The sequence below is a fragment of the Benincasa hispida genome, chromosome 3 (genome assembly GCF_027475165.1).
Source record: "Benincasa hispida cultivar pf3 chromosome 3, pf3_genome.v1.1, whole genome shotgun sequence".
Lineage (NCBI taxonomy): Eukaryota > Viridiplantae > Streptophyta > Magnoliopsida > Cucurbitales > Cucurbitaceae > Benincasa > Benincasa hispida.
This window is the reverse complement of record NC_143480.1, coordinates 35,208,959-35,281,047: the sequence shown is the minus strand read 5'-3', so window position 1 is coordinate 35,281,047 and position 72,089 is coordinate 35,208,959. Positions and strand designations below refer to the sequence as shown.

The 72,089-nt window shown below is 33.7% G+C and overlaps 1 protein-coding gene, 1 long non-coding RNA gene and 1 pseudogene across 2 annotated transcripts in view; all 3 read left to right on the top strand.

The window, feature by feature from the left end:
• Window positions 1–15,227: 15,227 nt before the first annotated feature.
• On the top strand, window positions 15,228–20,066 carry LOC150037221 (uncharacterized). Its single transcript, XR_016528181.1, has 3 exons — window positions 15,228–15,717; window positions 19,637–19,805; window positions 19,897–20,066. It is a non-coding gene; the product is annotated as an uncharacterized LOC150037221 (long non-coding RNA).
• A 2,225-nt stretch (window positions 20,067–22,291) lies between these two features.
• Window positions 22,292–47,604, top strand: LOC120073531 (threonine dehydratase biosynthetic, chloroplastic-like; annotated as a pseudogene).
• Window positions 47,605–60,890: 13,286 nt separating this feature from the next.
• The window catches only part of LOC120074025 (threonine dehydratase biosynthetic, chloroplastic-like), a 42,307-nt gene continuing 31,108 nt past the window's right edge, over window positions 60,891–72,089 (top strand). Inside the window, exons 1-5 of the mRNA XM_090311923.1 lie at window positions 60,891–61,307; window positions 61,585–61,776; window positions 62,058–62,327; window positions 62,558–62,764; window positions 62,917–63,072. Coding sequence (XP_090168049.1) covers window positions 60,954–61,307; window positions 61,585–61,776; window positions 62,058–62,327; window positions 62,558–62,764; window positions 62,917–63,072 — 1,179 coding nt within the window. The 5' untranslated portion in view covers window positions 60,891–60,953. The remainder of the gene's footprint in view (window positions 61,308–61,584; window positions 61,777–62,057; window positions 62,328–62,557; window positions 62,765–62,916; window positions 63,073–72,089) is intronic.

Sequence of the window (72,089 nt, the reverse complement as noted above, 5' to 3'; positions counted from 1 at the left end):
GTTGTCGGCGATCCAAGCTCTATATAAAGAAGTCGATGAGCAGAATTCCAACTTGTCCGGGGATTACCTCTACAACCCAGGGTTTTCCCTTCGATCTAGACAAATGCGTGAGAAAAAGCTTGAGAGTTCTTCACCTTCTTCATCCATTCCGAGTGACGACCGGAGCTAGATCTCATGAGAGTCAGCTCCACCGTCCATCCATGGCACCATCGGCAGCCTTCACGCACATCCACTGGAAGCAAGTCATTGCTTCCAGCCAGTCATTTCATTTTCTCTTCTTTTCTTACATTGTATTGTATTACATTTTATGATTAAGGAATTAATACATGATGTGTTCAATGCATTTTTATGTTTCCTTCGATTCCATCTCCATCTTCTTTACTCAGTAACCTTAACTTTCATTGCATCACTTGGTGAGATTGCTAGAGTATCGCATACTTAGTCATGTGGATTAGAGATATGAAGCATGTAGCAAACCACTAGAAGGTGTATGTTGCGTAAATGTGTGAGAAAACCTTATTTTCTTAGTGTGAAGCTGTAGCACGCTTGTCCATGAGTAGAATCAGCAACAACTAACTACCCAGGAGGGTAAGTGGTTGGTTGCATTAAGCAATGTAAGCGAATATTCACTAGGGATAGGAATAATCTTACGTTAGCCAAGTTCATGCGGTTACCTTGTCTTATGTATGCGTCCATTGCACCTTTAGAGCTACTCGAGAGAGAGTCTAAAGAAAGAACCTGACTCGAGAGCACTAGGTTAGAATCGATGCTCAGAAGAGCTAGATTAGGTTTGCATAAGCAAGAATGGAGACTTAGATATAAGTTTCGTTTGCCATCACACAGCGTATGCATCCTACGGATAGGATATTGCATGCGCCTAGGAAGTAGGATATGGTGGTGATATGCGGCCATCATGCTCATGCGGAAAAAGCACATGAGCGGGTTATAGGGGTTTAGGCTGGCATAGGCTTCTCGGCACTTTCGTATATCTATCGCATACGTCCTAGAGTTAGGCTCAAATATGTGTAGCATGATCGCATGGTTTGCGTTTATTAAGGTTGCCCTTGCGGTCACTCTTAAGTATTGCAATAAAGACATCTACACATTTTATTTATTTTTTCCATCCATTTATTTCATGTCAATAGTTGTTGTGTATCTACCTCTCATTCTCATTCTCATTGCGTTGTCTGCTAGTTAGGAGTAGGAGTAGTGTTAGCTTAGCAACTACCCATCCATTCTTTTATTCAACAATCGCATGCACATTACCGCATTCATCCAGCTACAAGTACCTGAGTTCGATCTCAGATCACTCAAGAAACTTGCGTTCGCGTTATACTTGGCGTGAGCGCAAAAAAACTTGTAACAGGATGCATGGTCATCGCATACATTTGTTAACGCATAGTCATTCCAATGCATGACAATCAACACATACTTCAAGAACATGTATCGCATATTGTGTCCATGGAATTTTAGTTGTTGGGTAATTGGCATCTAATTTCCCGTCATCACCCCAGCAGTTACATCTCACTCCTTGAGTACCACTGATCTCTCTAATGAATAATACAACATAGTCCAACTATGTGTGAACACCTCTCGGGCCAAGAGAAGGTGTGTGGCGCCACATCATTCAAGCCAGGAATCAGCCCTTAAGGGAGCTATCTATCTACTTACTCTTTCTTCAGGACGTTAACACTTCGTGGTCAGGTCTTATACAAACTCTTTGTATAGGACGCCCCTACTCGCATGTCCCCTACACGAATGATCAGGATCAGACCATTTGTGACAAGTCTCAACAGTTGTGACCATTCCACAAAGCGGGCCACAAAAACTAGTACAAAATAATAAACTAAGGCATAAAAGCCCAGTACAAGAAAATCTCCCACTTACCCTAGTCCAGCCACGGGCGATCCTGTAGACCCATGCTCTAAAGGTGACCCTTAAACACTATAGCCATGAAAGCCTTTGTAAACTGGGAAACATTGTGCTCCGAAGCAATCTTCATGACGATCATGTTCCCTCGATGCACTATCTCGCGGATCAGATGATACTTTCGCTCTATGTGTTTGTCGCGCCTGTGACTCCTAGGCTCTTTGGAGTTCACCGCTGCCCCACTATTATCACAATAGAGGGTAATGAGCCTAGACATATCTGGAACAACTTCCAGTTATGTCAAGAACTTCCTGAGCTAGACAGCCTCCTTAGCAGCTTTGCAAGCCGCTACATACTTCGCCTCCATAGTGGAATCAATGATGCACGCTTGCTTCGTACTAGGCCACACTACAGCTCCTCCGTTAAGAGTAAAGACTGACCCTGAAGTGGACTTGTGGGATTCCCTCTTAGTCTGAAAGACAGAATCTGTGTATCCAGTGAGGATCAAATCCTTAGATCCATATATGAGCATGTAGGCCTTCATTCTCCGAAGAAACTTGAGGATGTTCTTCACTGCGGTCCAGTGACCCTGGCCTGGGTTAGACGGATACCAGCTGACCATGCCCACAGTGTAGCAGATGTCTGGTCTAGTAAAAGCATCGCATACATCAAACTGCCAACGGCAGACACATATGGGACTCATATCATCTCCTCAACCTCTTGACGCGTTTTAAGACACATGTCCTTAGACAAACTGACTCCATGCCTGAACGACAGTAGGCCCCTCTTGGAGTCCTGCATCGAGTACTTGAACAACAACTTGTCAATGTATGATGCCTTAGACAGTACTAGGACTTTGTTCTTACGATCCCGAAAGATCTGTATACCCAAAAATAATTGAGTCTCTCCCAAATCTTTCATTTGGAATTGGGTCACTAGCCAAATCCTAACTGCAGTCAGTAGACCTACATCATTCCCAATGAGTAGTATATCGTCTACATACAACACTAAGAATACTACTGAAGCGTTGACGATCTTCTTGTAAACACAAAGTTCATCAACGTTCTAGTCAAAGCCATATGACTTAATTGCAGTATAAAACTGTATGTTCCAAGATCTAGATGCCTGTTTCAGCCCATAAATGGACCGATTCATCTTGCAAATCTTTTGCTCTTGACCTTGGGCTATGAATCCCTCGAGTTGCACAATGTAAATGGTTTCCTCAAGATTGCCATTCAGAAAGGTCATCTTGACATCCATTTGCAAGATCTCATAATTATAATAAGCTGCAATGGATAGAAGGATGCAAATCGACTTTAACATGACAATAGGTGAGAAAGTCTCCTCTTAGTCGACTCCATTTACCTGGGTATAACCGTTTGCCACAAGTTGAGCCTTGAAGGTTTGCACCTTCCCATCAGCACCCCGTTTAAGCTTGAAGATCCATTTACAACCTATAGGTCTTACCCCATCAGGCTGATCTACAAGATCCCATACTGAGTAGAAGTATATCGACTCCATCTCGAGATCCATGGCCTTGACCCATTCATCCCGGTCAACATCCTTCATTGCCTCCTGATAAAAATATGGATCCTCAACATCAGCATCTGCTACCATAGCAAGGATTTCCATGAAACCCAGATAGCAAACGAGTGGGTTCGCAACCCTTCCACTGCGTCGAGGTTCTAGATTCTCTCAACACTTGAGGTGGAATCGACCTACTAAATGAACTACCATCAACAACTCTTGCTGATGAAGCAGGCTCTTCAACAACTCTTGTTGAAGTTTCAGTAGTTTCATTGGAAAGCTCACGCAACACGACTTTACTACATGGACTATGCTCCCTAATATGTACCTTATCCAGGAAAGTAACATTCGTTAAAACAAACACTCTATTTTTCGATAGATCATAAAAATAACCCCCTCATGTACCTTTGGGGTAGCCTACAAAGAGGCATAACCTCAATCGTGGTTCCAACTTCTTGGGATTTGCCTCAAGTACATGTGCAGGGCAACCCCAAATGTGGAAGTAACGTAAACTAGCTTTATGCCCATCCACAACTCTAGAGGTGTTCTCGCAACACTCTTGGAAGGAACACAGTTGAGTATGTAAATCGCAGTCTCCACTGCGAAACCCCAAAACGAATCCGGTAAGGAAGTGTAACTCATCATTAAACGAACCATGTCCAATAAGGTTTTATTTCTCCTCTCCACTACACCATTTTGTTGAGGTGTACCCGACACTGAGAATTGGGAAACAATTCCATGTTCTATCAAATAATCCTAGAATGATGAGTTCAAAAACTCTCCACCTTGATCCAATCAAAGTGTTTTAATTCATCTATCCAATGCGTTTTCAACTTTAGCCTTGAACTCTTTGAACTTTTCAAATGATTCAGACTTCCGTTGCATAAGATAAACATACCCAGACCTAGAGTAATCACCAGTAAAACTGTTAAAATACTCATAGCCACCTCAGGTTCGCACATTCATAGAACCACAAAGGTCAGAATGTACTAACTCAAGAGGCTCTTTGGCTCGATAACCTTTTCAAGTAAAAGGTTGTTTAGTCATCTTACCCTCAAGGCAAGATTCGCACACTGGTAAAGAATTTTCTTCTAACTCACGTAGAAGTCCATTCTTCACTAATCTCTTAATCCTATTGAGATTGATGTGCCCTAATCAATGATTCAAAGTTGGACATTTTCTTTAGGAGAAATTCGTTGACGTTTAGATTAAGTTATGGCAGTTTTAAACAACTTTGTGTTATAAAGGGAACTTATGGCTAACGATCTTAGCACATACAAGTTACTTTCCAGATAAGCTATATAAATATTAACACCATCTTTATGAATAAACACTTTATCCACATTAAAAGAAAGTGTATATTTACATTGCAACAGGCACTTTGCAGAAATAAGGTTCCTCGTTCAATAACAACATATACATTTAAAATAAGCAACCTATTCTGTAAAGATAACTGGATCCTTCCCACTGCCACAGCTGAGACGATGTGTCCGATGCCTACTCTCATCGTCATCTCACCAGCTCTAGCTATCGCTAGGATCTAATCCTTTGAAAAGAAGAACAAACGTGATTAGTGGCGCCTGAATCAATTAACTAGGCAGAATCATCATTCTCCACTAAACATGTTTCAAGTACAAATAAATCATATTTACTTTTATCAGCCTTGGCCTTAACCTTCGCGGCCTTTCTTTCCTTGAGCTAGCAAGGACAGTTCCTCTTCCAGTGTCCATCCTGATTGTAGTAGAAATATTTTCCTTTTTCAACCAGCGGCGGATACCTTTTTGGGGTGACAGGTGGTGGGTTAGCAGGCGCCTTCCTTTTCCCCTTACCACCCTTCTTCTTCTTCCCCTTTGCAGAGTTAGAAGTAGAAGGTGTAGACTTTGTTCCTGAGGTCGAACCTCGAAGGAACATCCTTGAGGATGAAGCAACATTTGTCTCAACCTTCTTCCTCTCCTTACTTTTCAGTAAAGATTGGTATGTCTGCAACTCGTTGAGGAGAGTTGTAAGGGTGTATTTCACTTTGTTAAGAATCATATTACTAACAAAGTGCAGAAAGCTCTCCGGTAAAGAATACAGGATTATGCTAACCTGACTGCCCTCATCGATAGTAGACCTATTCAACTCCGCCACATTGAAGTGGACCATCATGTTAAGCACATGTTCATGAACAGAGGTGCCTTCCTCCATTTTAGAGTTGAATATATACTTAAGAGGCTCGTGCTTAAGTTGTTCAGACGGTTGTCCAAACATCCCCCGCAGGGTTTCCATGATCTCACGTGCTGAGACCATGGGCTCATGCTTCTTGTCCAAGACGTCATTAAGACTTGCCAAGATATAGGCTCGGGCCTTCTCATTTGCCCATGTCCATTATTCATATGCCTCCCGAACATTTCGAGCGACATTGGGAGCTAGAATAGGAGAACGAGCCTCAGTAAAAGCAAACATGAGATCCTCAATGATAAAAATAGTCGTGATCATGTATTTCCATGTGAAAAACTGTCGCTAGTTAGTTTCTCACCACTAAGCAATGCTAAAGTGGCTGTAGCCATTTTAAAAATTTATTGCTGAAAAACGAACAAACTTTTATAAGATTTTACTAAACCACATTTTAACTAATTAATTTTAACAAAATAGTTTCCAAGTACCCTAAGTGTAAGACTTCTATTTTGCAATGATGTCCCAGCGAGGTAGGACAAATGTCACCGATGGGGTGATCAGATGCCCTTTCACTAGGATGAGACATTCTCAACCATCAGGAAGAACCATCTCTTGGAAATGAAACTAACAGCAACCATTTATTTGGTTAAGAACTATTAACTTTTAACAATTTCGCGTGAGTGTGACCCCTCACTTTCGGCACCACAGTCCTGCCCTAATGAGCCCACCGTAGGGAAGAAGCATTTTAGGACAAGAGACTAAGTAAGCTTATCATCTTACAGGAGATCAAATAAAAAAAACGCGCAAAACTGCCATCCTAGGGGGACACTTCCAGGGTGTCTCGAGGCGATGTGCATTAAATTTATTAAATCCAACGAGGGAGACCGTGGGATATGCTGTCGCACTTTCCGCTCCCACTTACTATGAACACTCTCTCTATCCACCTTGATATTGACCTACCTAAACACCATCCTTTAGAGGGACATTCCTAGGGTGCCACGAGGCCGAGGGTAGATCTCATGGTGTGGACTATATAGGAGAAACGTGAAAAGTTTAAATGAAGCATCATATGCCCCAAATACCTCCCACTGAATGTTCTACCTAGGGGTTTATTAACCTAGAAAATTCGGCTACTGATTTTAGTCCAAGTCATCTTTTTAAGTTCGCTCATAAACAAATTTTGTCTATGAAATAAACAAGTTCAAGTATTCACATTTAAACACTTTAACGGACTGTCCTTAACTTACATGTATGCATCAAATCAATCTAATTCACCTTTCCAGGTAGGTTCTAAGGTAGGGGTATTACGTTTCTGTTAACTTAAATACAGCCTAGCCAGAACCCACCTTAGACAAAAGGTCTCATATAGTTAGATTTACTACACTTTAACCTTTTATTAGTCAATTTAATTCTATTAAATTGATTAAAAGATTAAAAGATTAAAGCCTAAAGGTTACTAATCATATTAGAACCGTGATCTTTGGTCTATTTTATCCAAGTTTTAAACATTTTAAAACCATGAATTAAACCTAAGTGGGCATGCATGTCTTTCTTATTGCTTTTAGTTCTAATTTCTCTTTAACATTTAAAAAGAAACAACTAAAATACATTGCACATAACTAGGTGTTTATAACGCTTATAAAGTAACCTATATGTCATGCTTTATGAAATGTCCGTTCATTACTATACATAACTTTTATATACAAGTAATAACCAAGCAAACTTGCTTTCCATACACCCTTATACCATAACAATTATAATATAAAGATGATGCAAGTCAATGCTTTTTATGCATACATAAATATAACTCTTATATTATATGATGCATAAGCATGCTCTTACGTAATTAAATCATGCTTCTCTAAATTATAACATTTATAATAAAGAGATGATGCATGACTAATGCATATCCTAATGTGGGATTTTCTATATGTGCATACCATATGACATATAATAAACATACATCTCATGTAATAAACCAAAGATTAATGGATCGGGATGAACCTTTACAAAACCGGAATGCAATAATTGTATATATTACATTTTTCATCGAGCAAACCGGTTCACAGGCGAACCAGGTCTTGAACCGCCAGGTGAAGCTCCATTGTTTAGTAAATGCCGCAGGTAAACGATCGCTTAATGCACACTAGACGATAACGCAAAATGTTAAACGATCACTTAGACGACAACGAGACTGCAAAGCCTGATCTCTAGACGATCGCTTAACACGCAGAGAAAGGTAAATGATATACCTTGCGATTTGCTCCATGATCGTTTAGTCAGGTACTGAACGATGAAGTTGAGCTAAACGATCGTCTAGTACGCATGCACGTTAAACGACACTCGAGCATCCAATACTCAGCGATCGCATACCTCATTGTTTACATGATCCTACCAACTCTTGATCGTCTTCTTCCTCGAAGAACAGTAACCCTTGCTTCAAACTTCTTCACGAACGACTCAATACTCAAACTAACTTTGCATACAGAATCAATAACAATTAATTATGTCCAAAAGTGTAGGGGCTTTTACAATTAACCGAGAATGTAAAAGAATTAATCAAACCGAGGTCTCATCCCAGAAAACTCCATTAATCCACACATTCATAAACAATTTAACAATTAAAACGAAGACAGACATGCTGCACCCATCGGGAATGTATATGCAATTCTTTGCATCAATGAAATTGGAATATCAGAAACTTGGCTCTGATCAATTGAAGGAACTCTTAAACAAGAGTGCCTATGAGTAGAAGTAGATCTTTCCGATTTCATTGTGATGGAATTACCACACATACATTCGAACAAATAGATATGCATTGCAAACACTAATTATCTGCATGCTTTAAGAAATAAATATAAAGGACCGAGTAAATGTACTAGTTGAAGATATTCTTCAATCGAACTCGGTCCAGCAGAAGCGAACTTCTCTTGTTCTTGCTCGTCCAGCAAATGGTTGTGTAGCAACACCATGGTTGTCTACACGATCAGTAGCGCATAGACAAACAATAGTCGGGGACAGATCCACCACTCGAAGCCCTCGGTATTCTTAGAGTGAAAATCCAAAAGGTGGGCTTTGATGGAATTTGTAGAGGGAAGGAGGAAAAGTGATCGTGAAGAACGAACAAGCAAGTGGGATAAAGGGATGACTATCGTATAGTTAGGTACTTGTCGTTTAGGTTGGGGTACATAATCATGTAGTAAACACTAAGTGATCGTTTAGTTCCGCTCGACGCGCTAAGCGATCATGTAGTAAACTTAAGCGATCGTTTAGAAATCGCGGGTGATCGCTTAATATGCGGGTTTGTGATCGTTTAGGAAGATAGGTGTTATCGTATAGGCTCTCAACGCTAAATGATTGTATGCTTTCACCCCGTGAGTGATTTTTCTGATGCGTGTATCTACAAAATGAAAACTATTTTCATTTTTATTCTTCAGTAACAAGAATTGAATCGAACTTCCCACTTTCGCACGAATCCGGAGAAAAACTCAGCCAATTATCACATAACCGCCTAATTAATTAATTAATAAATATAATCATAATATATTCTTAACCTATAGTTTGATATCATATATCTACTATAGTGTTTTCTCTTCTACTTGATATAAATCATATTTATATCCAATTTTCTCCGAAATAATGTATCTCATACATTTAATCAATCATATCATATATAATTAACTAGTTCAAATTATATCATATATAATCGAAATCCCTCTTGTCAATTTGAACATTTCAAACTGACCAAAAAACTAATTCTCAACTTTATCCAAGCTACCAAGGGGACCTTATGGACCTATGACTCGAAGCTTCAACGATACGTGAATAGCTGACTAAACTCTTTAGCCACGAGATCCACCATCTGTTAACTACCAAACATTCCACTAAAGACCAACAGCTGCACTTTTTTACCACAGATATATTTCTGTGTCCATCGGATATAACCAATCATGAGTACGATAACCCTTTACAGATGCTGTAAGTACAGTTGGACAAAATTACCATTTTGCCCCTGTAGTTACATCTCACTCCTTAAGTACCACTAATCCCTCTAATGAACAATACAACATAGTCCAACTATGTGTGAACACCTCTCGGACCAAGAGAAGGTGTGTGGCGTCACATCATTCAAGCCCTACCATCAACCTTTAAGGGAGCTATCTATCTACTTACCTCTACTTCGGGGAAGGAGTGATTTCCATCTTGTGTAGCTGAGTTCCCAGATCCCAAATCAGACGAATCCCCAAAGTGGTAGGTTTGAGTTGGCGGCCACATCACAGTCATGCAAATCAAATGACCACCCTCCATGGTAGGAGTTCCCAACTCACCCAAGATTGAGGTCATGTTACCAATGGTCATCCTAGTGAAGTGTAATCTCTGTCATGAACGGTGTTATATAACGAGACGTTAACACTTCGTGGTCAGGTCTTATACAAAATCTTTGTATAGGATGCCCCCGCTCGCATGTCCCCTACACGAATGATCAAGAACAGACCATCTGTGACAAGTCACAACACTTATGACAATTCCACAAAGCGGGCCGCATTCGTAGCATTACCAGGATAAGGTTTCCTTCCTATATTCATATACTACAGACCATTTTGGTTATCGCTTAAGATATGATCCACTGTTATGTTGCCACATACATGCTTAAGGTACATAAAGATAACCAGGGATTTTAGGTTTATCGGTTTGTGGTAAAGTAAATAAAACATTCAACGGAGCAAAAACAAGAAGTCAAATAAAATATCATATATTATATATCACAAGCATTCGTACAAACTGTTTATAAACTACAGAACATAAGACATTAGGGCATCAACTCCAACAGTCTCCACATACATGCTTAAGTTACATAAAGACAACCAGGGATTGTAGCTTATTAGTTTGTGGTAAATCAAATAAAACATTCAATTGAGCAAAATCAAGAAGTGAAGTAAAATATCATATATTATATATCACAAGCGTCCGTACAAACTGTTTACAAACTACAGGACACAAGACTTTAGGGCATCAACCCCAATAGGAATGATGCTTCACCCGACGGTTTAAGACCCAATTTACCTATTTGAACCGGTTGGCTTGTTAAATTTGTAATAGTTAGCTTTAATTTTTTTTTGATTTTTTACGCTATAATCATCCCGATCCATTGATTCTTGATGAATTTACATGTGATGTATGTTTATTTTTTATATGTCATAAAGTATGTCATATAGTTTTAAAACCCACCATAGGTTATGCATTTGTCATGCATCATCTCTATATTATAAGTTATGATATAGTAGCTTGCATGACTAAATTACTTTAAAGCATGCTCATTCATCATATAACATAAAAGTTATATCTATGCATGCATTAAGTATATCCATGCATCATCTTTATATTAGAAGTTTTATAGTAAAAGGGTGCATGAAAGCATGTATGTTTGGTTCATTACATGTTTATATAAGAGTTATATATAGTAATGGATGAACATTGCATGAGGCATGACACATAGGTTAAATCTATAATAGTTATAAATACCTAGTCTAGCTTAGCAATGTGAATGTTTTTTGTTGTTTCTTTTATAAGAGTTATATTAGAAATTAGAACTAAAATCAATAGGAAAGACATGCATGCAAACTTAGGTTTAATCAGATTTTAAAAAGAGTTCTAAAATTTGATGGAGATAGACATACGATCTCGACTGTAATGAGATTAGAAATGTAAGTTTAATCTTTTAATCGGTTTAATCAGATTAAATTGACTAAAGATTAAATATATACCAAATCTATCTATAAGGGACCTTTTGTCTAAGGTAGGTTCTATCTAGGCTGGGGTATTTATGGTGATGGAAACGGAACACCCCTACTTGGGAACCTACTTGGAAAGATGAATTAAATAGATTTGATGCATGCATGCAAATTCGATGATAGTCTGTTAAAGTGTTTAATGAGACTTAATTCGAACTTGTTTAATTATCAAAAGAAAAAGTTGTTTAATTAAACTCACACTTAGATAAAATCAGTAGTCGGATTGTCTAAGTTAATGAATCCCGAGGTAGAACATTCAGTGGGAGATACTTGGGGTATATGATACTTCACTTAAACCTCTACACGTTTCTCCCTAAAGTTCACACTGTGAGATCTATCCTCGGCCTCGTGGCACCCTGGGAGTGTCCCCATAAAGGATGGTGTTTGGGTAAATAAATACCAAGGTGGAGGGAGAGAATGTTCATAGTAAGTGGGAGCGGGACGTGTGACAACATATCCCATGGTCTCTTTCATTAGGTTGGATAAGGTTTTGTACATCGCCTCGAGGCACCCTAGGAGTGTCCTCTTAAAGGGTGGCCGTTTTGCACAACTCTTTATCTGATCTCTGCAAAGGATAAGGTTGCTTTAGTCTCTTGTCCTAATATGCTTTTTCCCTAGGGTGGGCACATTAGAGCGGGACTTTAGTGCCTAAAATGAGGGGTTACACTTATCGGAATTGTTAAAGGTTAACATATTCTAGACCGAAAAATAGTGACTATTAGAATCAGTTACAATAGTTGTTTCTGTCTAATGGTTGAGAATGTCTCATCCCAATGAAGAGGCACTTGATCACCCTACCAATGACTTTTGTCCTGCATCGCTGGGCATCATTACAAAATAGATGTTTTTCACTTAGGGTACAATAACACTATTTTGCAAACACCTAAAATTGGTGTTAAAAGTGGTAATGCATAGACTTATTAAGTTTGTTCATGTTTGTTTCAACAACTTCTAAATATGGAAACTGTGACATTAGCTTTATTAGCCATCGACAAATTAACTAAAGACAATTACGCTAGTTGGAAAAACACAATACTTACTATTTTAATCATCGATGATCTTCGGTTCGTCCTTACGGAAGAGTGTCCTCCTATTCCAACTCCAACTGCTGCTCGAAATGTTCGAGATGCGTATGAGTGATGGACACAGGTGAAAGAAATGGCCCGAGCTTACATCTTGGCCAAGAAGCATAACCCATGTCACTGCATATGAGATCATGGAGTCCCTGAAGTGAATATTCGGACAACCGTCCGAGCAGCTCAAGCATGAAGCTCTCAAAAGCATCTTTAACTCTAAAATGAAGGAGGGTACATCTGTTCAAGAACATGTTCTGAACATAATGGTCCACTTTAATATGGCAAAGATAAATGGGGACCGCATCGATGAGGGTAGCCAGGTTAGCATTATTCTGCAAACGTTGCCAAAAATTTTCCTGCACATTGTAAGCAACGCTATCCTGAACAGAGTTGATTACACCCTTACAACTTTCCTCAATGAGTTGTAGACGTTCCAATCCTTACTGAAAAGCAAGGAGAAGATAGTTGGTGAGGCAAATGTTACTTCATCATCTAAAAAGTTTCACAAAAGTTCGACCTCTGGAACTAAGTCACCTTCCTTTTCCAACACTAACAAGTGGAAGAAGAATAAGGGTAGTAAGGGGAAGAGGAAGAGACCAGCTAACCCACAACCTGCCACACAGCAAGGTAGGTAACCAGTGCTGGTTGAAAAAGGAAAATATTTTCATTGCAACTAGGACAGGCACTGGAAGCGGAACTGCCCACGTTGGCTAAAGAAGAGGAAGATGGCTAAGGCCAAGGGCAGACAAGGTAAATGTGATTTACTAGTTATGGAAACTTGTTTAGTGGAGAATGATGATTCTGCCTAGATCATAGACTATGGTGCTACTAATCATATTTGTTTTTCTTTTCAGGGGATTAGATTTTGGCGACAACTTGAGGCTGGTGAGATGACGATACGAATAAGCACTAGAGACGTCAGGCCCAACCCAATTCAAGCCCATAGTGAAATTTATGGCCAAATTGAAGCTTAAGCTCAATCTCAATAAAGTAATTGGGCCCAAGCCCATGCAAAGCCTATGAGAAATCTCTATAAATAGAGGCCTTACCTCTTCATTTAGGGGGAGGTTGAAAGAATTGAAGGCAAAAGCTTTCTAAAGATCTAAAGTCTAAAGCTCCAAGGATCTGAAGAATATAACTCCTCCAAAGCTTTGAAGATTAGAAGTCACCAAAGCTCTAAAGATCAGAAAACATATCAAACCTCTAAAGAATAGAAGACACTAAAGCTCTGAAGATCAGAAGACATAGCAAAGCTCTAAAGATCAGAAGATACTAAAGCTCTGAAGGTCAGAAGACATTAAAGCTCTAAAGATTTAAGCTCCCAAGATCCAAAACTCGAGCTCTTAAGTGCTGAAGACCGAAGCTTCTCAAGCTTCGAAGACTGAAGTTCTCAAATTTTGAAGAACTGAAGATATAAACTGTTTGAAGCTTTAAAGATTAGAAGATTTCAACAAACTGATCGTATCTTCACAACCTACAAGCTAAAGATTCATTCTCTTCAAACCCAAGGGCAAAGCCCAAGCCCATCTGTGAACTCTATAAATAGAGAGGCTCTTCTCATTTGGAGAGGTCAGGAATTCTACATTCCAGAGAGCCTAAGGAGAATTCTCCCAACAACAAGAGGACTCCCTAACTCCTAAAGCTGACTACACCTGAAGACTGAAGTCCTTCAGAGACAAAAGCATTCTTCCAAGACTTCAACTTCAAGATCATCATGTGCTTCTCTCTTCAAATCAAGCGTACACATTTGACTGAGAGAGAATTAGAGGATCAAGTACTAGAGATCGAACCACATCACATCAAATCAACATCAACATCAATACCAACTCAAGTTCAACTCCACGAAACAAGTTTCTCCGGAAGCCTCGTACAAACACTAATCCTCCAAGAAGATCATCAAGCCCAAAGGCTGATCATCCAAGAAGATCAACAAGCCCAAAGGCCGATAATCCAAGAAGATCATCAAGCCCAAAGGTCAATCATCCAAGAAGATCAACAAGCCCAAAGGTCGTTCATCCAAAAAGATCAACAAGCCCAAAGACCGATCATCTAAGAAGATCATCAAGCCAAAAGGCTGTTCATCCAAGAAGATCAACAAGCCCAAAGGTCGATCATTCAAGAAGATCAACTAGCTTAAAGACTATGGTTTATTTTGAAAGCATCAAAACATTATGTATTAGAGATTGTACTCACTTTCCAATAAATTAATACAAATAAAAAGTTCAAGTTCCACGAAATAATTTTTTCTTGAAATCTCGTGCAAACAGTATGTTTGAGAGTAATTTTGAAAATAGTTAAAAAAGAAATTATAATTTTTAAAATCATTACAAAACATGATTTTAATGCTTTAAAATAAATTTTAATGAAATAAAAATTATATTTAAAAATGTAAAAAATTAAGTATAAAATTAATTTTGAGATATTATAATTATGTTTCATAATTTAACCAACTTTAAATCATCCACACGACAACATCATCGAACACTATTATTGAGGTTTTGATTTGAAATTATACAAGACTTCATTGAAATTATACAAGACTTTTTCCCCATTTCGGTTACTTAGGATTGCAAACTATTGGGCTGTTTCTTATTCCAGGCCCACGATGCTGAGGAGTTCAGTCCAAGTGAGAGGGTAGGTAGAATGAAAGACTCATAATGAGCCACGTCTCTCAGCTATCTCCACAGCACGTGGAAAGATCCACTATCAATTATCTGAGGGAGTTCAATGGAGGTCGACCAAAATCATTTGATAAACGAAAATTCTTTCTCTTTCTCTAAGCAGAATTTCTGAAAAACTCTCGAATCTCTCTAAGCTTCTTTGTTCTTGCCTAATTTCACAGTGAATAAATAAGAGAATCAAGCATGCAAATTGAAGAAGAGAAAGAGGAAGAGAAGAGCAACAAAAGCATGTACGTGGTTCGACTAAATGATGCCTACATCTATGAGAAGGGAAGATGATTTATTGAAGACTTTCATAGATAAGTTTTTGTTTTCCTTTTACAGATCTTGTACAAGACAAAATGTAAATTAATGAATTCGAAATGAATGTAACCTATATATATGTGATTACAAATCTGTTATGTAGTCTGTTTGAAAATAAAAACTAGTCGTTGAGTTATTTGAGATTAAAATCTTTAAAATCTCCACCTTAATCTCAACTTTGAAATATTCTCCCTTCCGATTTTGACCACCGATCATCCCTTTTCAGGTAACACGAAGCCAATCTAATCAAGGCACTTGATGAGCTTGAGCTTTGAGACAAGCTTGGTAAGCATATCCGCTGTGTTCTCCGAGGTATGTACTTTTAGAACTTCGATTTGACCTTATTCTATTCTGTCTCTTACAAAGTGATATTTTATGTCAATATGTTTTGTCCTAGAATGGTATTGTGGGTTTTTGGAAAGCTGGATAACACTTTGGTTATCATAGTAGATCTTAACTACTGTTTGTTTGCTAAAGTCTTCCATCAAGCCCTTTAACCACAATGACTCTTTTATTGCTTCTGAAAGTGCCATTAGATAGGGTTGTTATTGATTGTAGATTAGTCTTTCAGCTTAGTACATTAAGTCCATATAGAAAGAGATACCCTGTCAGAGACCTTCTTTTATCTTGATCCCCTACGAAATTTGAGTCCATAAACCCAAAAAATTCTAGATCTGTCTCTTTAACACTCTGGTAGATTAGTTTAGATTGCTTAGACCAAATTAGATATCTAAGAATCCATTTGGTAGCTTCCCAATGCCTTCTCTCAGGGTTTCACATGAATCTACTCACTAGACTTGCACAATAGGATAAATCAGGCCTAGTAAAGATCATGAGGTACATCAAGCTTCCTACTGCCTGACTATAAGGAACCACTTGCATCTGATTTAGGTGTTCCAAGTCAGTTTCCATAGGTGAATTTGCTTAGGATAGCTTGAAATGTTGAGCAGTGGGTATAGTTACAGGTTTAGCATTAGACATATTGAATCTTCTGATGATTTTCTCACAGTAATTGGTTTGACTAATACTTAGAGTAGAGGATCCCTTGTCTCTGTCAATTTCAATCCCAATGATCTTCTTAGACTGACCCATATCTTTCATGTCAAATTCTCTCTTTATGAGATTTTTTACATGATTTAAATCTTTTTTAGAAGTCTCATCTAGCAACATATCATCCACATAGAGAAGTAAGTACACCTTGTTCTTATAGATAGTTGAGTTCACATAGGTGCAAATGTCATATGTGCTTTTCTGAAACCCAATACTCTCAATGTAGTCATTGAATCTTCTGTACCAACATCTAAGAGACTGTTTAAAATCATAAATGGACTTATTTAGAAAACAGTAGAGGTCCTTTTTACCCTTTTCTACAAAACTCTTTGGTTGAACCATGTAGATGACCTCATCTAAGTGACCATGAGAATGTTGTTTTAACATCTAGTTGATCTAATTTAAGATTGTATTGAGCAACTAGGGATAGCAAGAGTCTGATAGATGTTTGCTTAACTACTGGTGAAAAAATTTCAGAATAGTCAATGTCTTCCTTTTGTGTGAAACCTTGGGCCACTAATCTTGCCTTGTATCTTGGCTTTTCATCTTTAGAAGTGCCCTCCTTTAGTTTGTAATCCACTTAGATGCTATTGTCTTCCATCCTTTAGGAAGAGGAGCTAGAGTCCATGTGTCATTAATACTTAGTGATTGCATTTTTCACACATAACTTCAATCTAGTTCCTAGCATCAGGGTAGCCTACTGCCTCTTCAAAGTTAGCTGGTTCCTGGTCATTTGAAGCTATAGTTGCATTTTAACACTAGGTTCATATAGTTTTTTTTTTTTTCATTGTACCTAGCTGGTGGAACAATCACTCTTCTTTGCCTATCCCTTGCTAGAGAGTATTGACTCAAGTTAGGTTGAGTTTCAGTGGTTTCTACCAACTGTTCTATAGTGTCCTCTTCTTCTGAATCATTGGAAGAGCCATGATCTGTAAACTTATCTTTAGAAGCCTCCACCTCAATCCTAGTAGTAGGACTTTTAGGTATCTCAATTGTAATCTTCTCCTTTTGGATGAACATTTCCCTTTCTCTGAAGGTAATATCTCTACTGATTACAAATCTTTTCTCAACAGAGTTCCACATTTTAAAGCTCTTTACACCTTCAGTAACCCAACAAACATACATTTCACAACCCTAGACTTTAGTTTTCCCTGATTTTGATGTATGTAACCAACACATCTGGATACCCTTAGGTTGTTTAAGTTAGGAGGATGTTTTGTCTATTTTTCTTCAAGAGTTATAAAGTTTAGGGATGTATGTGGGCACTTATATAAGGTGTATACAACATAGCTTGCAGCTTCAGCCAATATTTTTCACTGTGTATAGCATCTGAAACTAAACATCTGACCCTTTCCATAATGGTCCTATTAAGCTTCTGAGCTACCCCATTCTGTTGGGATGTGTGTCAACTGTCCTATGTCTGGTTATGCCTGATTCCATATAAAATTTATTGAATTCTTCACTAAAAAACTCTAACCCATTATCTGTTCTTAGGTATTTAGTTTCCTTAGAAGTTTGCTTCTCAATCATGAGTTTCCATTCTTTAAATTTATCAAACACTTGGTCTTTTAATGTAAGAAAGAAAACCCATCTTTTCCTTGAGAATCATCTATAAAAGAAAGTAAATAACTCGAGCCACTTAGGCTAGGTGTTTGAGCTGGACCCCAAAGCTCTAAATGGATGTAGTCAAGAATTGCCCTTGTTGAATGGTGTGCTTTGGTAAAGCTATGTCTAGTTGCTTTTCCCAAAACACAATGTTTATAAAAGGTTAGCTTGTCTGAAATTCCTTTGGGTACAATTCCCTATTTAGACAAGCCCCTTAGCACTTATGTGAAACAACCTTTTGTGTCATACATCAACTTCTATCATCTCATTTGCCTGACATCATTTCAATACCTCTGACCATAAACAAGTCATTAACTTTCTCTACAACAATAACCATCTTAGAGTCTTTTAGAACCTCAAGAGTTCCACCCTTACCCCTGTATTCGCACCCAACAGCATCTAGCATTCCAAGGGAGATTAGGTTTCTCTTAAGAAGTTGGGCATGTCTCACATTTCTATGTAGTTTGATAGTCCCATCTTTGAGTTTCATAGACACTGACCCAATGCCTTCAATTTTACAATCTTGGTTGTTCCCTATGTAAACCATTTCTCCATCAATTTCCTTGTAGGTGTTAAACTAGGGTTTCATAGGTGTCATATGGTAGGTGCTTCCGGAATCCATGACCCAATCATGTTTCCCAAGGGGGTTAACATAGGTGACCTTGTCAAGAGTTGAGGCTAGAGCATCAGAGTAGATGTAAGAGCTTTCTACTACTAAGGCTTCAGGCTGATTGCTTTTGGACTCTTTTTCTTTCTCTTGATTTTTCCTTTTGAGGATGAAGAAATCTTTAATCAAATGCCCCTTCTTTTTACAATATTAGCATTTTATTTTCTGTTTTCCTCTGTATGCTGCTGTTTTTTATCCTTTGATTGATTTGGTTTGAAGTTTCCTTTCACAAACAGCCCTTCTCCATTTGGTTGTTCCTTCTTAACTACTTGCAACTCAAATTCCCTTGTTCTTAGGGAAGATATTATTGCATCAGGTGATATACTGTCCCTTCCATACTTCAATGCATTTTTTATTTACTTATAGGATTCTGGTGGGGAATTTAGAAGTACATATACTTTATTCTCATCTCCTATTTTCTCTTCAAGATTCTTAAATTCAGCACCAATCTTTCTGAACTCGTCTAGATTATCAGAAAGTGACTTTGATGAATCCATTTTAATGGTGAAAAATTTCTCCCTAAGGTACATTTTATTAAGAAGATCTCTAGTGGCATATAAGTCTTCCAAGTTTGTCCAAATCCTATAGCTTGTCTCTTGATCAATGACTTGCATTAAAACATTACCAGTAAGATTTAGGACTAACATACCATAAGCTGCCAACTCCCCGTCTTCCTTTTCTTGAGCTGTATAGTGTTGAGGAGAGATGATGGATCAAGAAGAGCCTTGTGAGCCTTTTGTTGATTGAGAATGACTCTGATTTTAGCCTTCCAAGGACCAAAATCTCCTTTACCATCGAACTTCTCCACCTCATATCTTGTTACTGCCATTTTAGTGTGAATCTTTGAATCTTGATAGTTTAAGAACTGAAATCTTTAAGTGTTTTTTTTATCTGATACCAAATTATTAGGCTGCTTCTTATTTCAAGCCCACATGCCGAGGAGTTCAGTCTAAGTGAGAGGGTAGGTAGAATGAAAGACTCACAATGAGCCACGCCTCTCAGCTATCTCAACAGCACGTGGAAAGATCCATTATCAATTATCTGAGGGAGTTCAATGGGGGCCGACCAAAATCATTTGGTAAACGAAAATCCTTTCTCTCTCTCTGAGCAGAATTTCTAAAAAACTCACGACTCTCTCTAAGCTTCTTTGTTCTTGCCCAATTTCATAGTGAATAAAGAAGAGAATCAAGCATGCAAATTGAAGAAGAGGAAGAGGAAGAGAAGAGCAACAAAAGCATGTACGTGGTTCGACTAAATGATGCCTACATCCACAGAAAGGGAAGATGATTTATTGAAGACTTTCAGAGATAAGTTTTTGTTTTCCTTTTACAGATCTTGTACAAGACAGAATGTAAATTAATGAATTCGAAATGAATGTAACCTATATATATGTGATTATAAATCTGTTATGAAGTTTGTTTGAAAATAAAAACTAGTCGTTGAGCTATTTGAGATTAAAATCTTTCACAACCCATTTAAGTTGGAACTCTTCGGTTCTTTGTGTTTGACCCTGCTACCACTACTACACTTTTGGTAGGAACAAAAATTATTTTGTCTAGAATCAGGCGACAAATTCCACCGCCCAATATTTTTTTACATCTTTAGGAACTTTCTTGTTCCAATATGATCTCAATTTATTCATATATTCCTCTCTTTAAATTCGAGTCTTTTTAGCTCATTTGAGAGATCAATCTATCGTATGATGGTAAATTTAAGCAATTCTATAGGAAGATATCATATATTTCGTTTAGTTAAATTCATATACTTTTTAACCACAGAAAAAACTAGTCAGTATTCTAACCCATTTGTTGAATTAAATAAATTTGTAGACTCAATTGTTAAGATCTCGCTTTGTAACTATTTTGTTTTTTGTTTTTGTTTTTGAAAATTAAGCCTATAAACACTACGTGCACCTCCAAATTTCTTCTTTTGTTATCTACTTTTTATCAATGGTTTAAAAAATCAAGCCAAATTCTGAAAACTAAAAAAAATAGCTTTTAAAAACTTATTTTTGTTCTTGGAATTTGACTAAGAATTCAATCATTGTACTTCAGAGAGATGCAAATTATTGTGAGAAATGGGAAGAAAATAGGTTTAATTTTCAAAAATCTAAAACAAAAAACAAAATGGCTACCAAACATGCCTAAATGTATTATTTCGTATAATTTTGAACTTAATTAGTGCTACATATTTTTACAGATAGATACCTATTTTTTTTAGCTTGTTTGAATAAATTTTTGGTAGTTAACATTATGAATATTATAAAAAATTTATTTATATTTACATTTGTTTTCAAAATTCGAGTCATTCGACATTCACACAACGTTAAAGAGTAGGTTATTTTGAAAATAATTAAAATTTTTTTTATCATTTTTAAAATCATTATAAAATATGGTTTTTAATTATTCAAAATAAATTTTAATGATATAAAAAATAATATTTAAAAATGTAAAAAATTAAGTATAAAATTAATTTTGAGTTATTATAATTATGTTTCACCAGCTTTAAATCATCTCATATGGCATTCACATCATCCAAGACTATGATTGAGGTTTTGATTTGAAATTTTTCTTCTTCATTTAACACATCCTGCAATTGGCATTTAAATTATATTACTCAGTGGGGTTTTCATTTTTAAATTTATCTTTGTTTTATGTACACGTGATTCTCTTCCCTTTTTAAGGCTCGTTGAATTGAAAATTCAGAATCTGTTTCATGTTTTTAGGTTCATTAAGTTAAATAGATATATATTTTATATACATTCTTAATCTTGTTTTTTCACATTGTTTTCGAATTTAATCCAAATATTATAAATTCTGAAAATAACATTTTTATATTTCCAATTTATTTAGATTATATATATATATATATAAAAAGAGATAGAAACATTAACAAATATATAGTATTTCATGTTATGAACCTAGTTATTTTTGTTAAATTAAAGAATATAATAATATAATATATCATATTATTATATGAGAATAAGAAATAATAACTATTCAAATTCTTTATTTAAAATAATTAGTAATAATTTATATTAAACTTAATATTAAGTGGATAATTAAAAGTAGTTTTATAATTTATAAATATATTATTAGGATTATTTTTAATAAAAGAAAATGAGATATTTTTTTTTATAAATATAATAAAATTTTATTCGATAAATTTCTATGTAGTCTATTATTGATAGACATTAACATCTTATTATACTTCAAAGATTTTTAACAATTTTATTATTTCTTATAATTATGCTTAAATTATTTAAATAAAAATCTAATTTCTGAATAAAAGAAAAAGAAAAATGGATGATTTGCCGTACGTTGAAGGAGTAGACAAGTATTATTCTTTTCTCTTTATGAAAATCTCTTTATTGTATTATTATTTGCCAAAAATAGCAATCACACCGACTGAGATGCATTTCCATCTAAACCCACACATTTTTATTTTAAGCACCAAGAAAAGCTTGAATTGTTATTATTATTAATAATTATTCAGAACAAAAAACAGAGTCAATAGTAATGGCCTCGTATTGGTAACGAGAACACCCAAGGCAAAGGCCGGACCATGTGCGCCGTCATCATTTCCAAAGCCAATGGGAACAACAGACAAGGGAAGAGCCATGGCGGCCGTCATCAATTCCAAAACCCATGGGAATGCCACACAAGGGATCAAAATTATAATAAGGCTGCAGAGTTTGTGGGTCCAAATAATGAGACTGGTTAAGATTCTGGTTCTGTCATGGAAGGAGCTGCAGCGTTTGGGGAGCTGGGCGCCGTTCCAAAATGCCCGGAGGTTACTATGACACAAAACAGAGGGAATATTTGACCAAAATTTGAGTTCTAAGGATTACGATGTCACTTCTAAATCCCCATTCCATTTTGCATCCAACTTGTCCAATGGCTGGGGAGTTAATCTCTGGCTCAAGAGCGAAGACTCAGATTTGGTAATATACATATATCACTATTATTATATAATAGTAAAACTTATTTACAAATTTAGGCCTATTTAGGTTTTGAAAATAGTGCATATTTTCTTACATAGAAGATATTAATCTCAAATAAAGTCTCAACGGCTAGTTTTTTTTACAACAGTTTTCATACAGATTTGTAAATTCATATATATAGTTGTTACATTTATTTTATTTCAATCTTTACATTTAATCTACAAAAATTCTGTAAAAGAAAATTTATCTCTAAACAACACTTCAATAAAGATCATCTACCCATCCCGTGGACGTAGGCTTTGAATTAGGCCGAACCACGTACATGCTTTTGTTCATCTTCTCTTCCTCTCTCTCTTCTTCAATTTGCATGCGTGATTTGATCCTTCATTCTCTGTAAATTCACGCAAGAACACAGAAGTAAGACTGAGAGGGTTAGAGAGTTTTTCTTAAATTAGAGAGAAAAGAAAGAGAAGAAGTTATTACCAAATGAATTTTTGGTCCCACTTATCGTCGATAGTGGAGTCATCCACGTGTTGTTGAGGCAACTGAGAGGCGTGGCTCTCTATGAGCCTTTCATTCTACCAACCTCTCTTCTTTGGGTTGATATCCTCTCTTCGTGGGCCTGAAGTTAAAACAAAACCCAACAATCTGGTATCAGAGTGAAAGACGTTTAAAGATTTCAATTCTTGAACTATCAAGATCACAAGATTCACACAAAATGGCAGTAGCAAGGTATGAGGTAGAGAAATTTGATGGTAAAAGGGATTTTGGTCTCTAGAAGGAAAAAATCAGAGTCATTCTCAGTCAGCAAAAGGCTCACAAGGCCCTAATGGATCCATTCACTCTCCCAAACATTATGACAGCTCAAGAAAAAGAAGGTTGGGAGCTGGCAGCCTATGGTACGTTAGTCCTAAACCTTAGTGATAATGTTTTGAGGAAAGTTATTGATCAGGAAACTGGCTATAGGATTTGGACAAAGTTGGAAGACTTATATGCCACTAGAGATCTTCCTAATAAAATGTATATTAGGGAGAAATTTCTCACCTTTAAAATGGATTCATCAAAGACTCTTTCTGTTAATCTAGATGAGTTCAAAAAGATTATTGCTGAACTTAAGAATCTTGGGGAGAAAATAGGAGATGAGAACGAAGCATATGTACTTCTAAATTCCCTACCTGAATCTTATAGGAAAATTAAAAATGCTTTGAAGTATGGAAGGGATAGTATATCTACCAATGCAATAATATCTGCCCTAAGAACTAGGGAACTTGAGTTGCAATAGCTAAGAAGGAACAACCGAATGGAGAAGAACTGTTTGTAAAAGGAAGTTTCAAACCAAATCAATCTAAGGACAGAAAACAACCACATACAGATGAAAACAAGCCAAAGCACAAAATTAAGTGTAAATATTGCAAAACAAAGGGGCATTTAATTAAAGATTGCTTTATCCTCAAAAAGAAAAATCAAGAAAAGGAAAAGGAATCTAAAGGCAAGCAGCCTGAAGCCTCTGTAGTAGAAAGCTCCTACATCTACTCTGATGCTTTAGCTTCAACTCTTAACAAGGTCACCTATGTTAACCCCCTTGGAAAGCATGATTGGGTTTTGGATTCCAGATGCACCTACCATATGACATCTATGAGACCCTGCTTTAACTCCTACAAAGAGATAGATGGAAAAATGGTTTACACGGGGAACAACCAAGGCTGTAAAATTGAAGGCATTGAGTCAGTCTCCATGAAACTCAAAGATGAGACTATCAAACTTCTGAGGAATGTAAGACATGTCCCACTTCTCAAGAGAAACCTAATCTCCTTTGGAATGCTAGATGCAGTAGAGTGTGAATACAGAGGCAAGGATGGAACCCTTAAGGTCCTTAAAGATTCTAAGGTAGTTCTTGTTGGGGAGAAAGTCAATGACTTGTTTGTAGCTAGAGGTGTTGAAATGATGAAAGGGGCATATGCAACCACACTAAATGACATGACAGAAGCTTATGTATGGCATAAAAGACTGTCTCACATAAGTGCCAAGGAGTTGGAAGCTTTGTCTAAATAGGGAATTCTACCCAAAGGAATCTCAGACAAGCTGACTTTCTGTGAACACTGTGTTTTGGGGAAAGCAACTAGACACAGCTTTACCAAAGCACACCATTCAACTAAGGCAATTTTAGATTACATTCACTCAGAACTTTGAGGTCCAGCTCAAACTCCTAGCCTAAGTGATTCAAGTTATTTACTTTCTTTTATAGATGACTTCTCAAGGAAAAGTTAGGTTTTCTTTCTTAAATCTGAAGACCAAGTGTTTAATAAATTTAAAGAATGGAAACTCATGATTGAGAAGCAAACTTCTAAGGAAATTAAATACCTAAGAACAGATAATGGGTTAGAGTTTTGTAGTGAAGAGTCTAATAAATTTTGTAAGGAATTCGACATAATCAGGCATAAGACAGTTAGGCATACACCCCAACAGAATGGGGTAGCAGAGAGACTCAATAGGACCATTATGGAAAAGATCAGATGTTACTCTCAGATGCTACACTCAGTGAAAAGTATTGGGCTGAAACTACTAGCTATGTTGTTTACACCTTAAATAAGTGCCCAAATTCATCCCTAAACTTTATAACCCTTGAAGAAAAATGGACAAAACATCCTCCAAACTTAGATAACCTAAGAGTATTTGGATGTGTTGGTTATATACATCAAAATCAGGGAAACTAAAGTCTATGGCTGTGAAATGTATGTTTGTTGGGTTCACTGAAGGTGTAAAGGGGTTTAAGATGTGGAACTTTGCTGAGAAAAGGTTTATAGTCAATAGGGATGTTACCTTCAGAGAAAGGGAAATGTTCATGCAAAAGGAAAAAAACTACAAATGAGATACCTAAAAACCCTACAACTAGGATTGAGGTGGAGGCCCCAAAAAACAAATCTACAGACCATGGCTCTCCTAATGACTCAAAAGAAAAAGAGAATATTGTAGAACAACAGGTAGAAACCACTGAAACACAACTTGATTTAAGTCAATATTCTCTAGCAAGGGATAAGCAGGAACCAGCTAATTTTGAGGAGGCAGTAAGCTGCCCTGATGCTAGGAACTGGATTGAAGCTATGTGTGAAGAAATGCAATCATTAAGTGTCAATGACACTTGGACTCTAACTTCTCTTCCTAAAGGATGCAAGGCAATAGCATCTAAGTGGATCTACAAACTAAAGGAGGGTTCTTCTAAGGATGAAAAGCCAAGGTACAAAGCAAGATTAGTGGCCAAAGGTTTCACTCAAAGTAGGTATTGACTACTCTGAAATTTTTTCACCAATAGTTAAGGAAACATCTATCAGACTCTTACTATCCCTGGTTGCTCAATACAATTTTGAACTAGATTAGCTAGATGTTAAAACAACCTTCTTACATGGTTACTTAAATGAGGTCATCTATATGGTTCAGCCTAAAGGTTTTGTGGAAAAGGGTAAAGAGGATCTTTACTGTCTTCTAAATAAGTCCATTTATGGTCTTAAACAGTCTCCTAGATACTAGTATAGAAGATTCAATGACTACATTGAAAGTATTGGGTTTCAGAAAAGCACATATGATATTTGCATCTATGTAAACTCAACCTCTTATAAGAACAAGGTGTACCTACTTCTCTATGTGGATGATATATTGCAAGCTGAGACCACTAAAGAAGATCTAAATCATGTCAAAAATCTCCTAAAGAGAAAATTTTACATGAAAGATATGGGTCAGTCTAAGAAGATCCTAGGGATTGAAATAGACAGAGACAGGAGTTTCTTTACCCTAAGCATTAGCCAAACCAATTACTGTGAGAAAGTGATCAGAAGGTTTAATATGTCTAATGCTAAATTTGTAACTATACCTATTGCTCAACACTTTAAGTTGTCTTCAGTTAATTCTCCTAAGGAAACCGACTTAGAACACTTAAATCAGATGCAAATGGTTCCTTATAGTCAGGCAGTAGAAAGTTTGATGTAGCTCATTCACTAGGCCTGATTGTCCTATTGTGCAACTCTAGTGAGTAGATTTATGTCAGAACCAGGAAAAAGGAATTGGGAAGCTACTAAATGGATTCTTAGATATCTAATTTGGTCTAAGCAATCTAAACTAATCTATCAGAGTGTTAAACAAACAGATCTTGAACTCTATGGATATGTAGACTCAGATTTCGTAGAGGATCAAGATAAGAGAATGTCTCTAATAGGGTATCTCTTCCTATATGACCCTAATCTATTAAGTTGGAAGGCTAATCTACAGTCAATAACAACATCATCCACTACCGAATCTGAATACATGGCACTTTCAGAAGTAATAAAAGAGGCATTGTGGTTAAAGGGCTTGATGGAAGACTTTGGTATCAAACAAACAGTAGTTAAGATCTACTGTGATAACCAAAGTACAATCCATCTTTCCAAAAACCCACAATATCACTCTAGAACAAAACATATTGACATCAAATATCATTTTGTAAGAGACAGAATTGAAAAAGGTCAAGTCGAAGTCCTGAAAGTTCATACCTCAAAAAACATAGAAGATATGCTTACCAAGCCAGTGTCGAAGCTCAAGCTCAGCAAGTGCCTTAACCTGATCAACTTTGTTTTACCTGAAAAAGGATAAACAATGATTAGATTCGGAAGGGAGAAGTTATTCAAAGTTGAGATTAAGGTGGAGATTGAAAGATATTAATCTCAAATAAAGCCTCAACGACTAGTTTTCTTTACAACAGTTTTCATAACAGACTTGTAAACTCACATATATAGTTATTACATTTATTTTGTTTCAATCTTTACATTCAGTCTACAAAAATTCTGTAAAAGAAAACTTATCTCTGAACAATACTTCAATAAAGATCATCTACCCTTCCCGTGGACGTAGGCTTTGAATTAGATCGAACCACGTACATGCTTTTGTTTATCTTCTCTTCCTCTTTTTCTTCTTCAATTTGCATGCGTGATTTGATCCTTCATTCTCTGTAAATTCACGCAAGAACACAGAAGTAAGCTGAGAGGGTTAAAGAGTTTTTCTGAAATTAGAGAGAAAAGAAAGAGAAGAAATTGTTACCAAATAAATTTTTGGTCGGCTTCAAACATTTCCCGTTGATCGTCGATAGTAGAATCATCCATGTATTGTTGAGGCAGCTGAGAGGCGTGGATCTCTGTGAGCATTTCATTCTACCAACCTCTCTTCTTTGGGCTAATATCCTTTCTTCGTGGGCCTAAAGTCAAAACAAAACCCAACACACACTTTCTTCTTACTCATGGGTTTTGTATTTCTTAGGTAAGCATTTAAAGTCTTAATAAATTTTCCAAAAACAAAAACAAACTATTTTCTAAACTACAATTCTTTTTTTGTATTTTTTAATTTTTGCATTTTGATTTTGAAAACATTCCTAAAATATAGTCAATAATTACGAAACACATTGAAATCAATACATATGAAGAAAGTATTGTTTATATATAGACTTCATTTATCAAAAATAAATAAAAAGATAAAAACTAAATAATTACTAAAAGGGATTTTTATCCGACAACAATAAAAAATTTTAAAATCTTGTAAATTTATCGAAGTATTAATAGATGCAACATGTCTTCAAATATACCTCACTTGTTGAAGAAAAAAAATTCACTTCTAGTTAAAAGAATACCAAAAGTTTATGTGCAATCAAAACCCAAGAAAAGTTAGGGAGATAAAAGTATATTAAAAAAAAAAAAAAAACTATCAAACTCACTAAAGGGGTGATGAAATTATTGTTCTTATATGGAAAGTATTTGTAAAATTATGATTGATATTAATGGGAATTTGCAGGTGTACTCGTTCAAGCCTTATAACATGATGGCCAATCTTCCAAAAAATAAATAAATAAGTAAATAAAACTGGAAAGAGGAATTATTTGTGCCTCAGCTGGAAATCATGCTCAAGGTGTTACTGGGTTGCTGGAAAATTAAGAACTCAGTCTGTCATTGTTATGCCTGGTTCAACTCCTCCAATTAAGGTCTACTGATTTCTTTACGTCTTAAATTACAAATTTAATTCATGAACTTTTAACTTAAAAGATATGTTTTCTTATATATAAAGGCAATTCAAAATTTGGGAGGAAATGTTGTTTTATTTGGAGATACGTTTGATGACGCACAAAAACATACTAGACAGTTGAGTGAAGAGCGGAACCATGCAGTCATACCTTCTTTTGATAAAAGATGTCATTATAGGCCAAGCTACAATTGGGATGGAAATTGGATGTCAAATGAAAGGTCCATTACATGCAATTTTTATCTCAGTTGGGAGCAGTGGTCTTCTAGCGGGTGTCACTTCTTTTTACAAATTAGTTTAGTCGGAGGTGATCTCAGTTTTGTCTCTACGAAAAAATGTTCTTAAACGTTTAGGAAAGTCATTCCAAACAAATCCTTTATATAATCCTAATTAATATATTATACGATTGATACAAATAAAGATGATTGGGGTGGAGCCAAGTGATGCAAAGTCAATGGCATCTGCGTTACATAATGACCAAGAAGTAAGATTAGAAAATGTGGGAAATTTTGCAGGCTGTGTGGCTGTTAAGCAAGTTGGGGAAGAGAATTTTCGCATTTGTAAAGAACTCGTCGATGGTATTGTTCTTGTTGATAAAGACGACATAGCTGCCACAATAAAGGTTTTAACTTTTTCATGTCCCATATTTCATGCACACACTTTAAAATCTTCCTATTTGCATTCATGATCGTCTAAATTTTATAAGTACTTGAGAAATTTTCACAAAATGATCCAAAATCCAAAAAATTTTCTACCAATGACCTATTTCTAAAATTTTTTCTACCAATGACCTATTTCTAAAAACTTTTCTACCACGGACCTTTTTCCTATGCGAAATATCAAAATTATCCCTAATTTTTAAAAAGCCTTCAGACCGCCACATTTTTCTTCTTCCTTCTACGATTTCCTCAGCCCTTCATTCAATGTGTATTCAATACACCACCAACATTCCACCAAAACATTTATTCCCAACTAATATTCTGAAGAGAATGGAACGTCTCTCTCATTACTTACTTTCTGTCATCGAACGTCTCTCTCATCTCATAACTTTCTCTCAAATTTCCTCAGTCCTTCCGATTCTCTCGTAGCTTTCATCGTCGAATTCTGTCCACACTTCTTCTTCCTTCAACAGTTTTTTCAGCCCTTCATTCAATATACAATTTCTTCTCTCATATCGCTTTCATAATAAGTGTCGTTTAGTAAATTATAAACGATCGTGTAGTAATTTATACATGATCGTTTAGTAAATTATAAATGATTGTTTAGTAATATATGTAATGAGTAGTAATTATATACCATCGTTAAGGAATGCAAGTGGAGGGTCCGTGCCAAAAAAATGAAAGAAAATGATTCCTTCAAAGTAAATAAATATCCTAGCGAACACACATATTCTCTTGAAATGAGAAATGGTAATCATCGACAAGCAAAAAGTTGGGTTATTGGACACTTAATAAAGTCTAAATATGAACAAGTTGGCCGAACCTACCGCCCAAGAGATATAATTGAGGACGCCCACGAGAATATGGAGTGAACATTACCTAAGAACGGGCTTATTGCGCTAAAGATTACAGATTGGTGTATGCACGAAGGTCGCCAGAAGGATCATATGTTGTTGTTAGGGCATACGGCGAGGCACTTAAGCTTGCAAATCCAGGTACCATATTTAAGGTTGAAGTAGAAGACGGACAGTACTTAAAGTACGTCTTCATGGCACTTGGTCCGTGTGTCAGGGATTTTCTAAACTGCATCTACCCAGTAATCGTTGTTGATAGGACCCATTTGCATGAGAAATACAAAGGTATGTTGTTAATAGCAACGTGTATTGATGGAAATAACAACATATATCCTATAGCCTTCAGTATTGTAGATGGTGAGAACGATGTATCATGGACTTGGTTCATGACTCATTTGAAGGCTTTAATAGGAGACATTCCCAATCAAGTGATTATATTAGATCGTCACATCTAAATTGCAAAGGCGGTTGCAAGGATATTCCTTGATGCATTTCATACCCTATGTATATACCATGTTCGGAACAATTTGGTAGACAAATTCAAGAATAAGGACATAATCCTACATTTCTACCTAGCAGCGAAAGCATATAGAATGTCTGAATTTCAGATGTATTGGGCTAAGCTCCATCAATATCCTGGTGTGACGGCCTATCTTGAGGAGGTTAGATTGCAACGATGGGCAAAGGTTTATAAAGTCCATTGTAGGTATGACAAGATGACGACAAATATAGTAGAATGCCTAAATGGAGTGTTGAAAGATGCCCGAGAACTACCAATAACAAAGCTATTAGAGCATATCCGCGAGTGGCTACAAGGTTGGTTCTATATCCGACGTACACACACAATGGCATTCACAAACATTGTAACTGATTACGCAATGAGTATTCTTAAGGAATCAGAATTGATGTCTAGAACATATTGTGTTTCTCTAGTGGATATGCATATAATTAATGTGGACGATGGATATTTGGGGGGGAAGGGGGGGGCGTTGTTGGTTGATCTTCGTTCATGGACATGTATAAGTATGGAGTTTAATTGCCTCGAGATCCCATGCTCCCATGCAATATCTACAGCGACCCTAAGAAACATTAATGTTCAAACATTATGTGCAAAGTGGTTTACAATTGAGTGTGTGCTTGCTACTTACGCCGAAACAATCTTCCCAGTCCAACACAGTCAAGAATGGGTTGGAGATTTTGAACCAATTCTACCACCACAAAAGATAGTAAGTGTAGGTCGACATCAAACCGTCAGAATACCTTCAAATGGAGAGAAGCCATGACAAATACATAGGTGTACACTGTTGGGGTTGATGTCTTAAAGTTTCATGTCCTGTAGTTTGTAAACAGTTTGTACGAACACTTGTGTTGTATAATATATGATATTTATTTCACATCTTGTTTTTGCTCAATTTTATGTTTTATTTGCTTTACCACAAACCAATAAACATAAAATCCCTGGTTATCTGTATGTAACTTAAGCATGTATGTGGTGACATACAAGTGGATCATATTTTGAGTGATAACCAAAATGGTCTATAGTATATGGATATAGAAGGGAAACCTTGTCCTAGTAACGCTGGATGCGGCCCGCTTTGTGGAATGGTCACAAGTGTTGTGACTTGTCATAGATGGTCTGATCCTGATCATTCGTGTAGGGGAAATACGAGCAGGGGCATCCTATACAAAGAGTTTGTATAATACCTGACCATGAAGTGTTAATATCTCGTTATATAACACCGTTCATGACAGAGACTTCACTTCACTAGAATGACCATAGGTAACATGACCTCAATTGTTGGAGGATAATTGATGGGGTTTAATGCAATCATACATTATACATGGCATAAGTTATACATTTATACCCATGCGTCGGAGGTCATGCGTTGGAATGAAAATGCGTTAATCTAGTATGCAATGACCATGCGTTTCTATCACAAGTTTTCTTGCCTTTTTGCCAAGTATAACGAGAACGCAAGTTTCTTGGGTAATCTGAAGTCGAACACAGGGACTTGTCACTCAATAATGCTTGTGAAGCAATACGTTTGAGACGATGAATAAAAGTAAAAAAAAGAAGTTTAATGGATTACACACTACTTCTACTTCTAACTAAACAGATTGAGCAATGTAAAACTTGCGATAAGAATTGGTAAATACACAACAACTGTTAACGCATAGTAATGTTTATTATCTTAAATCGCTCGAGTAATCTAGCTCATCACACTAACGCATCGCACACCTCTCGGTGGTCATCCGCAAGACTATATCTCTATAGTGTATGGTTGTGTCGAGCATAAGATTGTGCCTATCTCTAGGAACAATACATGCTTTACTTTAGTGCATTCCATCTCTTACCTTCTCAGGCAGTTAGACGTGGCTAATTAACTTATAGACGAGCATTGCAACAACTTATTGACAAGCGTTGCTACAGCCTTTCACCAAGCAAAGATGATTAACTCACTATACTCGCACAACGCACACCTCTTGGTGGGTTGCTACATGCGTCATATCTCTAGGCTATACGATTAAGTATGTGATCGCCTTTGATAAATAAACGATGAAGGTAAACGATGATAAAGATAAAGATGATGAAGAAGGTGGCATTGAAGGAATCGAGATATACATTGATTACAAAATGTCTTAATATCTTAAGCTAAAATGTAATACAATACAAAGGTTAGAGGAGAAATGAAAGAATCTGCATCAAAGTTGCTGGTGGTGCCAGGGATGAATGGTGGAGATGTCTCTCTCGAGCTCTATCTCCGACGAAAGCTCTGGTTATCACTAGGTCTGGTTTGTGGAGATGAAGAATTCTCACTAAAAATCTCGCTCATGCTCTCATCTGTGATAGCAAACCTCTGCCTTGAGGAAGATGTTCGAATGCCTTGAAATGAAAGTCCAATGGGCTATTTATAGAGTTTAAACGCCGACAGCTATCATGATTGCATTATGTCTCACTATTGCCTTTGTCCCAGTATGGGCAATGTCACATCATCTTATCTTGTTGATACTCCCAAGGTATGCGTCCAAGCTTGATTCAACTGAAGTATCAACGCATTCTTCCCATCTTGTGATCGCCTCTCTATTATGGTTATCACTCTATGGCGCAATCTCCAAGTGATTACTGCATTCTCTCGATCACCGCAACTTCCATGGGATGGACGCATTCGATCACCGTAACTTCCATGCGATAGATGTATGTGATCACTGCATGCGTTCGTCTTTGCAGTAACTTGGCTTTCAGCGCATGCATTTGTCTTTTCGGTCGCCTAGCTTCAGCGTGTTTGATTGCAATTGCTTATTTCCAGCGCATGCGTTTGATTCTTACAATAGCTACAAAAATAGACACTTTGGCATGGAGTAACGCATAATATTGGGGTTAGTAAGGATTTAGGTGCTAATCGACGCAAAAATCAAATTTTCACAAATTCTAAGTATTATCACTGCATTTTCTACTTGTTAACCCTCATAATTCTAAATAAAAGGTTTATAATGATTGGCATTTCTGCCAGTTATCATCAATTCTGAGTGAGTGGGAACTCCTGCCATTTAGGGCGGTCCTTTGATTTGTATAAGTGCGAGTGGCCAGGTCCCCGATTCAAACCTACCATTTTGGGGATTCGTCTGATTTGGGAGCAAGGAACTCAGCTACACAATATGGAATTCACTCCTTCCCTGAAGCAGGGGCAACTAGATAGATAACTCCCTTAAAGGTTGATTCCAAGGCTTGAACGATGTTGCGCCATACACCTTTTCTTGGCCCGAGAGGTGTTCACACATAGTTGGACTATGTTGTATTGTTCATTAGAGGAATCAGTGATACTTAAGAAGTGAGATGTAACTACAGGGGCAAAACGGTAAATTGGCCCAGTTGTACTTACGAGCATCTGTGAAGGGTCATCGTACTCATGATTGGTTATATCCGATGGACACAGAAATATATATGTGGTAAGAAGAGTTTAGTTGTTGGTCTTTAGTGGAATGTCTGGCAGTTAACAGATGGTGGATCTCGTGGCTAAAGAGTTTAGTCAGCTATTCACGAACCGTTGGAGCTTCGAGCCATAGGTCTATTAGGTCCCCTAGATAGCTTGGATAAAGTCGAGAATCAGTATTTGGGTCATTTTGAAATGTTCAAATTGACATGAGAGAGTTCAATTATATATGATATAATTAGACTGGTTAATTATATATGATATAATTGACTAAATGTATAAGATGCATTAATTTTGGAGGAAATTAGATATAAATATGATTTATATCTAGTGGAGGAGAAATTACTATAGTAGATATATGATGTCAAACTATAGGGTAAGAATATAATATGATTATATCAATCGTGCATAAGTGGGAGCAGCCGTATTCGGTTATGGCAACCGATGAATGAAATGAAAATTGGTTTCATTTGCAAAAAGTTCGAAAATTCGCAATCAGTGTGGAAACATAAACGATCGCCTAGTTTGAGAGCCTATACGATAGTAGCTCATTGTCTAAACGATTGCACACTGGCGCCTAAATGATCGCACACATGTCCCTAAACGATCGCTTAGCTTTCCTAAACGATCGAATAGCGTGCCGCATTTTCTAAACGATCGTCTATCTTTTATTAAACGATCGCTTAGTAAAACCTGCACGATCGTGTAGCTTTGTCTAAACGATAAGCATCCCTACTATACGATAGCTCTTTCTCTCCCACTTGCTTATCGTCTACATGATCTGTCTTTTCTCTTACCTCTAATAAATTCACCAAATACCACACTTTGGATTCTCACTCTGAGATTACTGACGGCTCCAACTGGTGGTGTCGTCCCAACTGTTCACTTGTTCATGCTTGTTTGAGTTGCTGTCGTTCGTGTAGATGATCGTGCTACCTGTCAACCCCGTACTCCATTTTCCTACAAAAGTAAGTAACAAGCATGTTAAGTAAAATTGAGAAAGAAGATAAAGAAAGTAGGAAGATGGAGGAAGAAAATTCTAAGTATTAGAAATACTTAGATGTGTGAGTTTAGATAATATAACAAATGGAAATTTGGCTAAGTATGGAAGCATAGTGTAGACATGCGTTGATAGAGAAGAGTGAAAGCATGAGGTTCCATATGTAGCAATCAAGGCTTGTAGAGGCTAAGTGTTGAGGGCAAGGATAAGCTATGTGTTGGTACCAAGGGTGAACACATGAGTGAAAGCTATGATGCGTTGGTAAGTAGCCGAAGGCATGTGGTACGAAGACATGTGATGACACGGTGCGAGGCATGCATCGATGGATGGCGTGCGTCGATGGATGGCATGTGACGTTGGACGCGTTGGATGCATAGGACGCGAAGTATGCAGCCTATGCGTTAGTGTTATGCAGCCTATGAGTTGGCGCTATGCAGCCTATGCGTGGGTGCTATGCAGCCTAGGTGTTGGCACTATACGGCCTATGCGTTGGTGTATGCTACGAAGTGAGGAAGGCTTAATGCATGGTTGATGTGATAAGATCTATGCGTGGGCTAGAACATGTGTTGGCTTAGAAGTATGTGACCAAAGGAGGGACGCAAAAGCCTCTAGGTGAGCTATGCATTAGCTAGATTGGTCAATGCATTGAGAAGGAGGTATGCGGCCATGTGGTTGCAAGCGTTGGCCTGGGAGCTGACCCTTGCATTGTTAGCCAAGAGGGAAAGATATCTTGAAGATTGGTCAACTAAGCCAGCTGTCATACTCAGGTTTGACATTATCCTCTAAGCATGAGGTGGCAGCCTGATGTTAAAAGGAAAGCATACAGTTGTTAGTTTAAAAAGAAGAAGCCTGACTTCAAGAAGAAGGTTAGAGAAATTCACTCGGGCAAATGAAGTATTTCAGAGCCATTCAAACCCTAAGCATGTCTAGTTGTTGAGGTTGATATGCCGAAGGGAGATTCTGGCATAATCGAACTAAAGTATGAAGAATTCGGCTAAAGGTCGAATTCTCAGGTAAGTTGGGCCAGTCTTGATAATTTAAGGATTCCGGCACAACCACGAGGAATTCTGGCTGAAATCTTAAATTAAGTTTGCTAAGACAATTTAGAGAAAATTTGTAGAAGGAAATTCCTTGAGAAAAGACCTGAAAAATTAGTTATTAAAATTCTAAATTAAATCCGGAATCTTGAAGAAGCAGGTAGTTGCTTGGGTTAAGCAAGCAAGCAGCTTTAAGGGCTTGACAAGGATGATGAACGCATGTGTTGGAGGTTGAATGGGCGCAAAGATGCACTGAGAAGCATCAGACCATGCAACACATATTGAAGCCATAAGCACAAGGTTACGTTGGACGATGGGCGTAATCGGATGGACGCATGGGGCAAGCATCGATGTGCCACCAAATGAACACATAAGCGTAGTGGTGGGTACATAAGCCGAGTGATGGACGCACGGGGCATGCGTCGATGTGCCACCAGATAAGCACATAAGCAGAGTGATGGACACACGGGGTATGCATCGATGTGCCACCAGATGGGCGCATAAGCCGAGTGCTAGGCGCAATCGGATGAACGGGCATACGCCGATGTGCCACTAGATGGGCGCATCAGCCGAGTGATGGACGCACAGGGTATGCGTCGATGTGGCACCAGATGGCCACAAAAGCCGAGTGCTAGGTGCAATCGGATGGACCGACATGCGTCGATGTCCCACCAGATGGGCGCATAAGCCGAGTGGTGGGCGCAAAGATTGCTATGCATTGGACCATGCGATATGCAGTAGGCGTGAGCTGAAGGCTTGGACACATGGGAGGCTTGAATGCCTAATGCAATGTATGGATGCAAGGCTTAGACGCATGGTAATGAGGTTGCTGCCTAGTCAAGTTAAGGCCTAAGAATTTGGCTAAGTGTTCAACACACAGTAAGCATATTCATGAAGGAGATTGCCAAAGATTGTGAGTGACTCTAAATGCTTTAAATGTTTTAAGTAAATTGCTTAAGCATGTGAATGTTTAGCAATGCATGTTTACTGAAAGCTATTCATGATAATTATTCTCAAATAGCTATGTAACAACGCATCTCACATTAATGTTATGTTTACGCTATATTTTACAATAACCATAAGGATGCGTTAGTAAGAAATGTGTTTGGGCAACTAAGTTATTAAGAGATGAGAATATGCAAGTAAGTATGAATAGCTCAGTACTGAAGTACATGACGAAGGTATTGAAGCTTTATCCTAGAATTTGAATGGCTTGATATTGAAGGACATGGAGAAGGTATCTAAGCAATAGTACCTAAGGTATGACGGTACTCGAACTACAATTGTACAATTAAGGAAAAGTTATGTTTGATAGTGTCGAGAACACTCCATTTTAGTCATGAATTGATGTTGAGGGATTGAAAGAATATTCTCTCTCAACTAAGAAAGCAAGTCATGATTGTTGGAAGAGAACAAAAGGGGTTTCTTCCCAGTTAAGTAGTATTACGGTAAAGAATGATAAGGAGTGAGCAAAAGGGCTACTCTATAGAAATAGACTAAGGTATAGTCTAGCAAAATAAGAAATGTTGTGTGATGTTAATGTTGACATGAATAATAGTTGCCAAGTTTGTAGTTCAGTAAAAGCTTCAGTTTAAATATGAACTCTATGTATGAAAGTTATGTTTAAATGTTAGTCACTCACTGGGCTTCTAGCTCATGTTTTCAAATGTTTTCCTTTCAGGTAGCGGTCAGTTCCCAAAAAAGTTCGTTGCTGCTGCTCTACCACTTAAAGAGTCAGGTTGAAGGAAGCTTTATTGAAAACCTATATTCAGTTAGTACACATGTGTCTGTCTAGTGATTAGTATTCTAGTGGGGTCTCACTAAATAGTAAGAGTCATGTATGAACAATGCTGCAAAACCCTATAATGTAAATGTGGTAAGTTCTGAATTAATTATTCAGTGTACTCATGATATGTACATTTTAAGGGTTTAAGAATGTTTAACAGGTTAGATAGGCAGTAAGTGCCAGAAAAATGGTTGGTAACTGCTGTAGTCACCATTCCATCCAGGTTAAGAAGATAATCTAGAGCGGGATGTGACACTACCGCAGCCGATTCATTTGCTGGGGGATACAGCGTGTAGAGGTTCTTCCACCACTTTGAGTTCAACATTTGAAGAAAGTCTTCAACTGGTATGAGAACTCTTTCCCTTGTGTTTTATTGTTTAAAGCATGTCGCTAATTAGTATTAATTTGCATAACTATCTATTAGAATGTATGTGTTGTATTTTGGTCACAATGAAATCGAAAAGATCCGAACGCACTCATGGATGCTCTTCTTTAAGAGTTCCTTCAATGATGTGGTCAGACAGGACATAACAAGAAAATGTGCAGACAAATATTGATAACAACTGGCACTGGCCCATCTAGACTAAACAATATGTAATTTTCGCTTTCTCTTCGATTTTTCTGTACAACACCAATTATTTTGTACAAATTTACACTATACAATATGTAATTTTAGCACCAATTATATTTTGTACAACACCAATTGTATTCTACAAATTTAGCACAAATTTATCTAAACGAAAACTAAATGATCGTGTAACAGTTGGCTAAACGATCGCTTAGTATTATCTAAACGATCGCATAACAAAACCTAAACAATCGCTTAGTATTAGCCAAACGATCGCTTTATATATTAGTACACGATGGTGTAATGGATATCTAAACGATCGCTTAGTATTAGTTAAACAATCGCTTAGTATTATCTAAACGATCGCATAACAAAACCTAATAGATCCCTTAGTATTAGCTAAACAATCGCTTAGTATTATCTAAATGCTCGCTTAGTATTATCTAAACGCTCGCTTAGTATTATCTAAACGATCGCTTAGTATTAGCTAAACGATCAAATAATAGATATTTAAACGATCGCGGAACAGTTAGCTAAATGATTGCTTAGTATTCTCTAAACAATCGTTTAATAAAAATTATAGTGGATAGCTAGACGATCGCTTAGTACTCTCTACACGATCGCTTAATAAAAACTATTGTGGTTAGTTAACGATCGCTTAGTACTCTCTCCGATCGCTTAGTAATATCTATCCGATTGTTTGGTAATATCTAAATATTCGCTTAAAGTATTCGTAGAGACGCGTTCACCGTTCGATCTGAAGGCTTTTTAAAAACTGTGGGTAATTTTGAAATTTTGCATGGAAAAAAGGTCAGCGGTAAAAAAGTTTTTAAAAAGAGGTCATTGGTAGAAAAGTTTTTAAAAAGAGGTCATTGGTAGAAAAGTTTTTAGGTTTCGAATCCTTTCGTGAAATTTTCTAAGTATTTGTTTGTTTGATAACATTTCTGTTTTGATGTTTTCAGTTTTTTTTTAATAATAAAAACATTTGAAAATGGTTTCAGGTTTCTGTTTTCGTTTCGATTTTTTAAAACCACCTACAAAATTGTGCTAAAATCAAGTTTTCGGTTTCTTGATTCCACTCCTATGGTCTCAAAAACATAGATGAATGTACTATTTTATTATTTTTTTATTTCTAAATTAAATATAATCTAAAATTCTATAGTTCTAATTATATGTGTACATTTTTTATTTGTCCATTGCAATTGTTATATAATTTTTTTTTAGCTATTTAGGACAATGATTTGGTATTCTAGGTTGCACCTATTCTCCCATTCAAGTCCTTATTTATTACACAGAAAAGAGAAAAAAAGAATTCAATTATTTTATTTTTGTAAATAATAAAATTATTTATCACGTGATAAATTCTAATTGACCAACTACTAGAGTTGGGTGCAAACTAACCAACACCTAAGTATCCTTTTTTTGTAGTCTTAACAAAAAATCAATAATAATTATTGATAAAAGTGATTTTTTTTTATTTGACAATATATGAGGTGAGAGAATCGAACTGCTAACTTCAAACTAAATAATAGTACAAACACTATACCGATTGAGCTACGTTCATTTTGAATATCTTATTTTTAAGTTTTGTTATGTGTTAAAGTGTTTATATCATTAGCTTCACGATTAGTCATTAGTTTAAACTTTTGAATCAATCGGTGATTTAACATTGTATCAGAGCATGAGATCTTATGTTCAAAATTCAAATCTTTGTAACGTCATTTCCTCTATAATTAATATTGATTTTAAATTGTTGTTGTATTTCTCTTACAAATTCTCAATCCCACGAGTGAAGGAGAGAGTTTAAATGTTTATATAACTAAATTTGTACCAACCATAAACTTAAGCATTTGGGTCTCAATAGGTGATTTAACATGTTTGGTTGTTCATATAATAGGAAATGTTTGAGGATAGAAGGAGCATCTTGGAATCTACAGGGGCTCTTGCCATTGCTGGAGCTAAAGCATATTGCAAATATAATAATATTAAAAGAGTAAATGTTGTTGCAATAGTAAACTTTGATCAATTAGGTAGAATTGTTGATAATGCTGATTCTAGTAATCAAACTGAGGCTACCTTTGCAACTATACTTCCTGGAAAACCTGGAAGCTTAAGATCAACATTATCTACTTGGTTTGTTCATTATTTCAATCTTATTTTAATTAAGTTTTAATGTTGATCCTTATTGATTACAATGTGATCTAATTGAATTTACAGGTGGGATCAAGAAACATCACAGAATTTAAATACAGATACAACTCTGCAAAGGATGCTATAGTGCTTTATAGTTAATAATTATTAAAGTTGATGTGCTATTTGTTAATTAATTAAGTTGTGTGTGTGTGTTTTTTTTATAGTGTTGGGATGGATGTGGCTTCAGATCTTGGAGATATGAATAGGGAATAGAATCTTCACCATTTGAAACTTATGATCTCACAAAGAATGAACTCGTTAAGGATCATTTGCGTTACATGGTAATTGTTATTATATCCTCAAGGCATATAACTTTAACATATGCAAAAATTATAGATTTTTTCTTTTTTTTGCTTGAAAATTTATAGCATGGTTATTTAATTATTTCAAATGGGAGGTCCATCAAAGGTTCCAAATAAAGTTTTCTATCGTTTTACTCTTCCATAAAGGTTAGGAGCTCTCTTGCAATTCTTAGATGCTTTTAGTCCATGCTGGAATATTAGTTTAATTCACTATCGTTCACTACAAGAAAAAGAGACTCTTAGACGCCTAAAATGACAGTCGGGGGAGACACTACAAGAAATCACACTTCTCCCAACGCCACAAATCGTCGGAAAAGGGAGAAAAATGCGTCAGGAGATCCTCTCCTGACGAAAGATGGATCGTCAAGAGTTTGGTTGGGAAAAATCCGTCGGGAGATGAACTCCCGACGCATAAAACAAGGCGTTAAGAGTTCTTCTAGGAACTCCCAACGCCCTAATCATGCGTCGGGAGTTCTCGAACAATTTTCGACGCCCTGTTTTATGAACGTCGGGAGTTCGAGATAGTAGGAGAGTTCCTTCGTGAAGAGTTCCTTCATTAGTTGAATATTGGCTTTTAAATTTTTTTAATTTATAATTTGTAATTGTTTTCAATTTGATCTGAATAACCTGTAAAACATCATTAATCAACTCAAACAGATTCACATAATAAATAAAACAAAGAAAACGAAGTCTATACTATAACAAATAAACAAAAAGTTACAATATCCTACAATAAAACAAAGTCGATACTAAATAAAAGAATTTTTTTTTCAGAAATACGTGGAATAAATCAAATGAAAACAATGTCAATAAATACATAAAAGAAAACAACGTCTGGAACACAACATCTTGAACAATCGTCCAACCTCATCTCCAAACAACATCCTACAATAAAAAAAAATCCAAATGTCATAATCTTTAAACATCCACAACACGTTCAAACTTCATAAACAAAAACATCCACAAATGTCATAATCGTCCAACCAAACTTCATAAATAAACAATCTAAATCAAACTCATAAAAAAGAACATAAAACTCAAATTTTCTCCCCAAAACAATCTAAACCAATCTTGACCCAACCCCCACAATACATTCGAACATCATAAACATTTATAAACATACAAAAACTCCAAGTTCAACGACAAAACGAGCAAAACGAGTATAATCAAACTCTACCCACCCCCCACGACAAACATGAAACCTCTCAAACATCAAAAAACACACAAAAACCTACAAATTCAACTCCAAAATGATTACAACCGAACTCTACGCACCCCCACAACATATTCAAACTGATAAACAAGAACGAACACACATAAAACTCAAACTTTCTCCCCAAAACAATCTAATCCAATCTCGACCCACCCCCCACAACACATTCGAATTTCATAAACATTCATAAATATACAAAAACTCCAAATTCAACGACAAAACGAGTATAATCAAAACGCATCACAATATTTTCAACACAATTTCAAAGTTCAAAAATGCACCATAATTTTTCCTCCAACCACTGGCGCAAAACAATTAAAGCAAACTTTCAATCATAATATGTATATTCAATAACAAAATTAATATGCATATTCAATAACAATAACAATAACAAAATTAATATGCATATTCAATAACAATAACAATAACAAAATTAATATGCATATTCAATAACAATAACAATAAAAAAATTAATACGTATATTCAATAACAATAACAATAATAAAATTAATATGTATATTCAAAACAATAACAAAACAAATATTAGATTTTGATCTTGATTATGCCACAAAAACAATCAAAACACATATATTCAATAAACAAAATGGTTCATGAAGTACTTGTCGGTGGCTGCGGAGCAAGTCAAACGGGTTGCAGAGTAGGTTGAACAGACGATGGAGCTGGGCTGGTCGAACGGGCGGCGAAGCTAGTCGACGACGAGCTCAACAATAGCTGAAAATGGCGTTGGGCGTGAGGTGTGAGGCGTGAGGCGTGAGGCACGAAGGAAGAAGAAGAAGACGTTCGATGGTGCTGTTATCGACTTGAAGAAGGAGGAGTGTGTGGCGGCTAAGGCTTGAAGAAAATGTTATATAATAGATCTCTCGACGGCGCACAATAGCCGTCGGGAGATCCATCAGGAGTTCCTTAGGAACTCCCGACGAGTAAAATAGTCCGTCGAAATTTCTCTGAACTCTCGATGGGCAGTGGCCAATCGTCGGGAGATTGTCCCAATCTCTCGACAGCAAGTATACGGCATCGGGAGTTAGTTCTAACTCCAGACGCTTCTCTTACGTCATCGAGAGAGGTTCTATCTCTTGACGGCCATTCTCCCGACGGCGTTTTTAGGCATCGAGAGAGCCTCTTTTTTTTATAGTGAGAGGATCTCTCCCAACTCTCAATACCATAATTGACTCGTTGGCAGTTGGTAAGAACTCCTGACGTCAAAAGCAGGTGTCGGGAGATGAGAACAACAGGTCATTCTCCATGAAGGAACTCCCGACGGATTATTCGTGCGTCGAAAGTTTTGAAAGCACTCCCGACGCCTCATCATGCCTCTCAGGAGGTGGGAAGGGAGGGGTAATCTTGACGAAGGAACTCCCATCAATTATGATAGCCCGTTGGGAGTTCCTTTTTAAAACCCCAAAATCACAGCCCCACATTCAAATCTACTTTCTTCCTTCTTTTAATCTTAGCACATAGATGCGAAAATCCCAAATCGAAGGCAGTTCGTCGTCCGTCTGTCAGCTACTCCGTCATCCGTCATCGGTCTGTCATCTATCATCCATTCTTCCGTCAGCTGCTCCATCATCCGTCTCTCTTGGTGAGTTAAACTTGACTCTGTATCTTTAAATTGAAGGTATCATCCGTCTCTCTTAGGTAGGTTGTAATTTGCTTAAAATTTTAGTAATTTTTATGTTAGGTAAGAAAAATTGAATAATTTTATATTAGCTTTTAGAAAAATAATTGACAATAGTCTATTTATAATCTTATTTGTTCTTATTTGTTCCATTTTCATTTCTTATTTGTTCATAGTCTATTTATAATTGACCATAGTCTATTTATAATATTAGCTCTTACTTGTTCCATTTCCATAGTCTATTTATAATCTTCAAGTAATTTGTAAGGTGGGATACAAAAAACAAAATATTTTTAGATAATTGGAAACAAAGTAGTTTAAGTTCGACTCAATTACCAAAAAAGAAAAAAAATATGAACTTTGCTCTTTGTTTCAAACTAACGCATCTTTCAAAAGTTGTAAAATTGTTCTTGGCCTTTTATAAAGGCTTCAAAAGTAACCTTGGAATTGAAGTATTGGTTGTGGTAGAATATATTGGTTTAGATGATTTTTGTAAGACATATTGGTTTAGATGGATATATATGTAGGTAGGATATATTGGTAAAAGATGATTGTGCTTTTGACCCTCCCCCAATTTCTTTTCCTATAGCTTTGTTGATAAGGTGTTTGTGGCTTATATTGAGATTTGTTTCGATGTTAATTAATGAGTTTTGTTTAGTTTGCTTGTTGAGCATGATTTTCATTATATTTTTTTTAGTAAAAAGTCTAGGTTGGGGCCCTAAACCTAAGTCAAGGAGGGATAGCAGCTCATCGAGTTCTTCATCTACTCAAGAAGTGCATGATAGGAAGGTGGGGGAACTAAAAGCCAATGTTGAGCAGTCTCAGTCGAAGATTAAGGAACTTGAAGACGTTCAAAAATAAATGAGAAGGGATTATGCAAGACAGATGGAAGAATTGAAAAAATGATCGAAGCTATGATACGATCATATAGAGAAGGACCTTCGAATTAAGTTTAGATATGCTAGCTCTAGTTAAATTCCCTTGATGTATTATCTAATTTGAGAGTGGGAAAAGGGTGTAAGTAGTCAAAATCTTTGAGAGAGTGCTCTTGTAATTGGGATTGGGTAGAGAATTGTTCTATGTGATTGTAACAATTTTTCACATAGTGGTTTTTTTTTTCTGGTGGGCCATGGTTTTTCTCCGAGTTGGGAGTTTTCCACGTAAATTCTTGTGTTTCCAGTTTTATTTATTTCTTTTAATTTATTTTTTATTTTTCTACTTATTTCTATAGCAGTAGTGCGACGTATTTCCCAACAAGTGGTATTAGAGCATCAGGATTGTAGTTTCTTGAATTTCTAAGTATGCTCTGTGGTTGCAGCATTGTCTGACCTTCCACATCAAAAAAGAATTCTCTGTGATGTTTTGTAAATAGTGTGAGTTGTTTGCTATTTATTGTTTTGCTAAAGAAGTAGATATGTCAAGCTTTATGAGTTTGGTAAAGTTTGATGTGGAAAATTTTGATAGAATGGTCAACTTCAGCTTGTGGCAAGTGCAAGTCAAGAATGTGTTAATATAATTTGGATTACACAAGTACAAGTGAAGCGGTGATAGTATTCCAACGTAGTTCAAGGGTGATTCCAACAGAGGTTTAAAAATGAGAGTCTTCGAGCAGAAGATAGGTTGTTAGGCATGCAGACAGTCCGAACACATGAAACACAAAGCAAGTTCGTCAAAGGGCTTTGGATCAGATGCTGACGGTGTCTTTCACGTCAAGGGAGACAGTGACTTCTTTTGAAGAAGATGGAATTTATCCTCGTGGTATATCCACTTTACCATGGTAGAGGAAGTGATGTTAGCAGTTCCACAAGTTTACATGCATGCATTGAGTTGGCGGATATGCAAGGTGTGTGGTGGAAGTTGTATTGATGACTGAAGGACTTCCAGGTGAGTCAAGTAGATGGAAGTTGCACCATAAATATCAGCAAGGTTTATCGGTGTGTGACGAAAAAGGAAAATCTTGGGAGGTGGTATTCCGAATGGTCTACAATTTATGGTGAAGTTATAATTCTATGAGATGAGGATTATGATTATCGGTGAAAACAATAGAAGTTGCAGAAGCTGTGGATTCTTCAAATATCTTGCCAAGGTGGAATTTGTTGTGTTTTTGGCAAAATATTAGAAGTGCAGTTGTCCCCATAAAAAGGATTTAGGAAAGTCATGGGTTTATCCTACATTGAAAAGGTTTAGGAAAATCATGGGCTTATCCTACATCGAAAAGGTTTAGGAAATCATGGGTTTCAAGCTTATAAAAGAAGTCCATGCCTTTGATTTTCAGTTGTCCTAGTTAGAAATACTTTAAGCTTGGGTGTGCTAGCTCTAGTTAAATTCCCTTGATGTATTCTCTAGTTTGAAAGTGGGAAAAGGGTGTGATTGGTCAAAAGCTTTGATAGGGTGCTCTTGTAATTTGGATAGGGGAGAGAATTGTTCTATGTCATTGAAACAATTTTTCACATGGTAGATTTCTTTCTAGTGGGTCGTATTTTTTTCTCTGAAACGGGAGTTTTCCACGTAAATTCTTGTGTTTTTCAGTTTTATTGCTTTCTTTTAATTCTCTGTTATTTTTCTGCTTATTCCTGTAGTAGAAGTAGGAGGTATTTCCTAACACTACATTATGGTAGCCAAACAACTGAATTTTGATGTGTTTTGTGGAGTTTTTATGTGTTTGTGGAGTTTTTGTGTGTGTTTGTGGAGGTTTATGAAGTTTGAATGTTGTGTTGGATTGGTTGAGATTACTATCTTCCTTTTGGAGTTCAACATTTGGCTTTTGTGTGTTTGTAGAGGTTTAAGGTTGAGAACATGTAGCCTTGGAAGTGTGTTAATTTTCTTTGTTTTGCAGGATTATAGGATTTTCTTTCTTTTGTAGGATTGTAGAATTGTAGGATTTTCTTTGTTTTGTAAGATTGTAGTATTCACCTTATGATTTTTATTTGTTTTGTAGGATGCTGTTTGGAGATAATGTTGGAAATGTTGTTGGAGATGTTGTTTGGAGATGATGTTGAGGGTTATTTCTGCTATGTATCAGTCAAGACATCTTTCTTTTGTAGACCAGTTTGCCAACTTGTCTCTCTTTTGTGTAATAAAGAATACTATTGACTTTGTTTGTTTGTTTTGTTTCTTATGTGAATATTTTTTATTTGCTTAATGATGTTACAAAATTTTAGGTTATTCAGATCAAATTAAAAAAAAAAAAGACTATCTCCTGACGAAAAATGTCAGAAAGTTCTTAAATGAACTTCCAACGATGTCTATACATCCTTCGGGAGTTTCGAACTACCGACACCGTATATCAAGCGACGGTAGATATGTTAACTCCCGACTGTCTATATTGTCACGTCGGAAGATGTTTTCCCGATAGGTATATCCCGACCAAACTTCCGATGACTAGTTCGTTATCGGAAGTGGATCTCCCGATGCAGTTCTTACCATGTTTCGACGATTTTAAGTGTCGAAAAATTGGTGTTTTCTAATGATAGTCGATAAATATTAAAACTACATGTTGTTAACTATTAAAGTATTGATATATGGCATTCATGCCAATAAATGTATATCAAATATATATGTTGTGTTTGAGCAGGGTATAATTAGTGCAGATGCATTAATTGGACTTCGTGTTCATGAATCAGAGATGGCTGAATTCAATGAAAGTGCTAGGAAGCTTGGGTTTGATTACATTGCTGTTGCTAATAATGATCTTGCATCCAAGCTTCTGACATACATGTAAAATTACAATATCATCCTTGTGGTTCCTTTCATTTGTTGTATGAATTAAAGTCATCTAAAGTATCCAAGGAAGACCATATAATTGAGAAAAATAAGCTCTCTCTGTTTGGTTTGGAATAATGTATCATGATCACACATAAGTATGGGAAAGAATAATAATTGTCACATCTATTTATAGTTTTAAATAAAATAAAGCAAATGGTTTACTAAAACCATATGCTTATTAAATTACTCTGATTTTGTATCCAAATACAGCATTTCTAGTTTCTGCAATTTATGTACTTTATCATATCAGTAACTTATTTGTGTTTATAAATTTATTGGAGGATGAGGAGAGAAATAAATTAGCCAACCGTTATTACTACGAGCAAGGTTTAAAACGTTGATGTAGATGAACATATCAAAGTCCTAATTTTACAAAAATTTCAATAGAAATATCGATTTGGATGGATATTTTAAAAAAAAATAATAAAAACAATAAATTTGAAATTTAAATTTAAATTAAGGTTGTTTTTAAATATAGGAAAATGAGTCAATTTATTTACAAATATAGCAAAATGTCACTGTCTATCCGTAATAGAAACTAATAGATATTGATAGACATTTATCAGTGTCTGACAATGATATATGTCTATCAGTTTTTATTACTGTCTACATTGATAGATAGTGAAATTTTGTTATATTTAAAAATATTTACTGCAATTTTGCCATTTAAAACATGACCCTTTAAATTAATAAATAAACATTCTATGATTTTTAAATCTGTTAACATGTCTATTATTTATTTTATATTTACATTTGTGACATTTTATTGCTTATTGTATCATGAAATTTTTTTCTACAATATAATGGAAATGTCGATTCACCTATCACATTGATACCAAACTCATAGAAATATTGAAATATTGATGTAAATATTAACATGTTTGATAGAAATTTAATATTATAACTACAAGGAAGTAAATAAAGGAGGGAATCAGAAGGGAGGGAAAGACAAAAAAAAAAGGTTAAAAAGATGTTATATTTATGTGTGTGTATATATATATATATATTGTATGTCAGAGTAGGTGAAAATATTTACAAAAATTGTAAAACCAATAAAGGTATTACAAATATAGCAATCTGGTTTCAATTTTTAAGATCTTGTTTGATTTGCAATCCGAATTCTGTTATATGTTTTCAGATTCATTTAGTTCAACATATATATATGTTTAACAAACAATCTAAATTCTGTTTCTAAAAAACTTTTTTGAATTATGTGATATAAACTGTACAAATTTTGAAAGAATACATTTTTATGTTTTCTTTGTATCCAAAATTTGAATTTTAAATTTTAAAATGCAAAATTATATTAAATAAAGATAAAAATATTTAGAAATATAGTTTGTCATGTTATATATTCAATTCATTTTTTTTCAATTAAAATATGTACAATGTAATGTATTATAAATTAAATTAGGTTAAATTCTAAGTTTGGTTCCTAGGTTTGGATAAAGTTAAAAGTTGGTCCATATGATTTAAAATTTAGAATCTAGTTCCTATGATTTAATAGTTCATATGGTTTGTTAAATCCTCTTAAATAACCCCTATAGACTATTTATTAGGAAGCTTTTATCAAACCATAAGGGTACATTTATAAATCATAAGACTTAAATTTTAACTTACTCCAAAGAACCAAAATTTCAATTTTTCCTATAAATTATATAATTTACAACAAAAAAAATAATTATACAATTTTTTAACATAAAATACGTGAATAAATAAATTAACAATAATCTTTTATCAACTAATATTTAATAGGTAACTATAACTAGTTTACAATCGTTTAGACGACAATTCAATTTCATAATTTTGCTATCAAATACATATTGAAAACATGATATACAATTTCTTTTCAAATTTTTGTTTTTAGATTCTCTACCAAATAGATGTAAAAGATTTCAAGTCTACCTTTTTATTTGAAAAACTCGATTTCTTCAAGGATTTTGTCTTATTCTTCCCGATTCTTTTGCGATGTTCTTCTTGTCCACACTTCACAAGTGGGATGATCTTCAAAGATTTTGTGGATTTAATCATTCTTGATTTCCTTATAATTTCATTGCACTTTTGGAGTTTTCCACTTTTCAATCTCCTTTCGGTTCCTATCTCCTTTCGCAAATGTTAGTACTTTGTTACTTGATACTAGAAGCTAACTCCAATCCAAAACGATGCACAATTTACTTCTTATACTCTCAAATCACAGTTGCGATGTTAAGAATTTTAGCAACGTAAAGTAAAAAGTGAGAGATTGGAATTTCACTTCTTTAACCAAAACTCACAATTTCTTCGTTGAAGTAAGAAAGCAATGATATTATACTATAAAAAAATACTATCATTATCTATCATGGATAGAAAGTGATGGACTACTATCATAGACATAGATATATCAATAATGTTCTATTACTTTCTATCACTGATAAAAACTTATAATATATTATCGCAAAAGCTCCCAAAACTCAAAAAGAAAAAAAAAAACTCAAATCTACTAATAGACATAATGATAGTACACTATCATTGTCTATCACTAATAGATATTGATATAACATTATCATTACTTATCACTAATATACAATGAGAATATTTTATCAGTGTCTATCAGTATTATAACTGTCTATCACTATACTATCACTATCTATCAGTTAGTTTATCTTCCATCAAGTTACCCTTTAGGTTGATGAATTTGTGTAATTTGGTAGTTGTTTCTTCTTGAAATATGTTTTGTTCTAAAATATAGTTAGTTTTTTCCTAGTTCATTGAGAAGAAGATGGATAAATGACCTTGTTATGAAATTGACAACCAAGTATGTGGTTCACTAACAAAATAATAGAGAATTGATGCATAGATCTATGTGGTTCACTAACAGTGTGTTAGCTGCATCTCACGAGTAGATGGAGAACAATTTTATTAATGAGAATATTACAGAATATAGAATGAATGCTGCCTCTAAGGGTTTAAAGAGTTTATATTAGTGCACTTTTCTAAATCTTAGAGTCATAAATGTAAATTAGATAAACATAGCAAATACATAAATAACATAAGTTCGCTAGACCCCCAACTCAAGACAGCGAGACCCATACTAGGTTGTTCGAAGCGCCTGTAACAGATTCAAAACATTCCAACATACCTTTTATTTTGGAAAGATTTTGAACGACAGAGTTTTATTTTTTGATGGGCTTTCTATTTGCCTATTGACTTAAGCATCGCACGACAGTGATGGTGCACTATGTGGCACCTTGCCCTTAGGGGCATTTTGGTAAATTTACCACTTCTTTCCCGATGCATGTGAGCTCTGTTTTGGTTCGTTTTAGCTTCATTTTGATCCTAACGTTTGGTTCTACCTCTTGAATGTCCAAGATTTGTAAAATCACTAGATACACATAAAACTAAGGAATGATCCCGAATTAAGCGAAGCGAGATAATACATTTTAGATGCTATCACATACATATTTATGTAGTTCAATATATGAAACAATAAATTTGAAGTACATTCCTCCAAATATATTTACTATTTGATATGATAAAATGTCAGACCAATAGTAATGAGACTAATTATTAATAATTTAAATTATATATATATATATATACATGCTAATTGCTCTTAAGAAAATTTATTGATTAGATACTCACCAACTATGAGATCGAATATCTTGCATCGTTAGAATGAATATTCACACTTATATATGTTGACGTATCAATCTAAAAAGTAGAATGTTTAGATATTTTATGGTCTTTGTTGATACATCCAGTAGACGGTCACTTTTGAAAGATCGTGTAGCAAAATTATTTATGAAGATATTACCTACTAAAACCCTAGAGTGCAACAACTCGAAGATCTCATATGATGTTTTTAATGAAGGGGAGCAAATATCCTATACTATTTTCCTCTTAACTATGGTTTTTTTCTCAATGAGTTTTTCTAGCAAATTTTTTAATAAGACGGTTGTTAAAATACATAAATAATGTACTATTTTTCTTTCATTATGATTTTTTCCATCATATTTTTCCTAATAAGTTTTTCACGAGACATCTATTCTATATATTATGGACATCTAAGGAGGAGTATTATAAATTTAGAATGATGTATATGTCCATGACTCCTCTATAAGTTACAAATTCATCTATTAACCTCTCCATTAATCTCCGTATTTTTCTTGTATTACTATTCTGGTTCTTTTCTCTCCATTTTATAATAAACCTATAATTTTAACCTATTCTCACATTTTTATATTTTCACATTTGATGAATGATTGAATTTAATAAAATAAGAAATAAATGAATGACAAAGCTAAAAGCCCATTGTAGAAAAAGGATGACGTTTCCAAAGGAAAAAACAATAAACAAAGATGTGAACAAATATAAACGAGTGGAAGAAGTTTCTCCCACTATATCATTTTTTATATATAATATTGATAATATCTCGATTTTATTGGTTATCATGTCATAACAATTATTGTCATACCTTCTTTCAAAAATAACTTTAAAAAAATTTAAAGTAGCCATTGATGTCCACAAAATTTTTGAGTTCTTATAAAATTATCGATTAAAATATTAATAAAATATTGATATCCTTTTTTTTAAAAAAAAAAAAACTACTAAATTATTTTTTTAACGTTTTAAAACGAGTCAAAAGTTTTATTATCTATATTATATATACATTTGTGCTATTTTATTATTTACTAGTCCTTTTGTTAATTTTTCTTACGAAAATATTGATTTCATTCCTGAAAATATAAAAATGTCGATGAAAGCAATCCGTATCCACACAAATTTAATACCACGAGTACAATTTTCAACCTTTATTTATATATGATATTCTTCATCAAATATGCATTTATTTAGAACCAAACTTACAAGATGGTAGTATATTATTGGGTATCCTTTAATTTCAACATGTCAAATATTTGGCAATCTTATAAACGACAATGCATATATAAATCAAATCACAAATGAGACAAACATATAAAGTAGAGACTAATTAAATATATCTTTAATGCACTTTTGAGATATGTGGACAAAATTTCGCCATGTTAATATCAATCTCTTTGATATTTTAGTTTTGTATATTATTATAGATTATTTTTGTTTTAAATTCTTGTGGTCAGTCTTTTAAGATTTGTTTAAACAATGTGTTACCTTTGAATTGGTAACATGTTTTATTCTAGTTGAGCAATTTTAAGTTACAATCGATACATATATATATAATGAATGTGTTTTATATTTACAATTTTGTATAACCTATTATTTTATAATATCATATTTTACTTTTCAGTCTGACTTTCATTTTATTTTAAGTTTTAAAATGTTACATTTTTATTATTGAATTTTGAGTTGAGTTACTCTATAATCTCTAAATTTTAGAGCGTAAAATTAAACTTATTAGTTAGTCTAATAGGTTTCGTGATTATACTTTTTGTACCTTCCAGTTTTTACTAATGTCATTTTTGTTATTTGTGTTAATTTAAAATTACTAAATTAGTTTTCTTTAATTTTCAACACCAGAGCCTCCTAGCTTATTGAGGGCATTATTCATATATTATAAGACGAGTTGATTTTAAGTAAGTTTTAAACATTAGTGGTGTAAATGTTTGACAAATTGAATTAACAATTATGATTCGTACGTCAATTCGAATACTCATAGATATAAAAAATTATTATGATTTATTAGAGATAAAATTAATCTAAAAATTTTATTAAAAATTAAAGACAATGATCAAATATAATTACGGAGTAATATGAAAGATTTTTTTGGATTGACATGTAAAGTGTGTTAGTGACTAATAAGATTATGATTAAAAGCGAGCGAAATTAGATTGACATGTGAAGTGTGTTAGTAACTAATAAGCTATGAAGTACAGACACAGATACGGTTATACGATACAGATACGATCGGATATAATAATTCGTCAATTTCTAAAAAATTAAGATACGGATACGTCTAAGGATGCATTATTTTTTTTATATTTTTTTATATTTTTTTAATATATATATTTTTAAAAAACGAGAATACTGATACGTTGAAGACACATCTCTTTTTCTTTAAAAAAATTTAGAATGTTGATAAATTTAGTATACAAGTTAATAACAATAGTACAAAATACAATACAAATACTAAAATACAATACAAAAAAAAGCAACATCTAAGATGTTGAATTACAATAGTTAATGAAATCAATAGAAAAGTGACTCGTATTGCAAAGAAGAAGAAGATTAGAGAGAGAAGTATGAAGATAAACGAAGAACTTCTTCATTGAATTGTTGAAGATATCCAAATGACTTATATTTTGGTAGATTTTGTGGGGACTCAAATGTGAAGATGGAGATTAGATGATTATAGTCTAGGGTTTAGTCCGTTATTTTTTTTTTTTTTTTTTTTTTAGTTTTGCACTCGAGTAGTGAGCTTTTTAAATATGCCTAGTTTTAGATTAGAAAATATTAGATGAGTTGTTTGTTTTTTTTCCTTTAAAAAATACACATAAAAATAGATACGTCAAATCGTGTGTCAAATACGTATTTAAGAAGTATCTAGAAATATCAATATTCGATACGTGTCTTATACGAATTCTTTGTCTCACATGAATTTGAATTCTGCGACCTATATTGCACTATTACCAAAATCGGTAGAAAGTGGGCCTAATTAAATACAGACCAGGTGGGTCCCACGTTTCAAATAAAGAAAGAAAGTGTAGCTGTTGACCCAGCACCATGCCGCACCCCATTATTCTTCACTCAATCATTCATAACGTCCCTTTTGAACGAAAAAGAAAACAATTAATATAGTTTTTATATCACAAATTTAATTATTTTTGTAAAAAGAAAAAAGAAAAAACCTTACTAGATATGATAAATTATATGTTATTGTAACTAATAATTATACAAAACTTTTATTAGTGTTACCTTATAATTCGATTTAATATTTATTAGACAATTACAACTAATTGAAAAAGAAATAATGTTATAGGAGTTGAATGCAAACTTTTTGTTTTTATACTATTTTAAGTTATCCATTAACTAAAAATGTTTAAATCGATAGATTTCAATAAATTTAATCATATCAGTGTTTTTCTAAAAAAAAAAACTCAAAAAATAAAATAAAGGAAAACCACCCAAGTGACAAACTAATTGTCTTAAAAAATGGTATAATGATTATACCAATTAAATCTTAAATTTAGAAGACTTGGCCACATTGTTAAAATTGAAAAAAGACACAAAAATTTAAAAGGTAAAAGAGTATAAGAAGGATTGATCAAATTTTTAACTTTAAAATTGATAATATATATTTTATATCAGTTAAATTATGTTTATTTAAATAAAATATAATTTAATGAGAATCAATATTCATATAAGAGATAGAATTATATTATTATAATATCTTTTCCTTATTTTGTTATAGACAAATTGGAAAAGTCTGTCATTTTTTATTTTTTTTAAGGATAGTAAAAGATTTGAAATTGATCCAGAAGGCCCACAAATTAAACTTATAGTCGTTCACGTGGTTTGATAATCGAGAGATATTACAAGAGATTTTAAATAAAGAAAAAAATATGGGTGTAGTCGGAAAATATCTATTTTCTATGCATCTTACGCTGCATCCAATAAAGTATCGTCACGTGACAATTTGATTTTAAAAAAAATTATTTTTTTGAATTTTTTATTTATGAAATAAAGAGGAGAAACAATTTGATTTTTTCAAAAATTATTTTTTTAAATTTTTTATTTATGAAGTAAAGAAGAGAAGAATGTAATAATTGCATCTAATCATTGTTTTTAAACAAATGCATAGTGGATGAAAAATCACATAAATAAATGTTCAAAATGGCATTTTAGCAATTTGGTTTTATTATTTTTTCAAATGAGGTATAGCAATAATTGTTAGTACATGATAACAAATCAAATCAAGATATTATCAATATTATATATTAAAAATAAAAGGACAAATGTTACTTTATAGTTTTGAGTATACCATTTTAAATCTCAAACTAATAATTATATCAATTTAAACTCTAAATTTTGGGTTGTATCAATTTAAATCTTTAACTTTAAAGTTGTATCAAGATAAACCTTGAATTTTAGGCATTGCATCAATTTAAACTTCGAACTTTCATAAATATATCGATTTAAACTATTAATTTTCATAAATATATCAATTTAAATTTTGAATTTTCATAAGTGTATCAAAATACAACATAATAGAAAGTTCAAATTGATACAATTATAAATGTTCAGGTTTAAAGTGATACAATTATTAGTTTGGGGTTTAAATGGATACAACTCAAAGTTTATAGTTAAAATTGATACAATTATTAGTTTAGAATTTCAATTGATATTACTCCAAAATTCAAGAATATAAATTGATATTTGCCCAAAATAAAACGGTTGTATAGTTCTAATTATATATATATATATATAATAGAAATTTAATATGTGTTATCAACACTATTAATTGTTTTCAAATATAATAAAATAAGTCAATTTATTTATAAATATAATAAAGTATTATTATCTATTCGTTAATAAATATTAATAGATATCTATTAATATTAAAATAACTACCTAATAGAAACCATCTGATTTTTCCACCTTAAAAATTCACTTTACTGGAAGTTTTTCCTCGCTTTTACTATTCTATTCTAAGTTCAACTAATTTTGATGTACACAGTAAATAACAAAAATACTTACCTTTAAATTTATAAAGTCACTCTAGTTGAAAATTTTAAACAAATTAACTATTCAAAATCTACGAAATATTATAGACATATTACCTTTTTTTTTTTTTTCTAATATAGAACTTGGTTTTCTTGAAATAGAGAATCTTAACCAAGAATATATTACAAATTATTTTTAAGAAAAAGCTCAGCTGGAATGAAATGCACCAAAATATTTTATAAATTATTACGAGATTTAGTATAATATAGAAAATTAAAAAATTAAGCTCATTCAATTTCTTTTGTCGCGTTGCATTAATTATATTAAGGCAAAAGTGGGAAAATAAAGAATTAAATATATTACAACTCCATTAAAAAAAAAAAAAGAAAAAAAAAAAAGCAATATATTTGTACTCATTATATGTGGTTACATTTCAATTTCATTTGATTTTTTACGGGGTGGTGTTTCCGACTGTCTTTTAATTAATTCATAAAAGACAAACCTTATGTGACATGTTGCATGGATGAAAATTAAAAGTAAAAAGAAAAGCATAGATAAACTAACTTTAGATATTTTAAATTGGTAAATTTGATAATAGTGCTTAATTAACTTTTCCTCTCTATATCTCTAATTTTTATTTTCATTTAAACATTTTTTTTATGGAAAGTCCTTAAATAAAAAACACAGGTGTTTAACAACTATTTTTTAAAAATATTTTAAATTTGGTTTACTATATATTAAAAATATTTTTATTCATGTCAAATTATTATAAAAGAATTTTCTAATAGTGGTGGTGGTCATAATTGACTGGTGACGATTAAAGGATTGATGGCAAGAAACGCAGTCGGCTGGAGCTTTACAGTGGCAGTCACTGGAGGTGGTGGTCAGAGGTTTGCCGATGGTGGTTGTCGAAGGTTTTGGCCGAAGTTTCTCAAATTAGGGAGATCAGATTAGCAATTATATTCAAAATACATTCTTTTAGTTAGTTTCAAATATTTATACTAAAATAACTTATTTTATAAACTCAATTTTCTAAATTTTATTCTGAGTGATTATCAAACATTTTAACTTTTTTTAAAATGATTTAATTTTTAAATTAGTCGTTTAAAAATGTATATTCTGAACACATTCTTATATATGTTTCCCTCCCTTTACAAATTGGAAAATTGTACTTATGGAGCAAAATGTGATTGAAGTTTTATTTTTAGTAGTGGGTTTATATCATCTTTCTTTTTTTTATATGTCAAATTCTAACTATAATTTTACATATTTATAGATTCAGCATCGATATAAAGAATAAGTCAACATTTTCGGTGTATCATAAAAATATTGATGAAACATAAAAATAAAATTTAAATAAAGAAGACCATTCCAAGTCAAATACACTTTAATTTTAGAATTCTTATGATTGAGTCATTAAAAAAAAAAAAACGCACATTATCAATTTTTTAGTCTTTTGTAATCACATTTTTTATATTTTTAGGAAGTACTTTCTCTTTCAAAAGTGATTTTAATTTATTCTTGTATTTCTCTTCTTAAACTCGAGTCTTTTTTTAGCTCATTTGAGAGAATCTATTGTATTGTGGTAAACTTGTGCAATTCTATAGGAAAATATCATATATTTTAGCTTTTAATTTATTTAATTTATTGTTTTTTTTATGAACTATATATTTTACTTAAAAGTATAGCATATATCTGTATTCATTTAAAATTCATATACTTTTAAACAATAGAAAAAACTAGTCAATTCTAACCCATATGTTGAACTAAATAAACTTGTAGACTGAATTGTTGAATGTATCATATAATTTTAAACTTAGTGCAATATAGTTTTACAGATAGATATCTATTGTTGTGCATTGTGTGAATAAATTTTTGGTAAACATTATGAATCTAGGTGATTATAAAAAAATAGTTTATATTTACTTTATTTACAAAATTCAAGTTATTCGATATTAAGATAGTGTTAAATGTATGTTTGAGATACAACAATATTTAGGATATACTTAAAAGTAGTTTTAAAAAGGATTAGTTGTATAAATGGAATTCAAGCACAAAATAATAGAATATGTAATACAAAGATAAAATAATTGCATATATAGAATAAAAAATGATAAAAGACTAAAAAACTCATCCCAACCACCATTTTGCACGCTACTTCTCGTTTTTAATTCTCAAATTGAAAGCTTTCAATTTGAGAAGTGTACTATCAGTTGCTATCATTAATAGCTACTATCAGTAAATATCATTGATAGTTACTATCAATGGCTATCACTTATAGTTGCTATCAGTGGTAGATCTCAATTTGAGATGCGTGCTATCAGTTGCTATCACTTATAACTTTTAATTTAAGAAATGTGCTATCAGTTGCTATTACTGATAACTTTCAATTTAAGAAATGTGCTATCAACTGCTATCAGTAATAACTTTCAATTTGAGAAATGTACTAACACAATTCCTATCTCTGATAATTGTTATTAGTGAATATCATTAATAGTTGCTATCAATGGCAACCACTGATAGCCGGTATCAGTGATAGTTTTCAATTTGAGACGTGTGCTATCAGTTACTATCATTGATAACTTTTAATTTAAGAAACGTGCCATCAATTGCTATCACTGATAACTTTCAATTTGAGAAATGTGTTATTTGTTGCTTTCGCTGATAACTACATCAGTATCACTGAAAACTACTATAAGTGAATATCACTAATAGTTGCTATCAGTGATAGCTTTAAATTTAAAAAATGTGTTATCCGTTGCTATCCCAAAACACCGATAAATTTCTCTACCAGCAACTCCACCTCCGGTCTATCACTAAGCCTATCACTAATAGTGGTTATCAGTGTTAGTCGCATCGGTTATCATTTACCTTTTCTTTTTATCAATGACACCCACTATCAACGATAGATTAAGACCTAAGTTTAACAAATATTGATAAATGAGAAATACAAGTAGAAGGAATAGAAACCATCAATCAATGAAATAAACTCATTGAATAAACTGATTAAAATCCACAATTACCTCTTAAGATCGATAAATCTCCTTGTTGATCAATCAATATGAGTGGCTTGTGTAGATATTTTGAATGAAGAGGCTTAAGAGAATGTAGTAATCAATAGACTTGAAGAATGGTATAACGTAGCAATCAGAAAAAAGCTAAATCGTAGAAAGAAGAGAGAAAAAAAAAAAAAAGGAAAAAACAAATGAAAGAAAAGGAAGCCACAGACGTAGGGAGAAAGAAAGGGAAAAAATAAATTGAATAAGATGAAAATATTTGGAGCTGAGAGCTGGATTGGAATTTTTTAAAAAATTACAGATTGATTGGTCGATATCTACCATATTTATAAATATTTTAAAGTTGTCCTATATTTTTAAATTATTTTCAAAATTATATTATCTAGTATAATTTTTTTCAAAAAAAGATTAAAAATACTTTTATTTATTAAAATTATTATAAAATATGATCTTAATGATTGAAAATGAAATTTACATTTAAAAGGGTAAAAAGTTAAATATTAAATCAATTTTGTATTAATTAAAATCGTATTTTGGATCGATTTTTTTGTAATGTTCTGCACAATTAATTCACCTTATCCAAGACTGTCAGTGGGGTTTTGAGTTGAAAATTTTCTTCTTCATTTAATGTAAGCAATAATTGGCATTGATATTATCCAAGACTGGTCAGTGGGTTTTGATTTTTAAATTTATCTTTACTTTATCTACACGTGATTCTTGTCTTCCTTTTAATTCTATGTTTATTTTATAGAAAATTCATTATTTTATGTTTTTAGATTAAGGGAGTTTTAGTAAATATGTATTAGATAGACGTTCTTAATCCTACTTTTTAAAACTATTTTTGTATTCTATCATTTAAATAGTATAAATACGGAAAACAATCATTTTATGCGTTTTAGTATAATTAGATTTTAATTTTAAATTTTAAAAGGTATAACTAAATATAAAAAAGAGAGAAAAATATTAGCAAATACAATATAAACTCAATTGTTTTTGTTAAATTAAAATATGTATTATATAATATATGATATTCCAAAATAATCACTATACAAACTTTTAGCACAAAACAATTTCATTAAATAATCAATAATATTTTATATTCAATGATAACTAAAATTATAATAACAAAAGGTTGTGTTCAATTTTCATTTTTTGTTATGCAGAATAATGAATTCTATCCATAAAAAAAATAATTCTTCTCTTACATTTTCGAATTTATAATCAAACACAAAAATTTAATTTTTAATTTAAATTTCAAAATTTTAAATTAGAACCAAACATGTTTTCGAATATAATGAAAAAGAAAAGTTAGCATTTATTTTCTATTGGATTATTTGTTTTCTAAAACAAAATTTTGGATCACGAATCAAACGAGACTCAAATATGTTATATTTTTGAAAAATGGTTTAAATTATAATTTAATTTTGAAAAAGAGAAAAAAAAAACATGATTGAAACGATTGACAAAAAATAAAAATATATTCCGTACGTCCAAGTAGTAGATAAGTATTATTCTTTATTTGCCAAAATCAGCAATCACAAGTGACTTGGATCCATTTCTATTTAAACCCACACATTTCCATTTTAAGGACCAAGAAAAGCTTCAATTATTATTATTATTATTCTTCAAAACAAAAAGAGAGTCAATAGCAATGGCCTCACATTGGCAACGACAACACCCAAGGCAAAGGCCAGAACACGGTCACGGCCAATTCCCAAACCCATGGGAACGCCATCCAAGGGATCACGGCCCTGTTCATGAAGATAATTATAATACAAACTATACGGTCGTGTCGTGGGAGGAGCTGCAGTACCCGTCTGGGGAGCTTGGCGCAATTCCGAAACGGCCGGAGGTTATTGATGACAGAAAACAGATGGAGTATTTGACTAGAATTTTGGGTTCTAAGGTCTACGATGTCACTTCTGAATCTCCATTCCATTTTGCACCTATATTGTCCTATGGCTTGGGAGTCAATCTTTGGCTGAAGAGGGAGGACTCACACTCGGTAAAATGCAACATATATCACTATTATTTTTGTCTGTGGTATATAGTTTGCACCATATGATGTTGTTCTATCCTAAGAAACTCTAATATTGCAGGGGTACTCGTTTATGCTTCGAGGAGCTTATAATATGATATCCCACCTTCCTAATGAAGAATTGGACAAAGGAGTGCAGAAAGATGTGGAAAAAGAGTACTCATTCAATATTAGAGGAGCTTATAATATGATGGCTAATCTTCCTAAAGAAGCATTAATGGAAAAGAAAATGCCTAAAGAAGAGGCGGAAAAAGGATATTCATTCAAGACTAGGGGAGCTTATAATATGATGGCTAATCTTCCTAAAGAAGAGTTGGACAAAGGAGTTATTTTTGCATCAACGGGTGGAGATCATGCACAAGGTCTAGCTTTGGCTGCGAACAAATTAGGAACTGAGACCGTCATTGTTATGCCTACTACAACTCCCCCAATTAAGGTCGTACATTCATTTCTTCACCAACTAAACGCAACCTAATACTCTTAGAACACGTTTGGGTTCACTAGAGATTTAAAAAAAAAAAAGAAAATCATTTTTATTTAAACTCTTTTATTATAAAAATTATTTTAAAATACATTTTGAAATTGTTTCAAAAGCTATTTTGAGAGGTTGTCAAATACTTCAATTTTTTTTTCAAAATGTCAAACTAAACACTTAAAAAATTATACCAACAAACCTTACAATTTGTCCCTAACATCTAATCTTTATTTTTCCTGTAGGTGGAGATGGTTAAAAATTTAGGTGGGAAGATTGTTTTGTATGGAGATACTTTTGATGACGCACTAAAGCATGCAAAACAACTGAGCCAAGAGAAAAACCTAACTGTAATACCTCCTTTTGACCACAAAGATGTTATCATAGGCCAAGGCACAGTTGGAATGGAAATTGCACGTCAAATGAGGGATCCATTACATGCAATTTTTGTCTCTGTTGAGAGCGGTGAACTACTCGCTGGCGTTGCTTCTTTTTACAAACTAGTTTTTCCTGATGTGAGTTACGTGTTTAATATATGTTAAAAATATACTTTCTTAATCACGTAAAAAGTCATTCATCAAAACTGTTAGATAATATAATATTAAATTTATCCTCATTCATAAGCTTAAACTTTTGGATAATGTACCTTTATCCATAGGCTTAAGCTTTTAGGTCAATCAATGATTCAACATAAACAAACAAACCTTTATGATTTTCTATTTATTTACTTATTATTTTTATATAGGTAAAGATTATTGGAGTGGAGGCACGTGATGCAAATCGTATGGCATTGGCATTACATAAAAATGAGATAGTAAAAGTGGACGATATTGGAATGTTTGCAGATAATGTGGGAGTTCAACAAGTTGGGAATGAGAGTTTTCGCATTGCGAGAGAGTTGGTGGATGGTATAGTTCTAGTTGACAAAGACGACATTTCTATTGCAATTAAGGTTTGCCCTAATTTTCTCAATTACAATGTACAACCATGGCGTCTTTAATTATCCCATCAAATTTAATTTATACTTCATTAACCATGTTTCTTATTTCGTTTAAACTCTATCTTTTAATTAGTCTTAACAATGGTTTGTTGATATAATTATAGGAAATGTACGAGGATACCGGGAGTATGTTGGAGCCATCAGGAGTTGTTTCAATAGCTGGAGCTAAAGCATACTGCAAATATAATAATATGAAAGGAGTAAATGTTGTTGCAATAACAAATGGTTCAAACATCAACTTTAACCAACTTGGTAGCATTGTTCATATTGTTGATGCTGCTGATCAAACTGAGGCGAAGAGTGTTATAGGAATGTATCTAGATTCTTATACTCGTGGGTTTGGAGCATCTATTTAATTCACCATCGTCCACAGGTAATTTTTATACATATATATATATTTTAGGGTAATTAGAATGGATAGCATTTCTAGAACTAATAATCAAGTGTATAACATCATTTTAAAAATATTGCAAATATAGCAATATTTATTAGCGATTTATTTCTATAGTTGATAGTCTCTTACCAACGATATGGTCTATCACTGATTGCTATATTTGCAATTTCCTTTTTTCTATAAAGAAAAATATAATGATAAATGTTACTGAATTAATTATTGAAATGTTTAATATGAACAGGGTATATATTGGGGTCCAGATAGAAGAAGCAGAAGAGATGGGTTAATTCCATGAAAGAGCTAATGACATTGCCAGCTCCAAAGCTTCTTCTCACAAAGTTATAAAACCAATACACAAATCTCCTTGTGGTTTATGAGGGAAATCATATTTGAATAATGTGTTACTCTTGATGTTTGTTGCTGTTGTTGTTGGGAATAATAACTCTGTTTCATATCTCTGTTTTAGTGAAATGAAGCCCTAAGGTGTGGAATAATAATACAAATATTGTGTGTGTATAAAATAATATTGTAATACTTTTATCTCTATGTTTATGAATCAAATAATAATGCAAATGGTTTATTAAAACCATATGCTTATTTTGTGTTTGAATATAGCATTTTTTTTCTTTTAAGTTTATATTAATTATCAATTATTATTTATTGGTAATCAAAGATGTGGAGTGAACTCGCATATTTTGTGTGTTTACAAATCTTTGGTTTGTCTTGGGTGTATGATACAATAAAACAAACTAGAATAAACCAAATTGTAAAATCCTGATATTAATTTCATCTTATATCGTTCACTTCAGCTTAGAAAAAATAGTACTCGTCCTCAAGTTCAATGTGATAGAGAAATAAAAACTCTGTTCTTTGCTTTTCTGGATGTGATAAATTGATCTAGAAAAAAAATCTTGACACACCCGTCCATATCGATCTTAAGAATGAATTACATTTTTATTTTAGTACAACAAATGTAAAGTAGGGAAATTTGGATATCTCATTTCAAGGAATGATATACAAATTAATTTCTATTGAACTAAGTTTATATTGACACGTCTGAATTAAAATATCCAACTATTGAAAAATGCTTTACTTAATTTAAATATTAATATCAAGGTTTGAATTTTGATCTCTTACCCTACCTATTGTCTACGGATTATATATACATATATATATATATATATAATTTAGGAAATAGGCACGCTAAAACAAATATTTTACAAATGCGTCATAAAATTTAGTAATATTCCATAATTAGATTTTAGCAATATTTTGGGACTTTTTTGACCTTTTGACATCCTCTCTCATCTTTTAATTTTGTAATATTTTAAAATAAAAAAATGTATCATTTCTGAATTTACTATTAATTATACAATGATCTTTTTTTTTTTTTTAAATATCATTAGTTATATTATCTCTCCTCAATAAATCTTTTAAATATTTAATTATTTTTTATTGACTCTTATGAAATAAGAAGAATATGAACAACAATATAACAATAAAAGCAAGACAAAAGGGAGAAGTAAAAGAGAAGAAGTAGAGAGCTAATATTGAACTTAATTGTGGTGTCCTCTACAAAGGCACCTTACACCCTATTTATAGGGCATAGTGGAGTGTATATTACAAGGTAAAAGTTAATGGGGGATGTTATGGTATTGGATAACCTATGGAACTTATGGTTTGTTGTGACATAAATAAGTTATGGATATCTACAATATTACATTTATAACACTCTCGCTTAGATATCCATAGTATGTAAAATAAATATCTTATTAAAACCTTACTAAGAAAAAATTCAATGGAAAAAAATCCTAGTGAAAGGAAAAAAGTACATTATTTTATATACTACAGTGACTGTGTCATTAAAAACCTAGCTAAGAAAACCTAGTGGCAAAAACCATAGTCAAAGGCAAAAGAGTGCAGTATTTCTACTCCGCTTTTGAATATCACTCGAGGTCTTTGAGTTGTCGCATTCCAATGTTGTGCACAAACTTTTCGAATGTTGGAATGGGTAGTGGCTTTGTAAGTAAGTCCATCAAGTTGTCTGTCGAAAGAATTTGTTGAACATTGATGTTGCCATTTTCTTCAAAGTCATGTATGTAGAAGAGTTTTGGTGAAATATGCTTTGTTATATCTCCTTTTATATACCCACATTTGATTTGAGCTATACATGCAATATTGTTTTCAAATAATATCATTGGTAAATTTTTACCGAAAGATAAGCCACATGTTCCAAAAATATGATGAGTCATTGACCTTAACAACACACACATTCCCTACTAGCTTCATGAATTACAAGAATTTTTGCATAATTTAAGGAAATTGTTGTGATGGTTTTTTTTATAGATTGCCAAGATATATCAGTTTCTCCATAAACAGATAAACTGTTTGAGATCTTGTTTTGTATGGATCAGATAAATATCCAGCATCTGCATAGCCAACTAGGATCAAAGTTTTATTTGTTTGAATAAAACAAACCCACATCAATAATTTCTTGAAGATAACAAAGTACATGCTTAACATTGTTCCAATGTCTTTTTATTGGAGAAGAATTATATCTTGCTAATAAATTTACTAAAAATGCTATATCCAGTCTTGTGTTGTTAGCAAGATACATTAGTGTACCTATTGCATTAAAATATGGTACTTCAGGACCAAGTAGTTCTTCATTATTTTTTCGAGGTCGAAAGATATCATTTTTCACATCAAGTGATCAAACTACCATTAGAACGTTCAATGGGTGAACTTTGTCCATGTAAAATCATTTTAAAATTTTTTCTATAAATGCTCAATTTGTAAGCCAATGCAAAATCTTATTTTGTCAAGATCTTTCATCTCAAATTATTTTTTGAGATATTCTATTGTCTTTGAAGGCTCTTCAAGAGTACAAATTATGTTTAAGTCATAAACATATACAATTATAATAGCAAACACTGACTGTGATTGCTTAATAAAGACACATGGACAAATTGTATTATTTTGACATCCTTCTTTCAATAGATATTCACTTAGATGATTGTACCACATTCGTTCTGATTGTTTCAATCCATATAATGATATCTGTAATTTGATCGAATAGAATTCTCTAGAATTTGAATTACATGATTCAAGTATTTTAAATCTTTTAGGGATTTTCATGTAGATTTCATTTTCCAGAGATTTATATAGATATGTTGTGATAACATCCATAAGATGCATGTCATGCTTTTTATATAAAGTTCAACGAATTAAATATCTTAATGTAATAGCATCCGCCATAGGAGAATATATTTTCTCATAATCAATGTCTGGTCTTTGAGAAAATCCTTGTGCAACAAGTTGTGCTTTATATCTTGTGACATCATTATTTTTATTTCTTTTATGTACAAATATCCATTTGTATCACACACGGTTTACACCTTCAAGTGTATGGACTATAGGTCCAAAAACTTCACATTTTGAAAGTGATTTTAATTCTGCTTAGGTGACTTCTTTCCACTTGAGCCAATCTTTTCTCTGGCAATATTCTTCAACAGATCTAGGTTTAGAATCCTCATTTTCATGAGTGATATCATGGACGACAATATAAGCACAAATGTTATTTATAACTAAATCAGTTTTATTCCTTCCTTTTCCTATTATGACATAATTTATGCTCAAACTTAATGAAATATTTATGCTCAAACTTAATGAAAATCTATTAGTCAAATGGGTCATTTCCAATGCATTCGTTTCAAAGAAAAATTTATAATTTTTTCTAATAAACACAACAATATTGTATATGCAAAGATATACGTAAAAATTCAATCTCATAATTACTAAATTTTAAATATTACAAGTCTAGCCTTCAACTTAAACATTATAATATTCATGGTCATGAAAGTAATAAAATTTTAAATATTAAAAACATATATATCTTAAAAATGTATTAAAGCATGAAAAAGTTGAGATGAAAAGTAAACAATATGTAATTGTTGATGTAACATCAATTTTGTAATATATATAATGTATTATATGTATGATGGATTTATGTTATTATATATATGTCATATGTTACTTAGTATAGTATATATATTCGTCGGGGCAGGGTGGGGACGGGATCAGGGCCGGAGCCGGGGAATGTAATCCCTGTCCCCATCCCTGTTTAGTAAACGGAAGAAAAAATCTTTCCCACTTCCTCCCCTATTCCCCATCTAATCGGAGATTCCCCAGGTTAAATGGACATCTCTATTTGAATCTATTGGTTTACCATGCTTCTGGCGTACTGCAGACTCATTAGTTATAACAACTTGTTGAGTTGAGATTTCCATTTTTGATGGAGCATTTGCAGTTGGAATATATGACTTAGTCACTCTCTTAGTATCTGTAAATGCATATGCCATTTGGTTTGCTTTTCTTTGTAAATCAATTATCTTTCGAACTTCCAGTGCACATTGATTTGTACAAGGATCTAAATGGGATAATAATGATATAATCCAGACAATTTCATTTTCCAACTTCTTAATTTCCTCTCTACAATGTTGGAAAAGTTGTCTCATTAAAATGCCAATTGCAATAAATACATCATCGTCAGGGGTTCAAGATATCTAATAATTGATGGGAAATCAAATCTGACATATACTCCTAACCTCCTTTGAGGTCCGATTTTAGTACGTTGTGGTGGGCATTGGAAAAAATATTACACAATCAAAATTCGCAAATAGAAATTATTTGGCCCCTGGCCATAAGCTTATTGTACTGGGTTGTACTTATAATAAGATGTCGGTCTTATGCGTATAAGTGATGCTGCATGCAAAATGACATGACCCCATACAAATATTGAAAATTTTGCTCTCATAAGTAATGGTCTGACAATTAATTGTAAATGTTTGATAAATCATTTTGTTAAATCATTTTTTTGTATGAACATGAGCTACAGGATGATCAACCTTATCCTAATTGACATGCAATAATTATTAAATGCTTAGGATGTAAATTCACCATCATTATCAAGTCGAATGCTTTGGATTGTATAATAAAAAAATTTTTGCTCTTAATTTGATTATTTGAGTTATTATTCTTGCAAATGCAAGGTTTCAACTTGATACAAACACACATGTGACCATCTACCGGACCAAATAAAATCATGAAATATCTAAATAGTCCCCGATTGGTTGATTAATAGGTCCACATATGTAATCCTACTCATGAGAGTCATCCTTTCATATGTAATCCTACTCATGATAGTCACCCTTTGATTTGTATATATGAGAATGGCCCTAAATGCCGACTCGACAAGCCTACTATTTTGGGGAGGATATCAAGTAGGAAGTTGGGAACAAAGCGTCACAAGACGGAATTTACTCCTTCACTTCTTTAGGATAAGTAGATAAATTGTTCTTTTAAGTGCTAACTCCGAGACTTGAACAATGAGATCTCATGAGAGAGATTTTGGTTATGGTTGACCATAAACAAATTGTTCATTAGATGATCAATGACACTTAAGGAGCAATAAGTAACTACAAGGGTAAAATGGTAATTTGACCCAGTTGTGGCTACGAACAAACTTTGAAAGATTGACTTACAAAAAATGGTTAAAAATCAATGGACATATAAATATTTTACAGTTCATAATAGTGCAGTTATGGGTCTATAATGAAGTGTCCCATAGTTAATGGATGTTGATTAATTTAATTAAAAAGTTTAATTAATTGATCTCGTATCATTGGAGCTTATAACTGTATATCCATAAGGTATCTACTAGCTCATGATGGGATTAAACAAGGATATACATGTTGTAAATTTGAAGTGTTCAAATTATTGTTAAGGAAATTTGTTGTATATGATATAATTTAATATAATGTATACAGATACAATATAATATATAGTTTATTTAAATTAGATTCAAATTTAAAACTACACAATATGAGAGAATAATATTTGAGGTTCAAATATTCAATAATATGAATTGGCTCATATTAAACCTATACAGTAAATTTAATGTGGATGAAGTTCATATTAAACTATAGGTTATGAGAGAGAAGGATATTTGAATATGATTCAAATATTAAATTAATTAAATATTTGATATTTAATTAAAATTTAAAAAATGTTAATTTAATTAATTATTTATTTAATGAATTAAAATTAAATTAGATTTGGTTTAAATTCCATACTAAATAGATTAATCAGTGCAGGAGAGTAGTTAGTAGAGTGAGGGGATTTAACTCACTTCACGTTTTATTCAGAACCCTAAAAGACTAAGAGATATAGAATAGCTCTTTCTGACTCTCACATAAACAAAATGAAAAGAGAAAAGTTCTCTTGTTTGGCCTTCCTTTTCACCAATAACACTAAAGTTCCCTTAAGCTTTCTTGTCCAAAGAGAATAGTAGAGAAGATCGGTGGTCGTGTCTTACTCGTGGTTTGATCTTGCAGTAAATCTAGAAGATTGGGAAAAGATTTTTGAGAATTAGTTCTATAAAGATTTTAGTTCATCTTTCCTAATTAATTACTGTATAAAACATGTTTAGCCTAATTTTTTATGTTGTTGTTTTGTAATTTTTCTATAACAAAATTGACGCAGAGCGATAAATCGCTTCTACATTGAGATTCAATCCCTTCAATTGGTATCAGAGAAAATTATTTTTGCTTTCAATATTTTGAATTTTTATAAAATAAAATGGTGGGTACATTTTTTTTCTGTACATGTGTGATGTATGGTTTTAAAATTGTGTTTGCTAATAGATGTTTATGGATTTTGGCATCTTGATTTATAATTTACTTTGATTCGGTCAATGTAAGGGCCCATTATTTTGGACAATTTTCTGTAAATGGAGTCTTGTAAGTCCGTGTCATTCTTTGTATTATTTTCTGTGAAAAAGTTCCAAAACAGAGGTAAAATCAAAATTCAAACGGCAGACTCGAGAGGTTTCCGTGTAGGGTTCTGTCTGTCCGTCATCTTTTGTGTATCATGAAAAGCTTCTAAAGTCTAACAACCGTTGTTTGTGCGTCTTGGATTCTCCTAGACGATGTAGTTTTTCCTGGGTGTGAATGATGTAGAAGTTGGTCGAACATCAGGAATTTTTAGCCCTAATTTGAGAAGAACTTGGCAAATTATTTACCACGAAGTTAGAAATTTAAAATTATTGTATTTTTATTTTTTTAATTCTAGAAATGCCAACATTCAATCTATTATTGCTATTTAATTTACCTTAGGATAATCATGTTTATACATCATATTAGAATGTAATTGTTATATAATACATTAGCATGAAACATTAGTTTAATATTATAAGAGTTATATTATTTATTGAAATAGCATGATCATGTATGCATTATTTTGAATATAATCACTACAAGAAATCTAACTTCTCCTGACGTCACAATTCGTCGGGAAAGAGTAGAAAATGCGTCGGAAGAGGCTCTCCCGACGAATAATGAGTCGTCGGGATTTTGATAGGGAAAAACCCATTGGAAGAGGAACTCCTGACGCATGAAAAAACGACGTTGGGAGTTAGTCGGTAACTACTGAGGCATGATATACGGCGTCGGTAGTTGGGGAACTCTCGACGCCCTATACATGCGTCGGGAGTTCCCCGACTAACTCCCAACGCCGTTTTCTATGCGTTGGGAGTTCCTGAACTCCCAACGATAGTTTCATGCGTATGGAGTTCCGGAACTCCCGACGGTTAATTTGATGCATCGGGAGTTACAAAAACTCCTGACGCAGTAATATATGCGTGGGAAGTTCATTCATTAGTTGAAAATTGTCTATCAAATATTTTTAATTTATAGTTTGTAATTTTTTAAAATTTGATCTGAATAATCTGTAAAACATAATTAACCAAATAAAGATTCACATAAAACAACGAAAATGAAGTCCATACTATAACAAATAAATAAAAAATTACAATATCCTAAAATAAAACAAAGTCGTACTAGAACTTTAGATAGACCCCTCTCTTCGTCTTAGGTCGACGGATCTTCTCCATTGAAAGATCCCCTATATGGATAATACACATTCCAGTTCAACGAGCCTAATTCTAAACAACCTCGATTCCTGTGCCGCTTCTTCCCCGTTTCCTTCTCTTTCTCTTACTATTTTGATAGAGGAGACTGCCCACATAGCCAACTTATCTCATATTGGGGAGAAGCGCCCTCGATCAAACAAACTCTGAATTTCATAAGAGAAGAAAGATCGTAGCGTAGAAAAGAAAGGTAGCTTGCTTCCTTAGTGCTTGTGCTAAGGAGAAAGAGTTTTGATTAGTCCCTTTTTCACTCTACAAGGATCAAGATCAAATTAACGTTCATTCTTCAGATTCTATTCCGGGCATGAATGTGCAACCTAAAGACTCGCAAGTTTTTTTCCTCTACTTCCCAAAAGTCATGATGATATTACTGAAGAACGTCTTTATCAGAATATTTTTGCTTCTCATTTCGGGCAATTAGCAATAATTTTTCTGTGGACTTCTGGAAATCTGTTTCATGTAGCTTGGCAAGGCAATTTTGAAGCATGGGTACAGGACCCTTTACATGTAAGACCGATTGCTCATGCAATTTGGGATCCTCATTTTGGTCAACCGGCCGTCGAAGCTTTTACTCGAGAGGGTGCTAACCCAGAGGAGAATCTGGCATCAACAAGGGTATGATTCAGATGGATCAAGAGAAGATCAGGTCTGTTGTGGACTGGGAAGTGCCGAAGAAGGATCAATTTAAATAGTCCTTTGTGGCTCCGATGGCGGAAGGAACCCAAGACCAATCCAGTTATTATGAGAGGTCGGTTCATGGGTTAACTAACCCGAGAACCGAAACACATATAAAAAGAGTAAATATTCGCCCGCGAACGTTTCCATATCACGCCATTATAGAATGAGACGAGCCCTTATGCCGCCTAAGATCCAAAGAGGAATCCTTCCAGTAGTCT